The 59,146-nt window shown below is 33.7% G+C and overlaps 5 protein-coding genes and 1 long non-coding RNA gene across 9 annotated transcripts; 3 read left to right on the forward strand and 3 right to left on the reverse strand.

Annotated features, from left to right (window-relative positions):
- The first annotated feature begins 201 nt into the window (after positions 1-201).
- Positions 202-1,356, forward strand: LOC116131400 (zinc finger MYM-type protein 1-like). The gene is made up of 2 exons (XM_031417045.1): positions 202-388; positions 476-1,356. Exons 1-2 carry the CDS (start codon positions 202-204, stop codon positions 1,354-1,356), a joined length of 1,068 nt encoding a protein of 355 aa, XP_031272905.1.
- Positions 1,357-4,105: 2,749 nt separating this feature from the next.
- LOC116131440 lies at positions 4,106-9,089 on the forward strand. 4 transcript variants are annotated; one of them, XM_031417093.1, is made up of 4 exons: positions 4,106-4,430; positions 4,992-5,577; positions 7,921-8,777; positions 8,895-9,088. In XM_031417093.1, exons 2-3 carry the CDS (start codon positions 5,023-5,025, stop codon positions 8,764-8,766), a joined length of 1,401 nt encoding a protein of 466 aa, XP_031272953.1. In that variant the 5' UTR covers positions 4,106-4,430; positions 4,992-5,022; the 3' UTR covers positions 8,767-8,777; positions 8,895-9,088. The 4 variants fall into 4 exon arrangements, with proteins under 4 accessions (XP_031272953.1, XP_031272952.1, XP_031272951.1 ...); XM_031417092.1 differs by having other exon boundaries at positions 4,971-5,577; positions 7,921-9,089; XM_031417091.1 differs by having other exon boundaries at positions 7,921-9,088.
- Positions 9,090-10,760: 1,671 nt separating this feature from the next.
- On the reverse strand, positions 10,761-12,779 carry LOC116131348 (protein SHORT-ROOT). Its single transcript, XM_031417008.1, has one exon. The coding sequence runs from the start codon at positions 12,482-12,484 to the stop codon at positions 10,985-10,987; it is 1,500 nt and encodes a 499-aa protein (XP_031272868.1). The 5' UTR covers positions 12,485-12,779; the 3' UTR covers positions 10,761-10,984.
- A 3,736-nt stretch (positions 12,780-16,515) lies between these two features.
- Positions 16,516-24,086, reverse strand: LOC116131416 (peptidyl-prolyl cis-trans isomerase CYP65). Its single transcript, XM_031417060.1, is given in 13 exon segments — positions 16,516-16,935; positions 17,023-17,133; positions 17,583-17,871; positions 17,974-18,230; positions 19,160-19,533; positions 19,631-19,706; positions 19,821-19,910; positions 20,029-20,099; positions 20,102-20,119; positions 23,398-23,450; positions 23,452-23,499; positions 23,596-23,658; positions 23,749-24,086. Coding segments are annotated over 13 exon segments (1,788 nt in total). The 5' UTR covers positions 23,877-24,086; the 3' UTR covers positions 16,516-16,725.
- A 5,100-nt stretch (positions 24,087-29,186) lies between these two features.
- On the reverse strand, positions 29,187-29,725 carry LOC116131418. The gene is made up of 3 exons (XR_004128248.1): positions 29,677-29,725; positions 29,523-29,580; positions 29,187-29,394 (listed from the first exon to the last, which is right to left on the reverse strand). It is a non-coding gene; the product is annotated as an uncharacterized LOC116131418 (long non-coding RNA).
- A 19,476-nt stretch (positions 29,726-49,201) lies between these two features.
- Positions 49,202-51,384, forward strand: LOC116131401 (putative pectinesterase 63). Its single transcript, XM_031417047.1, has 4 exons — positions 49,202-49,720; positions 50,452-50,658; positions 50,890-51,128; positions 51,225-51,384. Exons 1-4 carry the CDS (start codon positions 49,202-49,204, stop codon positions 51,382-51,384), a joined length of 1,125 nt encoding a protein of 374 aa, XP_031272907.1.
- Positions 51,385-59,146: the final 7,762 nt, after the last annotated feature.

The raw sequence follows: 59,146 nt of genomic DNA on the forward strand, positions 1-59,146 counted from the left end.
GGCAGTGATTCTTTTGTTTTTGAAGGGTTTCGCAATTGGAAGAGACTTGAAAATTTTAAAATATCATATTAGAAGTCCTAACAACTATCATAACCAAGCTTTGAAAAATTGTCAAGCTTTGATGAACCAAAAACAGCATGTGAGTACAATTATTAATAAGAAATCTGATCAACAGAAAGAAGATTATAATATTCGATTGAAATGATCAATTCTACAAGTTGGCTTCTTCTTCGGCAAGGATTGCCTTTTCGTGGCCATGATGAGTCTGATAATTCAATGAATCAGGGAAACTTTCTTGAACTTTTACACTATATAACTGAGCAAAATGAAGAATATAGATTAGTAGCATTGGAGAATGCTCCTGGACATGATAAATTGATTGCTCCTAGTATCCAAAAAGACATAATCAATGCATTTGCAGTTGAAACCATCAGCTAATTAGTGATCTTGGAGATGCTTTTTTTTTCTATATTAGTTGATGAAGCTCGTGATGGATCCAACAAAGAGCAAATGGCAAATATCTTATGTTATGTAAATAAAAGAGGATGTGTTGTTGAGTGTCTATTGAGCATTATGCATGTCACAGATACGATTTCTTTGTCACTAAAGATGGGAATCGAAACATTGTTCTCTAAATACAATTTGAGCATATCAAGATTACGTGGACAAGATTATGATGGTGCAAGTAATATGCGAGGTCAGTTTAATGGGTTAAAAGCACTTAAATTGAAAGATAACGAATATGCCTTCTATGTTCACTATTTTGCTCACCAACTTCAACTAGCACTTGTGGTTGCGGCAAAAGAGGATACAAATATTGAGAGACTTTTTTTGAAAGTTTCTTGTGTGATAAATATTGTTGGATGGTCACCTAGACGTCGGGATCTTCTTAATGAGAAACAAGTTTTGAAGGTGAAAAAAGGAATTGAAAGTGGTGAGCTTTCAATAGGGCAAGGCCTTAATCAAGATATTAGTCTTAAGCGGCCAAGGGAAACACGGTGGGGTTCAAATTATGGGACTTTATTGAGCTTGATTAATTTGTTTTCATCTGTTATTGAAGTGCTTGAGGATCTTACTGAAAATTCTGACAATAGAATTGAAGCAAGTGATTTGGTGGATTATACGACTTCTTTTGATTTTGCTTTTAATCTACACATGATGAAAAACATTTTGGGAATCACATTTGAACTTGCACAAGCATTGCAAAGGAAGGATCAAAATATTATAAATGTTATGTCTTTGGTTCACTTGTTGAAAAGAAGATTATTGTTGATAAGAAATAATGGATGGGATAATCTACTTGATGAAGTTTCTTATTTTTGCATTGCTTATAATATAAATGTGCCAAATATGTAAGAGAAATTTGTTGCACGAGGGAGATCGGGCGTAATGTTTAAGAGATGACAAATTTATTTCATTATCGTGTCAAGTTGTTCTATGCCATAATAGATTTGCAACTATCAGAGCTTAATAGTCGTTTTAATGAAGGTAATATAGAATTACTTATTTGCATGGCCTCCCTAAATCCAAGTGATTGCTTTCAAGCATTTGATAAGGGAAAATTAGTTTGTTTTGCTCAATTTTATCCACTTGAATTTTCTTTTATTGATCTTATGGCACTTGAACTTCAACTTGTTAATTACATTGATGATATGCACTCGGATAGTGATTTTTTAGAACTAAATGATATAACCAGTCTTGTTTAGAAAATGGTTGAAAAGAAGAAGCATCTTATTTACTCATTGGTATATTTGCTCATCACATTGGCTTTAACCTTACCAATTACAACTGCAAGTGTAGAAAGGACATTTTCTGCTATGAAAATTGTGAAGACTCATTTACGCAATCGGATGGGAGATCAATTCTTGAATGATAGTCTAATTCTATATGTTGATAAAGATATATTTGACAGTGTTGATAAGGAGATGGTCATGCAACGATTCTTCAATATGAAGCCCCGCCAAGGAAAATAGTAAACATAATTTTTTTTTTCTTTTTGTGACAATTTTGACTAGAAAAGCAGAATATGAATATTATGATACAATTAGTTTTCATTTTGCCCACCCTAACAACAATTTCTGGATCCGCCCCTGATATAGATAGATAGATAGATAAATATAGTTTCTGTAATTTGTACTTGGGGTTACGAGGTATTACAAAAATGCGTCATATTTGTAAATATAATTAGAATAATGTTGGAAAAAAAAAACCTCAATTGATATCAAATTCATGCAATCATGTCGACTACTGTTTAGATTAAAAAATGTTTAGTTTTAATTAAGAGTAAACCACTTTTTCCCACCCAAGGTTTGCCTTAATGACACTTTCCCACCCAAAGTTTATATTTTGTTTACTATCAAAAATAGATTTTTTGATTTGATGGCCAACAAAGAGCAAACTCAATCCAAGCTGTTGAGACTTTTAAAGAGGGGATGTCAGTGAGTCTTTTGGTGATGACATGTTAGATTTTAGTGGTCAGATTGATTGGAATCTAACTTGTGAGGGGTGGCTACGCGTTTCACAAATCGCTCAATTGCCAATGATTGGCGGGATAAGCGGGAGCAAGGTTTGAGGGGTTTTGGTGAATGATGATCGAGAAAGAGAATGGTGATGGTTTGGGGTCGCGAAGATGTTAAAATCAGCCAACGATTGGTTAGAATATAAACTTTAGGTGAGAAAGTGGTATTTTAAAATTTTTTAGGTGAAAAAATAGTATTTTAAAACTTTTTAGGTGGAAAAGTGTCATCAAGGCAAACTTTGGGTGGCAAAAGTCGTTTACTCTGTTAATTAAATTATTTATGTTGAGGAAGGAAGGATATGACTGGTTCATAGATGGGTTGTTATGCCAGAGTCAGAGACCAAATCCCTTTTATAAATCAAACAAAAAAATGTGTGATGCTCATTCCAGGATTGTAATTCAAATTATATTAATTGGCTCTTAACCCACTTTTAACAAAGCATAATAATAAGACAATAATAAATAACATCTAGATACAATGTTTAACAAATGTTACTAAATTAGCATCAATAATCCCCTAATAATTCGCATTAATTAACTTAATTCGGTTGGGCAATTTTATAATAGTTGAATCTCCAATTAATCAGCATTTTGGTATAGGGTTTGCCTCCCACAGCCTCAGCAACAGGTGTAATGTAATGAATGTTTAGTTGATGATTTTCAAAGTTGGTCAACTAATCGAACAATTAAATGACATACCTACTTTTACAAAACTAAAATTAAATAAAAAAACTGTTGAATTGGGCATTTTTGGTCCTCACCACACCGACCTTTCCTCCCTTGTTTGGGTGGTAGCATTTCTAATCATGCAGAAAGCGATGCCTGCTCATTCCAAATATTGTCCTTGATAATTTTGAGAAAAATGGACTTATCTTTGATTATTGGACAAATTTATAAAAATATATACGCCTATATATTTTAAGCCAAACAAGGATCCAAATTTTGTTACTATTAATGCAAGAATTATAATAGAGCGAAAATTCAAGCAATATATATATATAAACAAATAAAAGCAATAAAAAGATACACATGAATGAAATGATCAGAACCGATAGAATTTATGAGTTAAAAGTTTCATGAAGAATTTCTTGTAAAAGTGGATTTTTTTTATTTTTTTTTATTTTTGAATGAAGCCATTGATGATTTGATTTTATCAAAATGAAGATTTGAAATTTGGTGCCCAACAGTAGATTAGAATTACCTGTAAAATTAGAGGCTTCAAAATCAATTTATTTAAAGTTGAAAACCATTTAAACTTGATCGAGATTTATGATAAATCATTTATCAATCTAAAATCTTTCTCATTCATTTTGTATGCGGCTATGCAATCAAATCTTGATAATAAAATTAAAAAAGTTAAATTAAATCCTATACAAATTTCATCCATTTCGAAGTTAATCCACAAAAACTCAAAAATTTGAAGGAAAAATAAAAAAAGAAATATGAAAGTCCGTGAAAGGAAACCATGAATTGAATGGGTGTTATCTCTGTAACAAGCAACTCACTGTTCTGTAAACCTTTATTATACTCATCTAAACAGAAACAAGTCAAGTCACTCATTAAATAAGACATATCTAATCCCATTCCCATGTACAAAGTACCCAACCCAACCCAGCCCAACCCACACCAGATTAAGAGAGAACAGCTTTGGTCCCAAGTCACAATCATCGTCGTCATCAAATCCCCTTCAACTTGAAATTACAACTCAACAAACTTCTCTTCTCCTCTCTTTTTTTGAGATTGCACTATTCCTTTCTTTCCTTTTTTTGTTACGTGACCCAGTTGTTGAATTAATCAGATGATACAGTGGACTTTGTCTACCACTATCTTGTGTTTGACTCCGAGTGAGTGTTAACTCAGAATCCCATGTCTGGAGGTTGTGGTGCTCAACTCATGGTTAAGGTGTTCTCAGGTAAGTTGATTGACTTTTCGCTCTTGGTTTTGTTTTCTTAATTACGGGAGGATTAAGCTGTTTCACTGGATCTGGACTGAACTCTTTTTACTCATTGGTGGTTTAGTTTCTGATAATTGTGTAACATCACTCTGATCATATGCTATTTTTTGGAAGGTCTTGCTGGGTTTCAGTAATCGGGTTTATTGTTCTCATGTATATTTCAGTTTGTTTTTTTCGAGAAAATATGAAGCCGAATTGAATTTTTTTTTTTTTTCATTTTTCACGTTTTGTTTTTGCTATTATTTTCGTTAATTTTAAAGTCAATATGGGCATACTTATTTTTCCACTATACTATGCTTGCTAATTCTGAAAGGATAGAGTTTGGAAATTTTAAGGACTTAATTACAGTCAAATCAGTGATTTATGATTGTCTTTTTTGTAATATTGTTTCCAAGTTTTTTACGGGTCTTTGAAGTTTTCGGAACGAGAACTTCTCTTGGCAAAATGTAGATTAGCATCGTTGTGACTTATGTTGGTCGGGTTTACTGGATCTCCTAGGTTGTATTTTCTTAATTGCAGCTTTATCTTGGAGATAAAAAGGAAGAGAAAAATGAGGATGAGGAACAAATACAGAAAACCAACCACTTTCCCTTGCAATGCAGGGAGCAGATGTTCAATGTCTACTGTGGTGTGGAGCTTGGTGGGTTTTCTTCTTATGCTTCATATTTATTCCCTTGTTAGCCACAGAGATGGGGCAAGTGGGGAAGTCCAATTGCGCAAAAGTCAACATTTATTATTCCGTGAACTAGAAGAGGTAGAAGAGGAGAATATCCAAATTCCCCCACCTAGAGGAAAACGCTCACCACGTGCTGCAAAACGAAGACCTAAGCGGACAACCACATTGATTGATGAATTTCTTGACGAGAATTCCCAGCTTAGGCATGTGTTCTTTCCTGATATGAAAACTGCCATAGATCCAGTGAAGGACAATGGGAATGATAGCTTCTATTACTATCCTGGGAGGATTTGGTTGGATACTGAGGGAGCTCCTATACAAGCTCATGGAGGTGGTATGCTTTATGACCAGAGATCAAGGACATATTATTGGTATGGAGAGTATAAAGATGGACCCACCTATCATGCTCACAAAAAAGGACCAGCGCGGGTTAGTTATCTATTTTGAACATATCTTCTTATTGTCAAATAATGCTTGATATTGTTTACTAGTCATTAAAACTCTGTGATACAGTTCCTATAGTCTATATCTCTCACTGCGTTTCTTTCACCATGCCTTTTGCATAAAGTAACTGATGTTACTTTTGGATTTCAATTGTTGGATTCTGTTTGCTAATCCAGTAAGTTCTGCACGACTTATTGCTTCACATAAAGAGTGTTGTATGAGATGGTTTCTTGATGAAAATCCCAGACTTTTCTTTCTATGCTTTCCAAAATTAAGTTATAGTTTGATGGTTTCATTTTCGGTTCTTCAAATTAAAGTCTAGAAATAGTACAGGTGTCTTCTTAACTTGAGGCTTTTCTTGTTTAGATACTCTTACATACGAAAGGACCTGGATATTGGAGATATTTGAGGTTATTTTTCTCTCACTAACAGTTATAAACATACTGGAATCTCTTGGGAGAATTTTGGTCTTGTTTGGAGTTAGAAGTTACTTTCAAATGAGTGCATCACTTGACAGATTAGGCATATTTTTTGCTAGGAAAGGTCCTCCCATTTTGGAAATTCTTATCAGATACATTTCTTCTCCTCACTTGCTTTATTTTTCTGGATCTTTGCACTGGATGAATTCCATTTCCTCTTTGATAATTAGACAGTAGCACAAAGTTAATTTAGTACCAATCCTGTTGATGAAGTGTTACCTTTTACTTTACATTCTTGTAATTGTATTTCTGGCAGAATAGTAATTTTTTATAAAAATAGGCATAGCTGGATGTGAAGTTTAATAATGGCAACATGCATGAGCTTGTTCGTAATATTGTTGTGGGAATAATTACATGGCGGGAATTTCTAATAAGCCTTTTGTGTATGGTGCAAATGTTCTATGTCTTTACCTGCTATTATGGCTGGATGTGAGGCCAGCTGCATCAGTACATCATGGATATTGATTTAAGGAGTTACTGGACCACAGGTTAAAGTGGAATTACAGGAGTTCAGGTTAGCATACCATGAATGCTTTACTAAAATTGTAGAATATACATTAGAATTAACACAACATGGCTCACATAGATGAGATTCAGAAGGTGGTAATATCTGTAAAATTGCAAAGGACAAGTTGGTAAATCAGCAATCCATAGATTTAAGGGGTCTTAACTTTTCCAACAACACATGCGTACAGATCATATGTTCACATTGAGATCATTGAAAGAATGCCATGTTCACATTGAGATTATTGAAAGAATGCCAGATTTTCTCTGCCCTGCTTACCCTCATTGAGTTTTGCCAAACTGGGTGAACAAAATTAGTACTTCTGAAGACAGCCTTACAGTTCTTTCTGAGATTTGAGATGAGACATAGTACAAATTATGTACAGCATGCCTTCTCTTACATGCTAAGTCTTCTTGCTGAGATAGAAAGTTAGATCATCTCTGCTCATGTTTCTGTATGAGGAAAAAAGTTATTAAGGAGTTTGATTCTGATTAAATTGCTTGGTTGATGTTTATTATGTGCAGTAATTTAGTGTGTAAACTTGATTAGCAGATTTTCAAATAGATATACTTATGAAGTCTTGCATGATTATGGTTTCCAAGTTTATTGGGGAGTAGGGTGTAAAAACTGTTTTTCAGTTAAGAAATTTATTAAGATTATGACTAGGCATGCAGATAATGATTTTACTGTACTATGAATTTTTCAACTGGGATGTTATCTTTTAAGCTTTAATCAGCTATCAACCAACTAATGGGTTCGGAGGCTGTCTCCAACAATAACCTGGTCTACAGTTTTTCTTTCACTTAGATGTCCTTTAATTCTCTTTTTAGGGATTAGTATCATCAACAAACTGTAGTACAATTTTCCAAAAGAAGCACATGTTGTCATTGATAGTGATAATGTGGTAAAGATATTTTTTCGTTTGTTGCACAATCTCTTAAACCTATAAATCAAAGCAATTTCTGCATTTCCCTGGGTCTTACCTTTTATGGTATCTTTTGTCATTTCTGGTCCATCGAACTAAGTGCATATTATCTGCTTTTTGTGCTCTTACATATGTCGTAATATTCTTTGATATCAGCTTGTAATTTCATTTAACTTTTCCTGCATTGGTGCCTTAGTTACAAGGCCACTAACATAACATGCCAAGTCGTAATAGCTCCTTACTTGAGTATCTACTTTCAGATGTGTAGTTCCTTGTTTCTCTATTAACTGCAATTCTCTCTCTCTGTTTTTTTTTTTTTGGTTCTGCAAACCTTGATGAGCAACTGGAATTTATAAAACTGCAAGTTATGCTTGTTACTTGCAAGAACTTGAATTGCTGAGTTTTTTTCCTGAATTCAGGTTGATGTCATAGGAGTTAGTTGCTATTCCTCCAAGGACTTATGGACGTGGAAAAATGAGGGCATTGTTTTGGCCGCGGAAGAGACTAATGAAACCCATGATCTCCACAAATCAAATGTGCTTGAGCGACCAAAAGTGATTTACAATGAGAATACAGGAAAGTATGTAATGTGGATGCATATGGATGATTGCAACTACACTAAAGCTGCTGTTGGTGTTGCCATTAGTGATTACCCAACTGGTCCTTTTGATTATCTCTATAGCAAGCGGCCTCATGGATTTGATAGCAGGGACATGACAATCTTTAAAGATGATGATGGTGTAGCATATCTTATCTATTCTACTGATGACAATAGTGATCTTCACATTGGACCTCTAACAGCAGATTATCTCGATGTAACAGATGTTGTGAGAAGGATTCTCGTGGGACAACACCGGGAAGCCCCTGCTCTGTTTAAGTTTGAGGGGACTTACTACATGGTCACATCAGGCTGCAGCGGATGGGCCCCAAATGAAGCGATTATACACGCTGCTGAGTCAATTATGGGGCCATGGGAGATAATGGGAAACCCATGCATTGGAGGGAACAAAATATTTCGGCTTACTACATTTTTTGCACAGAGCACATATGTGATTCCTGTGCCGGGACTTCCAGGTTCATTTATTTTCATGGCAGATCGGTGGAATCCAGCTGACTTGAGGGACTCAAGATACGTCTGGTTACCTTTGATAGTAGGGGGACCTGCTGATCGGCCACTCGAGTACAATTTTGGCTTCCCTTTATGGTCAAGAGTGTCAATATATTGGCATAAAAAGTGGAGACTTCCTCCAAGATGGAGTTTTTGATATGATTTTAGGTACATTTTTCTATATGATTTTAGTGTATTATATATGATAAAGCTCCTTGTTCATTTTCTCACTGATTTTCATAGACCATACTTGTGTCTTGTTATTTAAAAGCTTGTGCTTTTTAGGTCACACACACGGCAATAACCCGGATTACAATGTTGGGTCTGAAGCACTGCAGGGAATTTATGTGTCTTTGCGCCGGCAATGTTAATATTAGTTGAATGTTTATGGAGAAAAACAACCATCTGTTAGAAAATACTTAAAAATAAATATATTGTATGACACAATCATCTTCACAAACCCATATTCAACAATGATATTTTGACAGGATGGATTTTATGTTTTTAAGAGTTTCATCACGTTGGGTAGTCCTAACTATTTTTTGAATTATTGATTGTTTAGTGGATTTGGTGAAACTGCCATTCCACTATATTTTAGGGGGATTTTTGAGTAATTTGATGATGAATATTGAAGCTATTAGGGAAGATGATAGTAAAGGGTATTAGCCTCGTATAGGTTGTGGTAATTCCCAACTAAAAGAAATTGAACCAATTATGTTTTGCCATGTTGGTGGGGTGTACAAATTTCATGACATTAGAGTTGCTAATGACTCCATTAGACAATGACGCTGTTGCAGACTACATGGAGTAGTTAGCTTATACTCTTAATTATTGTACTGAAACGCCTGAACCCAGTCGTCTGAAGTTTGGGCTAAGGGCTCTGAAGCCCAGATAGAGATTCATTCAAAAGCTTTGAAATGTAAAACATATTAAAATGAAAGAAGTAAAGTCAAAACATGGGAATCAAACTTTTATTCAACGAGTTGGCATTTTAATTTGGTACCATAAAAAGATTGATTTCATTCAACAGGAAAAGACAGACAGACAGCCAGCTACCTAGTCTTCGTCAATGAACAATGATAACAATAACAAAGCAAGAAAGCCTGAAGTGATGGGCCAGGCCAACTCCTTTTTATAAATAAATATTTGAAATTAAAAAAAAAAGAAAGGATAAAAAGGTTGATGTGAATGTTAACGTGGAGGGGGGCAAGTCTTATCAAAAGATTAAGATGTGAACCCTAAAAAGCAGTTCCCACTATTTGAATTTTTTTAATTATTTCCTAACTCTTCTGTGGGCCAAAAAGTACCTTCTCCTCCTGTTAACATTACTACATCAAACGTTGTCGCATTTGCATTTGAGTCATTTATAATTAAGATTATCATATCAAATACTTTTTCCAAAAAGGATTTTATCTTTTAAAATTAAATAAGTATTCCTTGCTTTATCTTTTATAAATTTAATTAATGATTCAAATTAAATGTAGATATATTGATTTAGTAAAGAGAATGTTACCTCCAAATTTCCAAAAATGATAGGGCGGGAGTGGGGCGGGGTTGTGATGAAGGATTGAGATAGGCTCCAGAAAGCTTGAAAGAGAAGAGAGGAGAAAGAGATGAACAAAGCGTGGTGGTGGCCACTACATCCTATATACCACTATTGACTAAAGATTCGCCATTTGCAATGGATTGGCCGTCCTAAGATTCTACACCCCTTTTTCTTTTTCCTTTTTATTAATTCTAAATTAAACAATAAACATTTTATCAGCTGATATCACCTTCTTACACCAACCCCATTTTATAAATAGATTATTGAAAACTAACTTAATTAATAATAAAATATGACAGACCAAGCCACCAACCATCTTAAATTAAACTATATTACATATTATTTTCTTTGTCTTAATTGTGTATTTGGTCATCATCAAGGTGTTGATAATACGCGTAAAGACTGGGTATTTTGATCATAAGATGAAATCCATTGACAAAATACATGCTCCGCTTGTTCCATGATTGACCCGATTATATTTTGTCTTCATTGAAGTATATATTATGCGTTATACAGATTTTGATGATCATATATGAGAAGGCTATGAATTTTCTTGAAAATAAAAATTAATAACAAAATTAAGATTAACGAAGATGATCATCAAGTTACTCATCATCAAATCAAATCATCGTTCTTCTAATCAATTAACACACTTAACAATCCCCAACCCCCCCATGCATGCACGTGCTAAAGAAAAAAAAAACCATGTCACACGTGTGAATTTAATCACTCTCCAACTACACAACTCCAAGCTTTGTAAGTAAAATAAACACGACTGATTCATCTTCATCTTCATCAATCTTTCTTCTTCTTCTTCGTCAATCTTCAATTAAGGCCTCCATGTACTCGCCCAAACCACCTTTTGCTCTTTCCATGACAAGAATATTCCAGCATCAGGGCACTGTGCCATTGACCACCCTTCCTTGTACCTCCTCAACAAGGCGCGTACATCATCACACACTTCATCACTGAACATGCTAGGGCTAAACCCTGCTGCATGGAGACGTTGCGACCAGCGCGTCGCCAACTCCCTCCTTTCGATCGAATCTGATGGTTGACACGCCACCAGGTCCACCATCGCACGTCCGGCTGCTCGCTCAAGCATCAACCGTTCATTGCTCGTTCTTGAGAAACTTTCATCTAACGACTCAAAGTAAACCCTAAACCATCTAATACATTCTTGAAAACCGTTAACAAATTCAACCCCACCACTACCCACATCAAGATCAGCTTCTTCTTCAACAACAGTGATTATCCTCGGTTGTAATCTTCTTAAACTTGATATCAGAATATCTCTACGATTATCAACTGCTGTGATCGTATGGAAAGCACCGATACAATTTATAGCTAGAGCTTCATCGTTTCTGATATCTAGTTCAGCTAAATTTAGGTCACATAAATCACCAACATGGTGAATAACATTGAATTTAAAAGGCACACCCATAAGCCTAGCAAATTTTTCCATTCTGTTACCTATTTCTTTCATTACTTTTTGCACAGTGGCTAAACCTCCACCACTAGAATTTCCACCTGTGGATTTTGTAGCCACAACAGTGGTTAGCCTCAGGTGCGGTGTCTCGTCCGTACGAGTGGCTAGGGCTTCAAGTAAAGTAGGCCATTGTGTGCAATATGTGTTACTAATATCGATAATTTGTAATTTGTTTTCACCTTCAAAAGCTTCCATAATTGCACCATTACAAGCTACGTGACCAAAAGTAGTCCAAGGACTTACCTCTTGAAACTTCAATACCATCTTTCTTGTTGACTCGAAAGAGCAAGTTTTTTCCGAAGCCGAAGCTAAAGTACGGTAACACCGTTCGCCAGAATCCGTCATGCGACTAAACAAGGCTTGAAGAAAGTAGGAAGCGAGTTTTTGGTCGGTGTCGCCATAGGGTGAACTGAGCTCGTTGAGCGTCCACATCAATTGCTGAAGGCGAGCACTGTTTTTATCGGCAATAGCGCGTGCGGTTTCGAGGAGAATATCGGTAGCCCAGTGGGAAGAGAATTCGAAATTGAGGTCACGAGCAGGAGAGAAAGAGAAGTCAGTGGGTTCAAAAGGTTGATGGGTAGGGGTGCTAGTGTTAGTAGTGGTGGTGGTAGGAGTTGTGGTGGTGTTAGAAGGGTGGGGTTGATGATAAGGATAGTAGTGTTTGGAAGAAGACGAGGAGAAGTCTTCTTCATCCATGAAAAAGTTGAAGCATTCTTCGTCTTCTTGCTGGTAGTGATTGTTGTGGTTGTTTTGTCTGGAGGATCTGGAGCTACTTGAGGTTCTGCTAGAGTTGAAAGATTGATCAGACTGGAGACTAACAAGTCTAAACAAAGTATCCATTTAACGTGAAGAGAGCAACATCAATATTAGAGAGAGTTTGGATCAAGTGAGAAGGGTTTTTGAGGGATTTGAACAGAAGGAAGATGGTGAGTTTTAAACAGTTGATTTGGGACAGAGGAATGATTAAAAGAGGATCTCAAAATTGGATTTTAGTTTAGGTTTTTTCATTAACACAAAATAAGAAGGTGGGAGATGGGAATCTATAAGTAAAATAGCAAAAACAGTGCTTTTCTTTTTGTGTAATCGATGAAGAATGGAAGTGGGGTTGGGGGTTTTCTTTTTCTATCTAGCTTATGCTTTTGGGATTCTTTATTTTTCTTTATAAAATTAAATTATCAAGCAATTTGACTAATAGAGGAAAGTTAGAATGGAGGTGGAGTTTTAGAAATAGAATTGAGTCTGACAAAAGATGAAAGAGAAAAGAGAAAAAAGGGGGAAAAAGATAACAAGGTCGAGATCACCAAATGGGTTAGTGGGTTAGCTTTTCATTGTTATAAAAGAGAGAAAGTGAAGGTTATAATAATAGGTTCTAGTGGGAGCAGGCGTGCCAATTGTGTTATTGTATATGAAGAAAGAGAAAGACATGAGTAAAGCTGCCGGCGTGCATCATCATAATCCCATGAGACCATCACCTCAACACAACTCATTCACATTCCTTGCCTCCTAATCCCTTTCCAAACTCTGTCAATATTTCCCTTACTTTTTTCCCTTCTCTATACAAATATTACACTAACCCATACATTGCATGTTATCAAATTATTATTTCATTTTATAATCTGATACCAAAGTTCTAGGGCATGCTTTCCGCTTTTCTTTTTCCCCACACATTCTCATATTATATATTCTCCAACTACAACTTCAAAACTAGGCCATTTCTCTAGATACCACAATGAAATTTATGGCTTGGTCTTCTCCCTCCCACTTGAGTCTGTACTTCTTTTAACTTATCTTCCTACTTAAGTTGCTTCAATATCATTACCACCACAACCCAACATGACTCTCCATTGTCTCTATTTTCTTGTCCTCAACCTCCACCTTTAATTCCCTTTACTAAGAGAATTCTATATTTACCATTCACATCCTTCCAGTCAACCAATTCCTTTGCTCCATGTGATCTATTTGTTTTTCAAGTTATTATGTTTGCTTCATCTTTGTCTTTGGTTTTCTCCATCAATGATTAGGAAGAGTTCCACATTTGAACTGTTTGTCGCTTGTAATTAACAACTTGTTTAAGGTAGTTTTTATTAGACAGGATTATATTGCTCGCGCGTTTTTCAATTCCCTGTGTACTGTGGATGAAAGGGGAATTGGGTCACTCAATTCCCGAAAAATTCTTTGAAAATTTATTCTCTTCAACGGTTCCAATTCCCTCGGACCACAGCCACGGGCAAATATATTATTCATTTATTTGGTTTATTATATCATTCAAAATAATATACTATTTATATGATGTTAATTGCATACATAATCAATATTAGTAAAAAATCCAAAATACAAAGGCTTAAATTAAGGGATGTTCGATAGTATTCTGGGTCCCTTAATTGGTTTAATTCAGGTTTTATTAAATTAAAATGTGCAGATGAAATGTCGCTGCCTCAACCATAATACAACTTCTGATTAGGATTGGGGTGGTCGTGATGCATGACATGCAACTTAAGTATTATTATATTCTTCTATGGACAAAATGAGAAATCAAAATTAAGAAGAGAAATAAATTAAACTTCAGAAGTTTGAAACGTAATTGTGGGGTTACCGAAACCAGATATATAGTCCTTGTTAAGAACTTATTTATATATACAATTTCTTTATAGCATTTTTTTTTTCTTTATTTCCTTTCACCTTTGCTTGACTGCAAATCTGCTACAGCAACCCCACCTCCATATATCAGCTGACCTGCAAAAATAAGGCTTTCAGTGGAGAATCAATTGATTGATCGTTAAAATCTTTGAGGTGGCTTAATGCTATCAACCCATTAATCACAAGGCCCCTACCTCTCCTTTTCCATGACCGACTTTTTTATTTGCAGCCTATCTTTTTTCATCCATTGATGATGTTAGGAGAGGTGGTCCTGCATGTGAGGTTTAATGATCAGAGCAGTTAACCTAATTGTAATGGGAAATTAAGATTTATTTTCTCAACTATGTCACGCAGAACCAAAAATTGAGACCCGTGATTGGTTTTTTAGACGCTTCAAAATATTGGAAAACTTTTCTATGAAACTGGAAGCTAGTATTTGAAAAGAAAAAGATATAAAAATATAGTGACATGATAAAGGTTGGAGCATATTCAAATTAAAGCAAAAAGAGGTGAAGAAATTTTACTATAATAATTTCAGCTGTGAAATATATTATGATGTTTAGGTTACCATTTCAAGTAAAATCTAGGAAGAGAATGAGTTTCTTCAGTGGTGATAACTTGTATGAAAAAACTAAAGGGGTGACTATGATCACAATAATTTACTTTAAAGAAAGAAGCTAAGTGAACTATATTATGTACTGACATGCTTTAATGGTAGTTGTGCAGTCAAATCTCTTTTTTCTGTGTTTTATGTAAAAAGTAAAGTATGTAATCATCTCAACAAGCTGAAAACACCTCCCCATATGAGCTTTCCTGTAAACTCAATAATTTACATCAAGTATTATGCATATACAGCGGGTTAGTAGAGGTAGGATAAGAATTCATGTTTGTGACACTGAAATAAACTCAGTTTTATCGATTTTACTAAATTTTATTTTTAAGTTATGACAGAAATAATATAAAATCTACGTCAGTCTGGAAAATGCATGTTACATTACCAATCAGTAACTTTAAACAATATTGGGTTTAAATACAATTGTAAAGTGTTGGTCCTATACATATACATATACTCTGGATGATGCTCATCTTATTCTTTTTGAAATGGAGTAGGTTCCTCCCGACTTGGCACCAACTGGCGTCATCAATTGCGTTGCTTGTACGTCACACAAGAACATCCAAAATCACCCACAATGAGTAGCCAAACAAAAACTCGATTCCTTTGGTGGGCCAGAAGTGTGTGAATTTTATGCATGCTTCTGGCAAATATATGAAAATGATCGTTGTAAGGTCTCTTGTTGCAGGACAGTGAAGAAGATTTTATGTGGATATGATTCCCAAGAAAAGAATAACATCATATGATATCGTATCATCAAATTTCTTTTGGATTCTGTACATCTCCATGAGTGTGTGGAGGATTTAATCAGGATATGGGTTTGATAGACATGCTTTAGATGGGCTAAATAAAATCTCAAATCGGTGCTTTATACAAGTAATCATCCATCCATCTTCATCTTTTAATTCTCATTCACGTTCAGGTTGGATAATCAGAACTCCTTGGTGCGTTAATCACGTAGATCAGGGTAGTTGTAGTTACTGCCTTACTTATATGGTTGTAGAGTTCTGTTACTATAAATATGTAAGAATATACACTATATATTACCAGGAAGACTCTGTAAAAAACTGTACATTTACACCTTGCAGAAGTATGGTTTAAATGGAAAAATAGGTTTCTGCTTCACCGTCTATTTCACGTTTCCATGGAGAGGGACAGACTGATTTAACACATCTTTTCTGCATGAAAAATGCTATTGTTAATACCATTCGCGTAATAAACAATTCTACATAAATACCAAATGAGGCTGAACGTGTTTAATAACATTTTTATAAACGTGAAGAAACCAGAAACCAGAAACCAGATGGGGCCTTTGAAAGTGCAACGTTCTAAAGAATCAAAGCAGCAGCCATCACCCATCAGTTCAGTTAATACCAGAGTTTGTCCATACAAGAAGGAGAGAGAGAAAGAGTGTGTGGAAGTGGAACCAACTGGAGTCGAGGCCCTGCAGGGTACAGAAATACTGTTTCTAAAGAAATTGATCAGAAAACCTTCAGTTATTCTGTAAATTGATGGGGAAAAGAGAAACCAGGAAAGGGCCAAAGGCCTGGGAACTCCAAACCTACTCCTAAAAGAAAAGGAACAGAAGTCAATTGTTATTTAATGCCGCAAGAGAAAAGCATTTCTTTGACCAAAATCTGCATTTATCAGAAAAAAACTAAAGCAAACTCTGCTACAATGCATTATTGTACATACAACAACGAAAAATAAAAAATGCTGCTGCCTTTTCTGTTTCTTTCCTCCCCCAGCTTAAAAATTATGTTACAATACCGGCAAATACCAGTTCAATAGTATTCACTGTCTGAAAATATGGTACCAGATTACAGAAATCTCACCACCCAGAAAAATCTTTGAATTCACCTGTTGAAACTCCCACTTTCCTTTTCTTAGCTGCGGTAATGGCATTCAATCCTCTGTCATCTGCAATAGGTTCAATTTGTTGATTCCTTGATTTCAAGTACTTCCCCACACCTCCACCACCAATTGCTCCGGCTTCTGTTGCTCCTGTACCCGGGTTACTATACCATGATCCAACCTTATCCTGAAATGCACCAAGAGAAAGATCAGCTAGTATCCTGGAAAAACAATTTCTAAAGGCAACTGATATTTAAAGAGTCCTGAAACGAACTTTATCTTCATCCTCAGCATTTTCCTCTTCTTTGGCCTTCTCTTCCTCTTCTTCATCTGGTTCTGAGTAAGGATTGACAAACACCGTTACATTGGTTATCTTAATCTCCTCCTACACAAATGAGAGGAAAAAAACATATAATGAGGGCAGGATTAAATAATTTAATTCAAGTCAACTGATTTTATGATTAAGGCAGAGTCCAGCAACTAATTTGATCAGAACATACTAAAGTATCTTCATAAAAATCATGAACATTGTATTTCTAGATATGCAACTTTGAGTTAAGTTGAAGCCAGTTTGAAGCTCAACCTTCCAGATAGCATATGTTACCAAATAATATACTGATTCCTAACACAACATTCACCAAAATTCAAAAGGCATACAGGACTAATATAAACAGAAGGTCTTGCTTCCCAAAAAGATCATATGCTAAATACACACTACATCTATCATCAGTCAGGGAATACCATTTAAATGTAAAACAGAAAGCAGTAAAAAATTAGATACAGGTTTAAAATATATGTAGTTTTGGAGAGATTAATGCTAAACAAAGAACTCACCAAAGGTCGGTCATTATCATCAATGGGAACCTTCTCCATCGCTGCCAATGCAGTCAAACCACCAACAACTCCTCCAAAAACTGTATGTTTGAAGTTCAAATGATTTGCAGATTTATACAAAATGAAAAACTGGGAACCATTTGTGTGCGGACCACTGTTTGCCATACTAACAACACCCCTTCCAGAGTGAAGTAACTTGGAGTTCACTTCATCTTTGAAGGGCTTTCCCCATATAGATTCACCTCCTTTTCCAGTACCAGTAGGATCACCACCTTGAATCATAAAATTCCTACAGAGGTACATAACAACATTTTATTAATATGAAGTGTTGCCAAGAAACCAACTAGAAAATCACATCCGATGAATTTGAATTGAGTATCTGTCACTCTACCTGATATTTCTATGAAAAGCTACTCCGTCATAATAGCCACGTTCACAGAGTGTAATGAAATTCTCACATGTTCTTGGAGCTATATCACAGTGGAGCTCAATATTCAAATCACCATGCGTTGTATGCAGTTGAACATAGCCTTTCTTTTTGGGATTTTTCTCGACTTTGACATATTCAAATTCATTTTTGGTGACAGGATCATATGAGGTAGATGTGAAGGACCGTGATGCAGCACCTGTGGTAAACCGACTTTTCACCTGCAGCAGAAATTCATGTTGAAAATCACTAATACCTTTTTCTCCCTTTTGATACCTAGATTCCTCAACCTCCCCAACATATTCACCGAGTTCTAAACTAAGGACTATTTCCAAATCCTACAACCTTCATAGCCAAAAAGTTATGAGATAAAATATCCAAGGGGGTTTGAACTGTTAACCTTCTTGCCGAAACTGAGGGCTTCCAGTAATAAGCCCAATCCTTGGCCTTTGTATCAAGACACACCATTGCTCATTGTAGTTTCCGACATTTTTACAATATACAGTACTATTTAGTTATGATATCAATAACTATGACCAAGAAAATCAGAACTTATTTTTTGACAGAGAGATCCTCAACCTTTCTTACAAGTCACAAAATCCAGAACTTGGGGCTACTGCAGGACCACAAACTTTGGTAGTCAGTACAACATTCAAGCAGGTCACTACAAGAGATTATATATTCATATAAATTTGACATTATAAGTCCATAATTCAACAACTCGACTCATCTATGTCCAAGCAAAAAAAGAAAGTGCCCACACAAGCAAAGATAGCAGCAGTCTACTCAGTTGGACTACACTTTATTGACTTGGAAGGTAAGCTAACATGTAGCAATTGAGGATTGATGCTTAAAAGACAAGTCTTCTCTCTAGATTACACTATTTATAATTGAGGACACAGCAAATTACAAAGATATGGCTAATAGGAGCAATTTCATTAAAAGTAATTTCCAAAAAAAACTTTACTCCTTGAAAATAAGCTTTTGGGACATAGGGACTGGATGGTGGATACTGAATTTCATATTTATCATTTATTTGGGCCTTTATTTTACAGTGTTCTGTCTAATAACCACCTTTGTTTATTTTCAATAAGAAACAGAATGATGGGAGAACTCAATTTCTGGGGAAAAAAAAAAAAAACCTACTAACCAGCTTTGCATTCACAGGAGCCCTGTCACCAGCCATGTGCATGGCTATCCGAGCAGCTGTTTTATCACTGGATGCAGCTTTGGCTGCAGCAGCACTTCTTCCATGAACTGAAGCCGATGCAGCATCAACAATACTGAAACCTTGAGTAGCTTTAGCATTTCCATTTGAATCTGATTTGGTATCCTCTATAATGCGTGACCTTGCAGCTAAAATGGCAGCAAGGGCAGCAGCTCTTTCTTTTTGGGCCTTGCTACCACCTCCCCCAAGCAGTGCAGTTTGTTTTCCTTTCTCAGTTCCAAGCTCTTGTAACATCTGCTTGATATCTCCAGCAATGTTTATGTTATAGGTTGGATCTGAATTCATTTTATTTAGTTCTGGAGTATGGAAAACAAGATGTTGCAATCATTAAGGAGAAAAAGAAAAGAAAAATTTAAAACTGACATTACAAGAGTGGCAAATGGTATGGCTCACCTTCATCATCAAGTTTCAGACCTTTTTTAACATGATCAAAATCAAGAGTAACCTTGTTGTCAAGAGCATTAGGATTCTGCAAAGCACACCACCAAAAAAAGTCCTCATACATAATAAAATTCATGCCACTTAAAAGCACCACCATGCAATCAACAAAGCTAAACATCGTATGTTCAGAACAACTAATTACCTGAATTGTTATAAGGTCTTCCTTAGTGAAAGGTTCATCAGTTAGAAGCTCTTTCCAATTCTTCGTCTTGATGTTTAATTCTTTGATTGCCTATAAAAGGGGGGGGGGGGGGAAAACAAGGAGTATACAAAGAGGAATTATTCTACATACTATATAACATGAACTTGAAGTAATATCACTAAAAGTGATGACAATCCAACAAACATACGTCATAACAGAACACGTTCCCTGTAGTCCTGACAGCAACAATGTGTGTAAATTCAGTGAAAACTTTATTAGCACGGGGCAATGATACTCTCCTGCAAGAAAGAAGTGAAAAAAGTTTTATATTGTTAAGATACAATAGTAGTAACCAAAGGAATATAGAACTCAAAAACAAGATAAAGACACATGGTCTATAGGCTTGAATTTAGATATCATACAAGTAACATAACCATGTATGTCATGGCTGTTTAGGACTGCACACAATTTTACCAACAAATTGAACATTACGAATAACAATAATTGGAAAGCAGAAGTAGCAATCTGATAGACCTCCCGTTAAGCATGTTTACAATACAGAGGGCATAAGCGACAATAGGGTCGAAAGGGGTAAAGAGTGTGAGGTGCTTGCTGTTAGTTGTTAGAGAAATTGGTTACAGCCACGTGTGAAGGGAATCAAAGTTGTTAGTAGAATAGGTAGTCATGAGGTATATAAATAAAGGGTCAGTTTTGGTGAAGGGGGAGATCAAAAATAGTGTCATTGTAGGAGGTCCAGCTCCTCGAATTGTTGGGATCTATCTGTTGAGTTTATCAATTGTTTTGGTTGTTCTTTGCTTTTCTCCATTAATATACTTGGTTGAGGCTTGTTGCGGTGAACATATTCTGTTATCTTGTACTGTTTGGCTATTGTTTGTTATCAGTGCAGGGAGTCTCATCAATGGTATCAGAGCCAAGGTTGGGACGGGTAAAAGCGGGAAATGGAGACTAGATGGGAAATGTGGAAAAAGATATGAGATCGATGAAGGAAGATTTGAGAACGATCAAAGATGCTTGAAGGAGATGCTAGCGGATGAGGCGAAAGGAGGAGAGGAGGAAACCAAAGGAGTTAAGAGGGAGGGTCAACGAAAGAGCGTGAAAAGAATCGAAACCAAGGGGAAGAGAACAGTGAACCCAATGCAACCAGAATGGCAAACCCATAGTTACTGAACGAAATCGACCAGAGTCAGATGGCCGGAGAATCGAAATACGATATTCATAGGGAAGAATCTGTACGTTTGGTTATTCAGGATAAAAAGGTATTTTAAGGTGTATCAGTGGCTGAAAACGAGAGGTTGGCCACGTGGCCGTTTGCATGGAGGGCGACGCAATCAATTGGTTCCAGTGGATGGAGGTGCGAGCTCCTGTGACAACATGGGCCGCCTTTAAACTTGCCTTGCTGTTGGTTCAGTGGCTCACAGGAAGAAGGGTCGTACAAGATCCTGATGGGAATCCAACAAGCCGTACAATGGAAGAATATTGCCGGAAGTTTGAAGCTGTATCTGCTCCATTGTGTGAAGAAAAAGAAGACATATGTGGGCCAATTTCTTAAACGGGCTTAGACCAAATCTAAAAGCTGAAGTCAAATTGGGCCAGCCCAATTATTAATGCAATAATTAAGTTAGCCGAGAAAATAGAGGAGAAGAATGGGCTGCAGAAGAATGAAGTTTGGGCTTAAGACAGCTGAAAAACCAATTGGGCTGTATGGGTTTAATGGAGGAATTATTTCAGTTGGGCTAGGTAAACGGGAGTAACACATACAATTGAGTGTGGGCTTGAGCAATTGGAGAATGGACCTGGAAGTGGACTCGGGTCAGCTAGGTATGGGTCAAGGCGGGTAATGGATCAAGAGAAATTGGATCTAGGTTCATATACAACACAATCGCTCATTCGACAGATCTAGAACATATCCCTTTCTCAATCAACAGCAACACTCCGTCAACCCCTCGTCGGAGTGCCGCCCATGGAGGAGAGGCAGTCGGCCGGCACCGACTTCCGGTCACCAGAGTACAAGCTGGACAGCTCTTCAAAAGATCGATTCAACCTCTCCCAACTGCGAACAACCCCTTCCCGGCGAATGACAGAAGATGAGGAAGAATTGAGTAAGGAAGCAGAGGGCAGTAAAGGAGTGGAGGAGCGGTGTGGTATCGGGTGAAAATTTTCCATCTCCCACCTGAGGACAGTTGGTTCTTCAAGGGAGGGGTATTGATAGACCTCCCGTTAAGCATGTTTACAAATACAGAGGGCATAAGCGACAATAGGTCAGAAAGGGGTAAAGAGTGGAGGTGCTTGCTGTTAGTTGTTAGAGAAATTGGTTACAGCCACGTGTGAAGGGGAATCAAGTTGTTAGTTGAATAGGTAGTCATGAAGGTATTATAAATAAAGGGTCAGTTTTGGTGAAGGGGGGAGATCAAAAATAGTGTCATTGTAGGAGGTCCCCAGCTCCTCGAATTGCTGGGATCTATGTTGAGTTTATCATTGTTTTGGTTGTTCTTTGCTTTTCTCCATTATATACTTGGTTGAGGCTTGTTGTGGTGAACATATTTGTTATCTTGTACTGTTTGGCTATTGTTTGTTATCAGTGCAGGGAGTCTCATCACAATCCCAAAATTTCCATTGCAAAATCTATGGCTTATAGATATAGTGACATCAGAAATCTGCTATAGTGCCATCATATTCCGTCGACAAGAAGTTGTTGAAGATCTCTTTCTCTATTCATTCAATTAAAACTAAATTCCGATAATACCAATACATCTATTATTCATAAATTCACATCCACAACATAAGCTACACTTGGAAAGTTCACTTTATCTTCCTTCACTATACCATTTTGCTTACAGTGGAATTTTTCCAAGAACTACAGCTATTCCCTAGTGCCGATTCCTCTTATATATTTTTTACCTCCTGAAAAAAAAATGTCACTTGAGAACTAAGACTTGATTGGCAGTTACTAAACTGAAAGCCTCTTAGGCTCATCCAAGAACAACAACAGTCTAGAGGCTCTAACTTCACCAGCAAATTGCCCTGCCTAAAAAACAAGTCAACACATTCTCTAGTCCTTCAAGATTATCATTCTATCATCTTCACTACCATGACTCCATAACCGCATACAGTACAAAGTTATAAACTAGCTCATTTAGAATATTTTATCTATTTGTCATCCTAAAAAACTGCTCACCACAGAATGATGAAAATGGAAACAGCTCAAGTTAGTTTAGAATAGTTCCTACACAATTTTCAACCCAAACTCTTAAACACAATCACACATAAGCAATTCCACAATCATTAAAAATTTACAGGTAACACATTTATTGGAGAAAGCATATTCCTGTAAAAGGCCCACCCAATGTCAAAACTAAGACTGTCTATTAAAATCCTTGAATTGTACTCATACATTTAACTTGAATCAGACCATAATCTTCATGTCTAATATCACCCATTTCCTCGAACTCAGGCAATCAAGTAGCATGCATCGCAAAGCTTTAGGAAAAAAAAAAAAATGAACAATCCTATACAGCAAAATTGAACTAAACAGTTAAAATGGAGTAAAGAATCCAACCTTCAGCATTCTGTGAAAAGTAACTGGGATTAAATCGCTCAGCTTCAGTGGGCTCCAGTAACAGGATGTTTCCCATACTTTCTAATATAGGGAGTTATAGTCCTGCAAGTGCACAAAAATCCCAAACTTAAAACCTAAACAATCTCTTAAACCTAGAATATCAAATTAATCTAAAATTATGAAAATAAGAATTCTCACATTATATCGAATAAGGTGCCATCAGCTGTACACACAGGATCCTCGAATGGCGTAAACGTAAGCCTGCATCAAAAAATATCAATCAACCCAAACACATGTTCTTATGTGTGAATACATAGATAAAGAGACAGCGAGTGTGTAAGTAACGCATACGCGCAGCAATAGAAGGGAAGGCGTTTGAAGGGCGTACGGATTTCTTTAGACTTGGCACCGCCCCATTCGGTGGCCCACTCCGTTTTGGTTATGAACATTCGGTCCTTGCTGTGCTGTTTCTTCCCCATCTCTGTTTGATCTTACAATCAGAAATCGCTGATGCTATTAATGTTTTCTGCTTCAGTATAGTATTTGTGTTATGGGTTTGGAGTTTCGTTGAATGTGATTTTACGAGGGTTGAGTCCGTTGAACGTTTGAGCCGGTGAATTCCCGGACGATGTCTGTAGCTAGAGACGAATTATCGAATTTCTCTGATAATTTTATCAGGCCCAATAAAGGCCCACGCTACTGCCGACGTTTAGAAATAGCATTACTAAAAAAGATCACCGTTTGAGATGAGTACTTTTAAATGCACTTCCTATCTTTAACAAAATTTTGAAAACCAGATTGTTACATTTTGATTTAATACAATTGAATAATTAGAATTTATACAATTAATAATGAATACTTTTAATTTATTTTTTAAGTACATAATATATTGATTACTAGTTATAGTAGCTTAATCCTTTACATATACACCAATTCATCTAAAACTATCCTTAACATTTTTAATAATACTACATCCACAACCTTTTTATACAAACTTTCTTTCATAATCTCATATGATAAAAGATGATTTAGTGATTTAAAATTTAAAATAAACTTTCACTCAATCATCTTTTATCACATATGTTTGTGAGAGAAAGTTTATATAAAAAGATTGTGGATGTAATATTACTCTTGCACTTACAAACTTTTTATACAAACTAATATGACAAAAGATGATTGGTTGACTTATAAACTTTCACTCAATCATCTTTTGCCACATTGGTAAGAGAAAGTTTGTATAAAAAGTTGAATAAAGATAGGTTGACAAACACTTATCACAACTTTCTCTCGCAAACACACTGACGTGACAACTCGCATTTGGGTAGGTGGGATCCATTGTTGGGCAAACATGACTCATTACAAGCTGACCAATTACGAGTTGATATGTCACGTTTGTAAAAGAAAGTTAGTGAGTGTAATATTACTGAAAAAAGTTTGTAAGTGTAGTATTATTGTACTTAATTTTTTTTTTATTTTTTTTGTATAAAGTTCAACCTATCAAATAAAATAAGGGTGAATGACAACTTTTCACCCAAGGTTTGGCATAAGTAAGTTTTTCCACCCAAAAGGTTTGGCATAGAACTCAATAGAATACGATCGGCTCGAGCTCGTCTTGATTACAACCAAGTCAAAATCGAGCTCGAGCTTGAATCACTTGGCTCAATGTCGAATCACCTGTAATGCATGAGATTGGTTTACTTTTAAGGACTATGAACTAAAGTAATTATGCTCATGGTAAAACAAAAAAAAACAAAACAACAAAGCAACAAAACAAAACAAAACAAANTTATTATGTTAATTGCTATTCTTAAATACCTATGAAAGCACTAATAAACAAGCAAACAAATGACAAAATACAAGAGTTATGTCCACTTTGCTATTATAGATAGAATTTCACTATAAAGAAGAAGAATGTTATAAAAATCTCACGAGTCTTGCATTGCGAGATTCTAATTGAAATTGGATTCAAAAACTCAAACACAGGTATGTTTGAACTTGAACAAGAGTAGTATGCCCCCCAAAACAAAAGATTTGTATTCAAGTGCAAAGAAATCCAAAAGAAGAGACAAATAGTTTAATGTAGAGGCTGTAGGGAATTAAATTTGGTTGCAAAGTCTACATTGGCTTTGAAGGAATACATAACAGAGTTGATTGGACACATATATTGGCACCTCAGCTTCTGTCCCATACGTTCCTTTCTCAATTAATTCATTTTCTCCTCATTCATTGTTCATACATCCGCTATAATTCTTTCTCAATCTTTGCTAACTTTTCTATGAATTTCTTTAAGATTTTCAATTTTTAAAGTCCATTCTCTTTCTCTCTCTTTTATCATTGGCAGTGTCTGAACCAATTTGCGCATACCTCAATTAATCATTTAGAGCTCTGGAACTGTTGATGGGGTAAAAACCTCAGTGACCCCCTTATTAGTGCTTGGAGGGATTCGAACTCAAGTGTTTCTTTCTTCACACTTTTAATAACCTATCTTTTAGTGGATAAATGTTTCACCAAATTAAGATTTGATATATGCAAGTGTAGAGATCTTATTCTGATTCGAGCTCGTTCGAGTATCAATCATTTTAAGAAGTGGGTATTATCATTCGCAAATTAATAATTATTTATAACTAGATGAAAGTGAAAAAAAAAAGATGAACTTGATAAATTTTCTTCACTACAGGAATAAATTGTTCATGGTAATAAAGGTTCACTGAGGTTTTTATGTGGACCTCTGAGGTTTAGTGAAAGAAGCAAAGTGGAACACTTACACCTTGTAATTGACAGACTATTGTAAAAAGTTAATTCTGGTAACCCCAAGGAATTGGTCTGACGGTCAAGGAGATTTACTCACTCCCTTGAGTTATTAGATTTAAATATTGGGGCCATTTATCACAATAACATTGTGGCTTATCTTGTCTTTTAGACTTTTAGAGTATTTAAGGAATCTCATGGATTAGTTGAGGTTTGTGCAAGCTGGTTCAGACAATCCAGTTAATATATATATATTTTATGGTACAGAATTTAAGTACAATAACTAACATGTACCTTATTCTATCTTTTATCCTACAACAATAAAGAGCTGATATCTAACTGTGTATTAAATGATTTACAAATATTAAACTTTGGTGTTTGATAAGACATTTGAGAAATAAAAAACTTGTATTTTTTAATGCGATGTCTACTTTACTTTTATGATAGGTATTTTCCATCAATTAATAAGGTGTGAGTTTTCCATTTCAAAACCTATAGGTCTCCGGGTGTCTATGTAAAAACTTGGAGGTTCACAGTTCACATGTGAATTCGGATATATTCTTGCTGTTCCCCAACTAAAAAGAAAAAAATATAAATAAATATGATTTTGAAAATGACATTGTCGTTTAGAAAATTTTGAAAAAGTACATTTACTTGAATTATAAAATGAAAACCGGACATGTCTCCAAGATTTTCAACTAGAGACGATATGTTTACAGCTCTAATTAAATCAGGCAATGTTCACACTTCCATTTAGAAAGTGATAGTTTGCAATATTTTATCAGTAGGCAGACAATGATGCTCATCCATTATGCTTTAAACCCATCTTACAATCAAGACTTTCGGCTTCAGCCTCAGCTTATTGGTTAATGTAGTTCCCTCCACATGATACTGGTATTATAGAGTACCATCGGACTCGTTTAAGGGAAATGATTTTTAGCTAACTATCTATAGGTGATCGAGTGGTTCAATAGAGACTTTTAGATATATTACTTAAGAGGTCTTCAGTTCAAGTCTCTCATTGATTGCTAATAGGGGTAGTTACTGAAGCTTTTATCTGGTCGATAGTTCCATGGTCTTGAAAGATTAGTTAAAGTATGCGTACACTGACTTAGACACCCGCAATCATAACAGAAAAAACAAAAAAAAAAGATTTTTAGCTCCCATCATATTGATTACTATCCCACTTTTACTTGTTTATTTATTTTGACAATTTTAACTTTAATAATAATGATTGAAAATGACATAATAATTTCTAAATACACTCATATTCTATTTTATATTTTTGTTTTAATTTTTAAGTTTTAATCTTGCATAAACCCAAATTCGATTTTTTTTTAAATCATTGAAACTTTTTTTCTCCAAATATTTCTTTATTTAATGAAAATATATTACTGAAGCTATAGATAAAGTAGTCACACAAAGGGTCGAATATAAATTTGAAGAGTAAAATGTAAGTTTCAAAATTGAAATTAAAAACCATGGGTATAAATAAAAAAAAACCTAATTCAGTTTAAATTGGGAAAAAGATATGTTAAAAAAAAAAAACTCTAATTAAGTTTGAAATTAAGAAAAAAAAAAAAAAAACAAGGCTATTTTCAGTATTAAATGGTATTTAAAGAGATTTTTTTTTTTTTTTAAATATATGGATATGTTTGTTTTATTAATTTTAGTAGTATTTTTTAAAAAGTTAAGTTAGGTCGTTATTACGACGTAAGATTTAAAATTAACAAAAACACACATCGGTTTGTTAATTTAACTAAACAGCTCCAACAAAAAAGTTTATAAATTGACAAAAACATCTCCATCCACCCACTCACCCACATTTATCAGATTCTGGCCACCACCGCTAGAAGGTGGCCGGAATTTACTGTAATGACGTACTATTGGTTGGATCTGTCCGGTAGTGTGTTGATCTAGCATTTTTCGGCTAGATCCACCAGAAAAGGTCAGATCTACGGCCAGATCTGGCCATATTTAGTCGTTAACGATGACCAAATGTGGCCGTCAACGACCACATCTTTGGCCGTAGATCTGCCCTTTTTCGAAAAGGCTAGATCAATGCGCTACCAGCCAGATCTAGTCAGGGTGCGCTATTACGGTAGATTTCGACCACCTTCTAGCAGTAGTGGCCACAATCTGACAAATGTGGGTGGATGAGAGTGTTTTTGTCAATTTATATATATATATTTTTTAAGGAGTATTTAGTTAAATTAACAAACCTAGGGGGTTAAAATTTTTTAATATTTTGAGTTTAATAGAATAAGATTGAATTTTGAGAATAATGAAATAAATATGTATTTTGGGTATGATAAGAATAGGATAGGAAAAAATAATAAAACAAACATAGCTTAAATATTTATATACAATTTATGCAATGGAAGGAGTTTGATCAAGAGTATGTAAGTATTAATTTTTTTATTTTGTTATATTACAAGAATTTAGGCTTTTCCCAACAAAATAATTTGTTACTATAAATATCAAAATCGTGACCATTTCACTAATGTGAGGAATTGTATTGTTCATCAGGTTGGTCACATTAAGCTCGTCCAGTCGTACTCTTAAGTGTATGGTGACGAAAAAACGTTTGATCACCATAGTCTAATTATTTATTATGATAATAATAATTTGTCACTTTAAACTAATTTATTGTGATAAATGATTTGTAACAATAGAAAACAATTTTTATCACTATATGTAATATTTTGTTACAATTAATTTATATTTAAAGACTAAATGATAAGCTTTATGGTGAGAAAATAATATATTATGCTAAAATTGATTTTCTCAAAATTGTGAATAATGACTAAATTATTTGTACATAATTTTAATAGTGACAGAAATTTATTTGTCATTGACTTTATTGTGACAATATTTATTTTGTCACATGTTTGCCTATATGACAATATTATTTGTCAAAAATTGTATAGTGACAAAAATAATTTTGCAAAAAATTTAATAGCATAACAAATAATTTTTGAGACAAATATTTTTACATAAACAAATTTTTTATTGTCAAAATAATATAGGCGTGTTATATCAATAATGATAATCTCTAAAGGCAGCTGATATTTAAAAGAGTTAATTTTATCTTCATCCTCAGCATTTTCCTCTTCTTTGGCCTTCCCTTCCTCTTCTTCATTGTCATCAACAATAACCTTCTCCACCGCTGATAATTTCTAAAGGCAGCTGATATTTAATAAGCAGTGCAGTTTGTTTTCCTTTCTCAGTTCCAAGCTCCTGTAACATCTGCTTGATATCTCCAGCAATGTTTATGTTATAGGTTGGATCTGAATTCATTTTCTTAATCATTAAGGAAAAAAAGAAAAGAAAAATTTAAAATTGACATTACAATAGTGGCAAATGGTATGGCTCACCTTCATCATCAAGTTTCAGACCTTTTTTAACAAGATCAAAATCAAGAGCATTAGGATTCTGCAAAACACACCACAAAAAAAGTCCTCGTAAATCATAAAATTCATGCCACTTAAAGCCACTACCATGCAATCAACAAGTTAAACATCTAATAACCTGAATTGTTATAAGGTCTTCCTTGATGAAAGGTTCATCATTTAGGAGCTCAGAACTTAAAGTAATATCACTAAAAGCGATGACAATCCAAAAAACATACATCATAACAGAACACGTTCCCTGTAGTCCTGACAGCAACAATGTGAGTAAATTCAGTGACAACTTTATTTAGCACGGGGCAATGGTAATCTCCTGCAAAGAAAGTAAAAAAAAGTTTTATATTGTTAAGATACAAAAGTAGTAAACTAGAGGAATATAGAACTCAAAAACAAGTGAAAGACACATGGTCTATAGGATTGAATTTATGATATCATATAAGTATCATACCCATGTATAATGTATTTCATGGCCGTTTAGGACTGCACACAATTTTACCAACAAATTGAACATTAAGAATAAAAATAATTGGAAAGCAGAAGTATCAATGCCAAAATTTCCATTGCAAAATCTATGAGCTTATAGATAAATGCCAATACATCTATTATTCATGAATTCACATACCAAACATAAGCCACTCTTCGAAAGTTCACTTTATCTTCCTTCACTACACCATTTTGCCTTACAGTGGAATTTTTCCAAGAACTAAATCTATTCCCTAGTGCTGATTCCTCTTATATATTCTTTTTAGCTCCTGAAAATAAAAAATGTCACTTGAGAACTAAGACTTGATTGGCAGTCCTAGCAAACCGAAAGCCTATTAGAACTCATCCAAGAACAACAACAGTCTAGAGGCTCTAACTTCACCAGCAAATTGCCCTGCCTCAAAAACAAGTCAACACATTCGAGAGTTGGTATGCCAACTTTCAAAAATGCAGTGAATAGTGATGGTGCAACTGGGAAGATTGGCGGCTGGAAAAAAACCACAAAACTCACGGCAACGCAACACAACAACGATCAATTCCAACAATCAAGCTCCGCTTAACACTAATTTTATCAAATTAACAAAACCAATTACAAGTTCGGGATTCTCCAAGTCGCCCACAGCGGAAAGAACATAGAAACACTGTGCTCATCAGGCGTAAATCCTTCAAAATGCATCCTTTGAAACAAAAGGACCGCCTCTTCATAATGTCCACTGTTATTAAACCCTGCAATCATACCATTCCAAGTAAACTCATCGGGTTCCACTCTTGAAAGACACATGTCGTTAAAGTGTTTTTTCGCTACATCCACGCACCCTTGTCGCGCGTAAGCCGCAAGCAGAGCACTAAAAGTTTTCAAGCCCGGTTGGGCTAATCTATCAAACATTTTGTGAGCGTCCCAATGTTCTTCTAACGTTTAACGTACATAAGAACCAAAGAAGTCTGAACAAACGGATCTAAATTAAACCCGTATACAAACACCATTGCATGAACTTGTTATCCCCTTTCCAATGACAACAGTCCAGTGCAAGCCTTAAGAATATCAGGCAACAAGCATTAGATGCGAGACAGTGAGAGAGCATTTGAGAGAAAAAACTGAGCGATTGAGTAAAAAGATTTTGTTTCGAGTAGGCATAGATAATAGTAGAGTAAGAAAACGTTGTCGGCTCAAGAGAAGAAGAAAGGATTTGGTTTGCATCATCGAAGTCTTGGTGATTTCCAAATTGAGACAGAAGCTTCGTGGTGAGATCCGTGTCGTTAGAGACGCCGGTTGTGAGCATGCGCTTGCTGTGTCGGTGAAGTTGAGGGTATGAAAGATTGGGCGTTGAATGTTTACGAAGTGAGGAAGAGCTTGTTTCGTCAAGTTTATGTCTTTGTGATACGTTAACCCCAATTTTTCAAGTGCATATTAACATGAGTACGGACACCAAAATTTTATACCGAATTTTTGTACAAACGATATGGCAACCAGTTGGACTTTTTACGAATGAACGGTCGTTCAATGTTTATGGACAGTCACCCATATTTAATAGACTCCTATTCATATTATATAAATGTACGTTCATTTAACGTTTGTCCAAAATTTTTTAAAAGGAAAATAATGAATGTTTATCCATCTTATATGGACGGGTGTCTATTCACTATAAACGAGCGTCCACGCCCCTCTAAAAAATTTTATAGTCCGATGGACAGGCGTCCCTTTTAGATGGATGCCTATCCATTGTTTAATTTAAAAATTTTACATCCAATTTTGTCTCAATCCAAAAATAATATCGCTATCTTCATTCTTTTTTGTCAATATTCAAATTGGACAAGCTTCACTAAATTTTTGTCCATACCCAAATTTTAGTTTAATAAAAAATTTTCTTTAAAAATTTCAATTAGAATGTTTAAAAACTTAGGCCTCCCAAAACATATTTCATTTCTCTCTTGCTTTGCATTTTGTTTATAAATGAAAAAAAAATAATAATAATCAATTTTTTTTCTTTTATTTCATCTCAAAATTTTATACTTTAAAAGTGAATATTTCATCCGAAATTATATGGACGTCTGTCAGTCTAATATGGACGACCGTTCATAAAAAAGGACTCCCGTCCATAATATATGGACGAGAGTCCATAACTATGGACAATCGTCCTCATAAGAGGACGGGCATTTATAAACAATTTAGGCCAAATTTTTTTAGTTTAAACTATGAATGGGTGTCCATTCTAGGTGGACGGTCGTCCATATAATATGGACGAGAGTTTATTTCAAATGAACGGTCGTCCAATAACAATGGATGGTAGTCCATATTTGATGGACGACCATTCATTCGCAGAATATTTATTAACGTGATATATGACTCGTCTGATTTAGTGTATACATCGTTCGGTGTAAAAATTTAGTGCAAAGCGTCGGTATCCATGGCATTTTTCTATTAACATTACATCAGAAGGCTCTGATTTGTTCACGCAATAGTAAGTCAAGTTTGCTTCAAAAGGCAAGAAAATACAAATACCGTACAATTGAGTTAATTAAATAAATAAAAGTAAATATTTATTTTTAACTATAAATAATTAAATAAATAAATAAACAACTTCTTTCTTTCCGACCGTTTCAGCAAAGAGAAGTACAGAGAAAAGAGAGCGAAAAATATGCAGAGACTAACTCGTGCAACCCTAATATTACAATCGATTTTGGTATTATTTTTCATTCTGAATAATTTATCTAAATGAAGCCAATCAACGTGTTTGCTACTTCTCGTGCTTTGCACATTGTAAACATGTTGAATTCTTCCTCTGCTTCCACTTGTTGGAGTGGTTCTTCAAACAATCAAACATCAAGTTAAGATTCACAACATCAATGACAAATTATTTTCAAGTTGTAAACTAGTTAATTGTATTTTTCTAATAGGTACTGAAAAATTCATGAGACATGACATATATTTTTAATAATATTTCTTGTTCAAGTAACATTACGATTAGTTTAGTACAATTTAAGAATTTTATTGTGTAATTTATATTCAGATTGAATTTGATTTGTATTCTTTTATTATTAAAGCCCGAAAATGGTACATAATATTTACATTTATAAAATTATTAACGATTTTATATTTTTTTTACAATTTTTTGGCCTTTTCGAGTTTTTAAAAATAAAAAATAAAAATAAATAATTCTTTTATGACAAATTAGTTTGTCACAAAAGAATTTATTTATTGCTACAAAAATAAATTGTCATAATATATGCTGAAGTGGAGGTATTAATAACAAAATGTTTGAGTCAAAATTTAAGCGCCGAGATAAATTGTTTTATCGTGACAAACATATTTGTCATCAAAAACTTTAGTCACTATATTTAGTAATACATGCTATAATTACAAACTAGTTTGTCACAAAAGAATTATTGATTTTATATCACATTTAATTTGACTCATATTTAATATCTCGATTTTAACATATATATATATATATATTAGTAATAAATAATTCTTTTGTGACAAATTAGTTTGTAATTATAGCATGTATTACTAAATATAATAACTAAAGTTTTTGATGACAAATATGTTTGTCACGATAAACAATTTATCTCAACATTTTAATTTTGACTCAAATATTTTGTCATTAATATTACTATTTCTGCATATATTATGAAATTTTTTTTTTGTAATAATAAATAAATTCTTTTATGACAAAATAATTTGTAGTTATAGCATGTATAATTAAATCTAATAACTAAAATATTTTATGATAAAATATGTTTGTCACAATAAATAATTTACCTGGACGCCAAAATTTGGCGTCAAAAATTTGTGAGGAAATATTATGATAAAAACGTTTTTCTTCACTATATTTCTTATGAGTTTCTTTATTGTGATAAAATATTATGACAATATATTTTTTAGTCACTGTATATTCCCTTTGTCACACTTAATGTAATATTTATTTATTTTGTCATAATACCTATATTACTTGTGACAAAATAACATTTTGACAAAATTAATTTTGTCACAATATAATATGTTTCTTGTATATTCCTTTTCAATTTTTCTTTACTTATTTCTTCGTCCTCCCTTTCCCATAAGTTGATGCATTCAAATTTCTTGATTATTATTCTTACTTTCTTGGAACAAAAAACATGTCAATGGTTTCCATCTTTGAACATTGTGTTCAAAACAATAAGTATAACAAATAGTATGTAGTAAAATGTCCATCCACCTTAGCTTTGAGGCGGTGAGTGGAGGAGGGACCCCCTTCCCTTTTTCAGTTTTACTTCATAGTCATTTGAGAGAAGCAAATAGTGAACCCCCTTTCAACTTTATTTTCTTCATATTTAGTCCGTCTAGTCTATTACACTTGCACCACTAAAATTACAACATATTATCAACACGAAGAGCTTAACAAGTGCAACGTTGCACCTCTATTGAAAGTAAGTACCTTGATCTTATATGTGTTCTTTAATCTTTGTTTCCGCCTTTACAGCTGGATTTACTCATTATCATTAAATTCCACCTTTACGGCTGAATTGATTTCAATGAGACGTATTCACCAATGATGGATGCAATCACATTTCAATACTTGATTAGTTTATCAGTCTCAAAAGGCTCATGGACGTTGTCACTGCGTATTTGTATGGTAGACTGGATACTGATATCTATATGACAAATTTGAGCATGATAACGTCTAAATCTGGAAAAGTGGTAATCATATTAATTGTATCCCTTTCAGTTATATTTCTACTAGTTCAAGAATCAGTCCAATTCGAGGTCTACAAGTTATGGCCAAAATATTGAAGCACGTCTAAAGACGTTTTTCTTTAGTTCCCAACATACTATTCATGACTTCAAGCCAAGTTTTCACCATCTTTCAGTTAGAATTAGGAAAAACCCAAAAAATAAAAGTTGTAGCTCTGCTTCTTAGCTTTCCATAGCTTCTAAATTTAGGTCATTCCAAGTTTCAAAGCTCAAGTTACGCGATTTACGCTCAAAACCATTATTTATGCTCAAAATCATCGTTTAGGCCTGCAAAAAAAAAATTAATAGAATTAAGTAGTAATAATGGCCCAAATTGTATGAGAAGTATCCTAAATCCTATTGGAATTCAATGCAAAATCATAGGGAAAAATAGGATTATTAACTACCTATGGCTACCCACCGCTAAGAATGATGGAGACAAGGAATCAGTTCCTTTGGCTGATTCTAAATCTAAAAACAAAACTTCACATTTGTAGAAGGCTTTGTTACTTGTTTTTGAAAAACTTGCAGTAGAACATGATCACAGATGGAGGTGATGAGGAAAAGAATAATTCTTCAACATTTATTTTGAGATTACTTGTGCTTTCCAATTAAGTTGGCTGCCTTTTGGGAAAAGGAGGCAGTGTAATCAAGCTAATGTCTTTTGATAGTGGACCACATATTCAAGTTCTTCCGAGAGCACACCATGTTGGGCCTTCGACAACCATGACGACGCCAACATCTTCTTTCCAACTTCTTTTGGTTTTTTAGTTACATTTTTAGATTGATTGAAATTCAAGTTTTAGATTGATGTGTTGGAACTTTTTCATTGACGAAAGTATGTTTGGTGATGAAGTTTTTCTTGAAAAATGTTGAAGCTATCTGGTGGGTAACTATAGTAACCAAGCTTTGACTGAGCTGGAGCCGGCTTGAGCTCGAGCACCCTCTCAATTGTTCGAGCTCGAGCTTGAGCCTGGATTTTCAGGCTCAAGCTCGAACTCGTTCCTATAGAAATCAAGTCGAGCTCGATTAGCCAAAAACTCGGCCCGGCTTGGCTCGATTACATCCCTAGCTTTGATGATCAACCATTAAAATTATAGGAAAGGAACAGTGTTTATGCTTTGCTAAAATTAAAAAAGGATGATGATTAGGTGGTTACTCAATCTTATCCTTACATTCTTGATGCTGAGGAGGAATTTGGCAAGCAAATATTGGAATTGCTAAATAAGCAACTAATACATGAAAGTGAAAGCCCTCACTCTTCACCAATATTCATGGTTATGAATAGAATTGAACGTGAAAGAGGAAAAACGCAGATGGTTATCGATTATGTGCAACTAAATAATAAAACCATTGGAGATGCTTGTAAGATACCTTGTTGGGATTTTCGAAAGTGTACGAAATCGTGCAAGTAATAAAATGTAAGAATACATATGTCGAACCCAAGGGAATTACTATTATCAATTACCAAAATTTACTATCTATTTACTATTTGATTAATCGCAATTTTTATCAAGGAAAATCTAAACTAAATTAACAATTGAAATTAAAAGAAATCAACTAAAATAAATATTTGGGTTTGATGCAAGATGACTAGACCTAAGACATAGATTTCACACTAACTCTTATTCATATGTATTGATCACTTATGCTAATTTTATTAAATTCTTTCTAAAGGTCAAACTCCCTAAATTTCCAATAAATTTCTCTCAAAAAATTATCAAATTAACTGCTAATTACAAACTTGAATTATCTCTAATCAAATTTAAGCAATTGGAAATCATTACACTCTATGGAGTTTACCAAAACCTCACAAGTCGTGGTAACCTATCTCTAGCGTTCGCTCAATCTATGATTTTACTACCATAGACCAACTAAGTATTATCTCTTGATCTCAACTTAGTCCATTAATTCATTCAATTCTTGCGCCCTTAATAATCAAAAGCATTAGGCATAATAATAAAATTTAGAAAGAAATCTTAATAAAAATCAACATAAATAAATCAACACATAATCAAGAGATTGGGCTATATCTTAGCCCTAGAAAATGAAATTAGTTCATAATAAACATGAAAGAAACAATCATCTTTATTAAAATAATCAACATGAGTTTATAAGAAAGAAATAAGAAGAACTTTCCTATATTGTGAATCAAAGCTCTAGAAATTCTGACACTTTTCTTCTTTACAAGTTTTCCTTCTCTTATTCTCCCCAAAGAATTCCCCAAAATAATGCTAAAATACTTCTATTTATATCCCACAAGGGTTAGAGTTTTATTTTCCTTAATTCTATTTAGTTTAGGACTCTTAAACCCTATTTTCCTAATAAAAAACAGAAGAAAGATTTCCAGTTGTCGTGACTGTGCCCCGGCACTATGCTGTGGCACGGTTGATTCTGGACTAAGTGTGCTGTGGCATGGTGACAATTTTCTCTTCTTTAGTTCAAATCTCGCAATCATTCCCCAGTACTCTAGAGATGGTGATTTTGTAGCATGATAACGATAGAATCTGGAGAAGTGGTAAACATATGAAATGTAATTCTTTAAATTAGCTTTGCAAAAGTCAAGCATTGTCTTAATCCAAGGTCTACAACTCAAGATATTATCAAAACACCAAGGTATGCTCAAACTGGAGCGTAATCTAGAGTTTCCTCTTTACTTCAAAGCTCTATAACTTCTTCAATTCAACTCCGATTCTTGATCCGTTTATTTCTACTCGTCCCTCATTTTGTTGCTGATATGATTCTTCATTTGAGCATAACATTTAGCAGTAATAACCTAAAAAACACTCAAACACACCCGTGAACACATAAAAGACAATTATGAAAATATTAAGCAACTTTACTGAATTAAACCTAATTTCTCACCAATAATCCCATAAACTACTGAGTAAATGTGTATTTTCAAACTTTTATCATACCTAACAAATTGACTTTATTAAACAAAGCAAGGTTTGGAAAAGTCTTCTCAGAATTCGATTTAAAATCAGGATTTTGGCATATTAGAATGGAGTTGTTGAGCATGCCTTTGACGACATTCACTTGTCCAAAAGAATTTTTTGAATCGATGGTTTTGCCTTTTGGGCTTAAACATGCACCATCAATATTCTAAAGGAATATGGCTAAGGTTTTCTCTGATTTATCTCACCTGTTTGTGTAGTTTATATGGATAATGTACTGATATTCAGTAAAATTAGGGAAAAGCATAAAAATCATCTTAAACTAGTAAGCAAAAGGTTCCTTGATAGTGTCATTATTNCATATATAAACTAACGATTGTCAAAACTCGTAATTCAATACCACATATTCAAAAATTAATAAATAATATTTTAATTGGAAATAAATAGTGAGAGTTTCGTTTTCTCTGTCATATTCATCTTAAAATAACTATATAATCCAAGTATTTTTATTGTTACAAAAATTCTAAGGTGGCAAAAACTTGTAATTCAATACGCTTTACACAGGATGTTAAGCCTACCTTAAATATTTGAAATTTTTTCAAAAAACTTGAAAATTTTCAAAGGCCTGGAGTGGTCATTAATGAATTTGATATTGGATCATAAACAACTAACAAATGAAAGGTTATAGATCATGTTTATGTTATTCAGATTGATCATTTCCTTTGTATTTGTACTTCCATTTTTCCGTATTTGACCCAAACTAATTAGTAGAAGGAATAGAGAAATAAATAACTTTAACGATAAAAACTCATTTATAAGAAATTAAAATATAAAATTCACCTGTAATAATGAAGAGGACAAGCAAAAGAACCACAGAGAATGTGAAGCTTTTCATCTTTTCTCTGGTTTGAGAGAAGTAGCAAAGCAATATTGCAATTATGAGATATGAATTAGGAGAGGTTGAGTTCCTAGAATTTATTATAAAACAACCCATCAAGATTTATGATATGGTGCTAAAATTAGTATAAAATCTCCGTAGTTAATTATACTTCAATTTTGATAAAGGATGGCAATTATTAAAATTTAATAGTGGATCCACTTATATATATATATATATAAAGATAGGAAGTGTAGCAGTGTAAACTTAAAAATCATGCTTTTAACCCTAGTTAGTAAATACGGGTACGGCAAAAAAACGGTACGGGAATTTTACGGGTATGATACGGCAAATGGTGAAAAATACGTTTGTAAAAATTCAGTCATAAAATTCGGATACGGAAAAAATACGATTCGGATATATACGGGTTTAATACGACATATTGTCAATAATACGTTTTGAAAAATACGGTAATAGTAATCTTGGTTTTAGCACTTTTCAAAACATCCCCATTTAAATAATCCTTATGGTCGACCCTACAATTTATTTTCCTTTAATTTAAAGTATATTTGAACAATACCTAGACTAGTATTTTTATCCTTAATTTTATAGCTACGCATACAAGTTTGGATTCCAATTAGTATAGTTGTTTTATTTTCTGAATTTAATTGGACAGTACATTCAAAGGTCAATAATAATAGTGTTATGAAATCTAAAAACATGACAAAGTGCACATGGGTTTACAATTTGCAGTTGGCGTTGGTTGTAAACGGTGGTTTGTTGCTTTTTTCTTCTTCTTTAAGTATCTGCCAATTCCAAATCCAAGCCCGCAATATTTTTTTATGAATTCATGCTTTTCTTTTGCGTTTTGCCTTTACCTTTTGCTTTCATAGATGATCTTTATCTTTTTCATTTTGACCCATACAACACAAAACAACAGAACTAAATGAAATATTAGTTAAAACAGATACCAAATATAACTCTCACAAGCATTTCATCAACATGTTTCAAACAAATCTATCAATCCACCAACATACAAATCCATCAATCCACCAGCCCCTATTACTACTACTCACACACCAACACAAACACAAACAAATCACCAACATACAAGATTCAAGAGAGTTAAAAAGAGAAGAGAAGAAGTGTGTAGCTTGAGCTTGAAGAGTTGAAGTCTTGGACTTAAAGCTGGAGAAGGAGTTAAAATTTAAAAAGAGAAGAAGAAGAGATCAAGACTCAGAGTCAAGAGATGAGAAAAAGAGTTGAATTGTTGAATTGTTTGAAGAGATGAAGACTGTGGAAGAGAGAACCGAGAAAGAGGAGAAGGAGATTTTTTTTAATTTTAGTCAAACCCCACAAAACGACGTCGTTTTGCCTTATCATGTAATATTTTTTTGTCTGCAAAAATTCGGCAATATTCGGTATAATTCCGAATTATACGGATAGGGTATATAATTCGCGAATTATAAACGGCAGCCCTAATAAAATACGTGAATTCGCGTTTTATACGGGAATTATACGGCTAGCCGTATAATTCGCGTATAAAACGCGAATTTACTAACTAGGCTTTTAACCATGTGATAACTTCTAGCCTTGAAATTTAATGGTTAAAGGTTAAAAGTAATACTACACTTACAAAGAAATTTTACAAAGATTTTCATACAAAGTGATGTGGTAAAAAATGAATGAAAGAGTGAATTTAATAAGTTTGACTTTTTGTTTCATTCTTCCATCCATTTTTTGCCACCTCACTTTGTATAGAAATCTTTGTAAGATTTCTTTGTAAGTTTAGTATTATTGTATAGATTAAACTAGTAGGCGAGGGTTTAACATATAATAGACCAATAGGCATTACAAGAATTTAGGTTTCTCGCAACAAAATAATTTGTCATTATAAGTATCATAATCATAACCAATTCGCTAATGTGATGAATTTTATTGGTCACATTAAGTTCGTACTTATAAGTGTATAGTGACGAAAGAACGTTTGGTCACCATAGCCTAATTATTTATTGTGACAATAATAATTTATCACTTTAAACTAGTTTATTATGATAAATTATTCGTAACAATAAAAGACAATTTTTATTTATTTTATCATTACATTTAAAGACCAAATGATAATTTACATAGAAAGATCAAATGATAATAATATATTATGCCAAAATTGATTTTATCAAAATTGTGAATAATGACTAAATTATTTGCTCATAATTTTAATAGTGGCATAGATTTATTTGTTATTAACTTTATTGTGACAATATTTATTTTGTCACATGTTGTTCATATGACAATATTATTTGTCAAAAATTGTATAGTGACAAAAATTATTTTGTAAAAAATTTAATAGCATCACAAATAATTTTTGATACAGATATTTTTACATAACAAATTTTTTATTGCCAAAATGATATACGCGTGACAAATATCTCTTGTCATCTCAATAATGATAATTTCTAAAGGCAGTTGATATTTAAAGAGTCCCGAAACCAACTTTATCTTCATCCTCAGCATTTTCCTCTTCTTTGGCCTTCCCTTCCTTTTCTTCATTGTCATTAACAAGAAACTTCTCCATCACTGATAATTTCTAAAGGCATCTGATAGTTAATAAGCAGTAAAGTTTGTTTTCCTTTCTCAGTTCCAAGCTCCTGTAACATCTGCCTGACATCTCCAGCAATGTTTATGTTATAGGTTAGATCTGAATGCATTTTCTTTAGTTCTAGAGAATAGAAAACAAGATGTTGCAATCATTAAGGAAAAAAAGAAATGAAAAATTTAAAACTGACATTACAAGAGTGGCAAATGGCATGGCTCACCTTCATCATCAAGTTTCAGACCTTTTTTAACAAGATCAAAATCAAAAGTAAGCTTGTTGTCAAGAGCATTAAGATTCTGCAAAGCACATCACCAAAAAAAGTCCTCGTAAATCATAAAATTCATGCCCTTTAAAGCCACCACCATGCAATCAACAAAGTTAAACATCATATGTTCAGAACAACTAATTACCTGAATTGTTATAAGGTCTTCCTTAGTGAAAGGTTCATCAGTTAGGAGCTCTTATGAATTCCTCATCTTGATGTTTATTTCTTCGATTGCCTATAATACAAGAGTACAAAAATGAAGAATTTATCTACATACTATATATATGAACTCGAAGTAATATCAGTAAAAGTGATGACAACCAAAAAACATACATCATAACAGATAAACAGAACACGTTCCCTGTAGTCCTGACAGCAACAACGTGAGTAAATTCAGTGACAACTTTATTTAGCATGGGGCAATGGTACTCTCCTGAAAAGAAAGTAAAAAGTGTTTTATATTGTTAAGATACAATAGTAGTAAACTAGAGGAATATAGAACTCAAAAACAAGATAAAGACACATGTCTATAGGATTGAATTTATGATATCATACAAGTATCATACCCATGTATTTCATGGCTGTTTAGGATTGCACATAATTTTACCAACAAATTGAACATTAAGAATAACAATAATTGGAAAGCAGAGTATCAATGCCAAAATTTCCATTGCAAAATCTATGAGCTTATAGATATAGTGACATCAGAAATCTGCTATCCCGCTTCCATCATATTCCCATCAACAAGCAAGTTGTTGAAGATCTCTTCTCTCTATTCATTCAATTAAAACTAAATTCAGATAAATACCAATACATCTATTATTCAGGAATTCACATACCAAACATAAGCCACACTTAGAAAGTTCAGTTTATCTTCCTTCACTATACAATTTGTCTTACAGTGGAATTTTTCCAAGAACTAAAGCTATTCCTTTGTGCTGATTCCTCTTATATATTCTTTTACCTCCTGAAAAAAAAAAATGTCACTTGAGAACTAAGACTTGATTGGCAGTCCTAGCAAACCGAAAGCCTATTAGGGCTCATCCAAGAACAACAACAGTCTAGAGGCTCTAACTTCACCAGCAAATTGCCCTGCCTCAAAAACAAGTCAACACATTCGGCAGTTGGTATGCCAACTTTCGAAAATGCAGTAATGGTGCAATTGGGAAGATTGGCGGCAACGCAACATAACAACAATCAAGCTCCGATTAACACTAATTCTATCAAATTAACAACACCAATTGCAAGTTCGGGATTCTCCAAGTCGCCCACAGCGGAAAGAACATAGAAACACTATGCTCATCAGGCGTAAATCCTTCAAAAATGCATCCTTTGAAACAAAAGAACCGCCTCTTCATAATGTCCACTGTTATTAAACCCTGCAATCATACCATTCCAGCTAAACTCATCGGGTTCCACTCTTGAAACTCATCGGGTTCCATTCTTGAAAGACCCATGTCGTTAAAGTGTTTTTTCGCTACATCCACGCACCCTTGTCGCGCGTAAGCGGCAAGCAGAGCACTAAAAGTTTTCACGCCCGGTTGCGCTAATCTATCAAACACCTTGTGAGCGTCCCAACGTTCTTTTGACATTTAACGTACATAAGAACCAAAGAAGTCTGAACAAGCGGATCTAAATTAAACCCGTATACAAACACCATAGCATAACTTGTTATCCCCTTTCCAATGACAACAATCCGGTGCAAGCCTTAAGAATATCAGGCAACAAGCATTAGGTGTCAGACCGTGAGAGAGAATTTGAGCGAAAACATTAAGCGATTGAGTAAAAAGATTTTGTTTCGAGTAGGCATAGATAATAGTAGAGTAAGAAAACGTTGTCGGCTCAAGAGAAGAAGAAAGGATTTGGTTTGCATCATCGAAGTCTTGGTGATTTGCAAATTGAGACAGAAGCTTTGTCGTGAGATCCGTGTCATTAGAGACGCCGGTTGTGAGAATGTGAGCATGCGCTTGCTGTGTCTGTGATAGAGAAAATTTCAGTGAGTTGAGGGTTTGAAAGCTTGGGCGTTGAATGTTTTCCAAGTAAGGAAGAGCTTGTTTCGTCAAGTTTATGATACGTTAACCCTAATTTTTCAAGTGCATATTAACATTATATCAGAGGGCTCTGATTTGTTCACGCAATAGTAAGTTTAGTTTGCTTCAAAAGGCAAAGAAAATACAAATACCGTACAATTGAGCCAATTAAATAAATACAAGTAAATATTTATTTTTAACTATAAATAATTAAATAAATAAATACGACCATTTCAGCGAAGAGATGTAAAGAGAAAAGAGAGTGAAAAATATGCAGAAAGTAAATTGTGCAAACCTAATATTACAATCAATTTCGGTATCGTTTTTCGTCTTGAATAATTTATCTAAATGAAGTGTTCAAACCCAATCAACGTGTTTGCTACTTCTCGTGCTTTCCACATTGTAAACATGTTGAATTCTTCCTTTGCTTTCCACTTGTTGGAATGGTTCTTCAAATATCAAGTTAAGATTCACAATATCAAGTTAATTGTATTTTTTCAAATATCAAGTTAAGATTCACAATATCAAGTTAATTGTATTTTTCTAATAAATACTGAAAGATTCATAAGGCATGACAAATATTCATAATAATATTTATGCTTTTAATAACATTAGTATTAGTTTAGTATAAATAGGTTAATACAGTTGTAAGTAAAGTAATTAATTTTTAGTTGCGCTCGACACACATAAACAATTTGAGAATTTTATTGTGTAATTTGTATTCAGATTGAATTTAATTTGTAATCTTTTATTATAAAGCCAAAAATGGTACATTATATTTACATTATAAAATTATTAATGATTTTGTATTTTTTACAATTTTTGACCTTTTCAAGTTTTTAAAAATAAAAAAAAAAAAAAAAAGTAATAATTTAACAATAGATTAGGAATTGAAATTTGGGGACAATATTTGCAACAGATTGAAATGTGTTGCTACGATTTTCAAACAGATTTCATCGCTAATTTGTTAGTAATTTGTTTTAGAACAATTTCTTTGATCTAGTTAGATATAGCAAAACCCGACCGCCCCTGATCACCCTTCGATCCTGACCAAATTTCCTAGCCCTAGACCTCATACCCAATCCTATGCGTTAACAAGTTTTTTTTTTTTTTTTTTTTTTTTTAAGTGATATATAAACTAAAATTATAATGAGTTTTTTTTTTTTTTTTTTAAATGAAATATGTTATTGCTAAAAACTAAGAGGAATGATATTTTTAGCAAATTTTTGTCACAAAATATCACATTTAATTTGACTCAAATATTTTGTCACTAATACCTCGATTTTAACATTTATAAATGATTTTTTTTGTAATGATAAATAATTCTTTATGACAAATTAGTTTGTAATTATAGCAGTTGTTACTAAATATAGTGACTAAAGTTTTTATGACAAATATGTTTATCACGATAACAATTTATCTTGGCGCTTAAATTTGACTCAAACATTTTGTCATTAATACCTCTATTTCAACATATATTATGACAATTTTTTATTTTATTTTTGTAATAATAAATAAATTCTTTTGTGACAAAATAATTTGTAATTATAGCATGTATAACTAAATCTAGTGACTAAAATGTTTTATGACAAAATATATTTGTCACAATAAATAATTTACCTAAGCGCCAAAATTTGGTGCAAAAAATTTGTGACGAAATATTATGATAAAAGTGTTTTTCTTCATTATATTTCTTATATTTTTCTTTATTGTGATAAAATATTATGACAATATGTTTTTTAGTCACTGTAGATTCTCTTTGTCATACTTAATGTGATGTTTCTTTATTTAATCATAATACCTATATTACTCGTTACAAAATAACATTTGACAAAATTAATTTTGTCACAATATAATGTATTTCTTGTAGTGAGGCCCCCTCACATCAAACTTGTATTATTTTTTATTTATTTTCTTTATCTAGATTGTATGCCTAAAATTTGAAGAAAGGCCTTTACTATTGCCTTCTGAATGAGCCATTTGTTAGGAGATAGTGCAACAGAGAACATACATTCGAGATTAATAACATATGATTAAAATAATACTACCACAAAGAGACACAATATTTACGTGGTTCGGCATAACCTTCCTACGTCCACAGATGAGAGAAATCCACTATGGTTTCATGAACATGATATACAAGATTATAAAACACCATAAACTCAATACATAAAACATAGCGGAAACAATCCCAGTTTCTAAGTCACTCTCTCAATGATGTTTAATAACCCCTACGTCAAATACCTTGTGTTCTCACATTCTCTCATAACCTTGAATTGGTTCTCACCCCTATATTTATAGGTAGTATATGAGATATTCTTTTCCTAATAAGATTCATATTTCAACTCCTAATAGAACTCCTAAATTATATTCCTATTTACAATTGTATTCTTTATTAAATAGTTTTCCTAAAGACATACAATTTCACATGGGAACGATAGGAAAACGAGCCACAATATCCCAACAATCTCCACCTTGGCGAGTTTTCCATTGCAGTGATGAAAGTGAGAGTTTTCCATCACAACAGCGAACATGACGAAGATAATAATGCTTTGCCATCATTGCATCCAGGGCACATAGTAACCTTGTCCAATTTTGCTAACATCTAGGTTGCCCAATAGCCATGCCAAATTTCTCACCAAGATTTGAGAACCACTCCACCTACAACTTAAACCTGTTGTAGTATGTCTCTTGTGAGCATCCACCATCTCGAAAGAACTAATCTCCCAGGTCATAACTTGGAGCTCTGATACCACTTGTTAGGAGATCGTGTTGCAGAAAACATACATTTGAGATTAATAACATAGTATTAAAATCATACCATACAAAGAGACAAAATATTTATGTGGTTCGGCATAACCCACCTACATCCACAGAAGAGAAAAATCCATTATAGTTTCATGAATACAATATACAAGAGTACAAAACACCATAAACCCGATACATAAAACAAAGCAGAAACAATCCTAGTTTCTAACCACGCTCAACCCAGTACCTAGGGCAGAAACAATGCTAATTTCTAAGTCACTCTCCTCCCATAGTGTTTAATAACCTTTACGTCAAATACCTTGTGTTTGCACATCCTTTCATAACCTTTAACTGGTTCTCACTCCTATATTTATAGGTAGTATATGAGATATTCTTTTCCTAATAGGATTCGTATTTCAATTACTAATAGGACTCCTAAATTCTATTCCTATTTACAATTGTGTTCTTTATTAAATAGTTTTCCTAAAGATATACAATTTCACATGGGAACAAATAGGAAAGTGAGCCACAATATCCCAATACCATTCACCATGGAATGAAGCTTGGGAAACTTCAAAAAGAGCTGACAAGCTCAACATCCGGCTGCAGAAAGACACATCAGTTTGATAAAGCTCAAACTCTACCAGGATACGGGTGTTCGGACCAACAAGTAATAGAGCTACTTCATATTCAGACAATCACCTATAGCACTGATTGGAATATTGACGCCTATCAGGAGTGCTTACTAAAGCCCATATCCGTTAACTGCTCGTGGGAATGGTCATATGTGGCAGTAGCCATCAAGACCAACCCTTTACAAAGAGGCTCTTTTATTCCGAAAGGCTAACAACTGATTTTGACAAGCTATTTTTCTTTCAATATGCTAGTCATAGTGTGCTCATCTAACCTATTGAAGTTTAGTCTTGTCCACTAGGTAGCGGGAACTTTTCTTTTGGAATCACTTGGTTAAACAATAGGCCCTTCACATCAAACTTGAATTTTTTTTTTTTTTTTTTTTTTTCATTTTCCTTTATCTATTTGCGATGTGGAGATTCAAACTTGAGACTTTTGGCTAAAAACTTAAAGGTCTCAATGCCATGTTAAATTGTCATTCCCATGTAAGAGCTTAAGTTCATAGGTGATGGCTCAACATATATAAGATTTGAATTTTTTTTTTTTTTCATTTTCTTTATCCAGTTTGTATGTAGGGATTCGAACTTGAGATATTTGGCTCTGAAACCATCAAACATATATATGGATTAGTTTATATAATGAATTTCTATATATAACATTATATGTCATACAAACTAACTAATGTATTATAATATGATTAGAGGTCTTAAAATTAATAATTAATTAATTATTTCATCTTTTCTTGCAAGGATTATTAACAATTATTTATATAATAATATATAGTGTCACGTATTACCAGTGCGATAATATAATTATATATATAATACCTTAATTACCATAACTAATGTAATTATACATATGGTAGAGTTATTGCTAAGAAATTTTTAAATATAAAACTCTTTGCTATTCTCACTACCATTTTAATTAATAAAAAAACAATAGTCTCCTATAAATAAATAATAGGGTAAACCATCGTCTTTTTGAATTGTACTAACATCGTCACATCTAAAAAAATATAACCTAATATAATCATAAGGGGTTGTTTGGATCGGGGGTATATAAGATAACGAGGGTAATCTTTGTTTATTTTGCAAGATTCAGGTGTTTGGTTTGCAAGTAATAAAATATAACGATAATCTTTTATTGTAAATAGTGTTTACTATTGGTAATGTGAGGGGTAATCTTATTATCTTGTTAGAGGGTGTTATTAAAACATTATCGGGGTAATATGATTTTTTTACCCATTTTGCCCTTAATTAAACACCATTTCAGACACAATTGCCTCAAATGTCTATTAAATAACAATTACCCAACCCCCTACATTTGAGAAATTAGCTAAAGCACACTAGTCACAAAAAAAGTTTAAAAGTTAACAAAATACCCTTAGCCACCCAAGGCCACCGTCGGCCGTGACTCACCACTACCAGTTGCTGGACTAGTTGTGCACTAGTAAGACCTTTTTCGACCATGGATTTATGATATATGGCCAAAAACAACTAGATCTGGCGTTTCTATGGTTGTTTCACGACCAAAGATATGGCCGTGAAACAGCCACAGTTTTGGCCATGAAATGGTCATAGATCTGGCCATGGATTTGTGATCCATGATCATTTCTAGCTTTGCCAGCGCACGGCTGGCCATATACAACCAGTCGTACGCCATTCTGTCGACTATCGGCAACAGCCGGCGGTGGTGGTTGGTTGCCAACAGTGGCTTGGGATAGGTGGGGGTGTTTTTGCTATAAATTAAAATTTTATATGGCTGGAGTGTTTTAGAAAATTTTCAAATGTAGGGGGTTAAAAGAAATGATTCAAAAAATAATAATAAAAAATACTATTATATTAATATTTAATAAGAAGGGAAATTTAGTAATCTATAAAATATATCTAACCATTTATTCTCTCAACCAAACATAGTATTCACCAATTTATTCGAACTAATCAAACACATTTTCTAAAAATTTTCAATAATCTTCAAAGTGATCTTACTTTCCGTTAATATAATATACCTTTATAATAAAATATTATGCGATCCAAATGCCCCATAATAGTCATATAAATAATATATTTTTAGCTCTCTCAACCTCCCTGCAACAAAGATGGTCAAATCTCTTGAATTCACGAACTATATCTGATCATTCTATATTTAGCATTCTATATATATATTTTTTTTTAATTTTAGAAAGAGTTTTAACTTATTTGACTTAGACATTCATTAACAACGTTTTTTGTTTTACTATTTAAAAGCCTTAAAACAAGTTTTGAAAGGAAAATTGTTGACTCCACTGATTTTAGAAAGGGTATCCTTGTAACAAACAAATTACTAAAAATAAGTATGATTTCACATATATAAATTACCCAATAACACTTTATTCTAAACACAATAATAAAGTTAACCAATTCAAGAATGGCTTACAGAATAAAACAATTTGCCATTCTTGCAATTGTGTTAACAACAACTTTACTTTCTTCCCAATTAATTCCAACCGTATTTTGCACAGACATTCCATCGGAAAAAGCAAAACTTGATGATTGGATTGGCAAAAGCATCAAAGACTATAATCATAGGAAGACTAAATTGAATCATACGAAATCTCCCTTATATGACATTTTGGCTGCTGCAGAGGCTCATGTTAAGGTAATAACTGTTAAGAAAGATGGTAGCGGAGATTTCAAGACGGTGACTGATGCAATAAAGAGCGTACCTGCGGGGAATTCACAGAGGGTGGTGATTAAGATCGGTGGAGGGGAGTATCGAGAGAAGATCATCATTGACAGATCAAAGAAGTTTATAACACTTTATGGGGACCCAAATGAGTTGACAAAGATTGTTTATGATGGGACGGCAACAAAGTATGGTACATTTAATAGCGCTACGGTGATTGTAGAAAGTCATTACTTTGTGGCTGTTAACATTGCATTTGTGGTACGCCTTTTATATTCATTCTTTCTTTTTACTTTACATATACTTTGAATATCAACGTATTAAACAATGGTTCAGATATTATAAAATTGTTGATGTCTGTATTATACATACACATAATACTATAAACATAGAACATAAGTTAACCTTAAGATATTAGTTAAGTATAATGAAAATTTAATTAACTAGAAGATGTAATATTGGCGTGAAAATCACATAGTTTAACAATTATATGTAAAAACATTAGCATAAATATTTTTTTGCATATTACTTACTAAATTGTTTACAATTTATTGAACAAAACCAATATATGGAATGGTATGATCCAATTTATTGATGATTTGACATAACTCAACTCTTGGATCATATTATCAATTCAGTAATATTGCACTTACAAACCATTCTCTTTAATTTTCTCTCACAAACGCGACTTTTCAGTTTGTAATTGGTTAGTTTGCAATGAGTCCTATCTACCCAATAATGGGTCTCATCTACTCAAATTCTAATTGACCAATTTCTAGTTGTCATGTTATCTTTTGTAAAATAAAGTTATGATAAATATTTTTCAACCAATCTTTACTCTTATCAATTTTATCAGTGAGGTCACTATAGTTGATGCATGACAGATAATAAATGGTAATAAAAGCTCAATATTTGTGAGGTCACTATCTGCCATCTTAATCATTTTATAGTAATGATCTTAGTTTAAGTTTCTTCTTCTTCTTCTTTCGTAGAATTCATCCCCGATGCCAGATAGTAGAAGAACGGATGCACAGGCAGTTGCCTTGAGAATATCAGGAGATAAGGCAGCATTTCATAATTGCAAGTTTGCAGGTTTTCAAGACACATTGTGTGATGATAAAGGAAGACATTTCTTTAGAGATTGTTATATTGAAGGCACAGTTGACTTCATTTTTGGAAATGGCCAATCCCTATATTTGGTACTTTTTATATTTCTCTTAATTATTATAATTTGAATTTTGTTAACCTCCATTCTTTAAAACAGTAAGAAAGATCTTTTAAATTAGGATTTAAAAAAAAAAAAATCTAATTAAATATGTTTAATATATTTGATTGCATATTAATATATCAAGAATTACATGGATACATGAGATTAGCTTCTTAACTAATGAATTAGCATATGAAAGCTAAACATTGTAATATTGATGCAGAACACCACCATAAAATCGGTTGCAAAAGGCTTGGGAGTGATCACTGCAAATGGAAGGGAAAAAGCAACTGAGAAAAGTGGTTTTACATTTGTTCATTGTACCATAGTTGGCACTGGTGACATTTATCTTGGACGTGCATGGAAGGAGAGTCCTAGAGTGATCTTTGCTTATACATATATGGGCACTCTCATCAATAGTGAAGGATGGTCAAATAGCATGATTGGCGAAAAAGATAACAAGTATGAAACTTGATAATCTTTTCCCCTATATAGTTAATTAACAATATTTTAATAATTATATATACTTATTGATTTGTGAATTGGAACATTTTGTAGAGCTGTGTATTACGGCGAGTACAAGTGCAAGGGACCAGGGGCTAGTGCTTCTGGTAGAGCCAAATTTGCCAGGATACTATCAGATGAAGAAGCTGAACCTTTTCTGAGCATGACTTACTTAAATGGAAACAAGTGGATTCTACCACCTCCTACTGTATGAATTGATTCAAGTATACAACAAAGAGCAAGGATGTAATAGGGAAAATTCTACCATAATCAATGATAAAAATATAAAATATTTGTAAGTATTGTTCGTGAACTTATGAAATATGTGTGCACATTATTATTAATTTACTTGTGGAAACATTTCTGTTTATGTGTAAACATTCCTTTAATCTCTTCTCATAGTACATGTGTCCATTCGCAAGATATTTTATCTCGATTTGTTTTCATGAGACTTGTGTGATAAGATACTTTACAAGTGTCACTCTCTCTTTAGAGTGGTCCATGAAGGTTTGTTAAAAAGTTTCTCTTACGTGCAAGGAGGTAACCAGAAACTCATCCTAAAGGGCCAAGACGTTAATTAAACTTAATAATACAATTATAAATAAATTTATAATAAATAATATATTGGGTATAAGTTATACAAAAATATGAGTATTTGTTTATAATGCTCTTTATAATTATGTGTTTGACGATATGGAATAAATTTATAATACTTTAACAAGTGTAAAACAAAACCAAAAAAATTTACTAATGAACAAGTTATTAAGCCAACACAAATAACAACACCTCCAAACTAAACTATAATAAAATTTATACTAAAAAAACATTCAAAAATTTATCTAGCTTTTATAGTAAAATATTATATTTTTTGTTGTAATTTCACTTTTATGTTTCAATCCCTTAAAATAATGCATCAAAATTCATATTTTTTATATTTATCTTTTTTTCCTAACTTCAATATTTTGATATGACCCATCTATGGGTAGTCTAGATGATTAGAACGAATTGGGGATAGTGTGGGTAGGCACACGGTCTGAGATTCGATTCTCCATCTAAACATCCGCAATTTAAGTGGGGGGCCGTGACGGTGGATTGTATATATATAAATATTGAAACACAAAACAATTGACAATAATTTAATTTGACAAACTAATTTTGAAAAGATATTTATTTTATAAAATATATGAAAAGACATACAAACTTTCTTCATTTTATTCTTTGTACAATTAAATAACATATATAAAATCTATTATATAATTTATTAAATGTATTTGTGAGATTTTTTTGTAAAAACTAAGGCTCCATTTGGTTCACTTTTTTATACTTTTTAGAAAAGTTTTTTGAAAAATGTTGAATTGGGCGGGTATTACGATGTAGGATTTAGAAATTAATAAAAATACCCCCTATGTTTGTTTATTTACTAAACACCCCTATAATAAAATATTAAAAGTTAACAAAAGCATCCCTAACCCACCCATTAAATATGGACAGTCGGCCACCACCGCCAGAGGGTGGTCGGAGTCGCCGTATCGGCGCATGACTAGCTGTATCTTGCTGGTCGTGTGTCGATATGACCTTTTCCGACCAGATCCATGAAGGATATAGCCAGTAAAGGCCAGATCTATGGCTATATCTAGCCATTGATGGCCAGATCTGGCCGCATTTGCTCGTCAAAGATGACCAAAGATACGGCCGTCGTTGATGATCAACGACGACCATATGTTGGCCGTCGTTGACGACTGGCTACGGCCAAAGATCTGGCCGTCAACAGCCAGATCTTTGGCCTTAGATCTGGCTTTTTTCGGCCTGATCCATAGTGGATCTGGCTGGAAAAGGCTAGATCGTTGCACTACCTGTCAGATTCAGCTGGTAGTGTGCCATTATACCAGATTCTGGCCATCTTCCGACAGTGGTGGTCGGAATCTGGTAAATGTGGGTTGCTGGGGTGTTTTTGCAATTTCTAAAAAAAATATTTAGGGGTATTTAATTAAATTAACAAATTTAGGGGGTTTAAAAAAATTAAAAATATTGTGAATTTTTGCAATTTTACTGTTTAACTTTATTGGGAATACTAATAATAGTATTTCCAAGAGTGAGCCAAACGAAGCCTAAGAATTTAATTTGATATATTTGATGAATTTAAAAATTAATTTCATTCATTCATATATATATATATATATCTTTGCTGCCATTGGGGATTGTGGAGTGTGGCTCCTTGTTGAAAGCTTGAAGGAAGTTCAAGTTTTGTGCTGGAAGGTGTGTTTCGGCTATCCAAGCTCAAGAGGTGCTTGAGTTGTCCAAGTGAATTCTTAGACTCAAGCAAATTGTAGCTGAACATTGGAGTAATCAAATGGTGGAGTTAAGAGTCTTGTAGAATAGGGAGTGTTTTACAGTGTTGTACTTTATTTCAACTCTGGATTAGTCTGTAATGTGTTTTGTTATAATAGATTTACTTAATCTGGATTTAGTCTCATAGATGTAGGTTAAAATGGTTTTTAGCGAACCATATAAAAATCCCAATGTACTTTATTTTTCGGCTCATGTTTGATTAATTTGCCTAATGGTTTTTTAATTAACTCCTAAAAGCATTAACACCTGTTAAACACATTCCGCTATGTGTTTGAAGAGTTCATACACTCTTTCAATATTAATGGACAAGAAGATGAGTATGGATAGTTTTTAATCATGAATTGCAATTGAAAATCACCACAAAAATCTTAACCGTTTTACCTCATCATAATCTGGTTTCTCTTTTGATAATTTCTCAACCATCTGAAACCTCAAAGATGCTTCACCCTTTTTTTTTTTTTTTTTTTAAATTAACCTAATCTTACGCTATCTTTCATGGTTTGTCATCTCTTTGGCGCTTGTATTAATAGTTTGGTTTACTTTCGGCAGGATTTGTCAGTAAAAAAGAATGAAAAGTTTTCCTTGTTCATCTTTACCACTATTGGTAGATTAATTTTAATAATATCTCGATTAATTTTAATTGTAATAAGAAGATACAAAATGTTGAACAAATAAACAAGAAAATAGGTTTTAAATTAATATCAACTTTTTAAAGCTTTATCACTTTAAAAGAAAGGGAAAAAAAATTAATTATGGTGAATTAATTAAGCAATAGAGGCAAAACAAATATAGTTGTGGCGGAATATTTATTCTATGTAAGGAAAAAATTATTATTAAGGTGGAAAGTGTTAGCCAAAATCAAGCAAAGCTTGATCAATGGCACTTGTTTGATTCAAGCCATCGAGCCATTGATCAAGCTTTGTCTGATTTTCGCTAACAGAAAGTGTTGAGTAATATATAGTTTTAATAGAAAGACTTAAAAAACTAACTAAGCAGGATAATTGTTGTGCAAAAAATTGTGAAAAAGAAAATTATTTGGTCAATAATGTTTTTTTATTATTTGAAGATTTTGCTATTTAACATAATTCACTACAATGATTTTTTTGTTTTCTTTATATAGAAATAAAATATATGTAATTATGACAAATTTAATAAAAATCTTAGAGAGTGTTATGCCAAAAAATACACAGCACCACCAATGAGAGCTTAACAAACACTCAAAGACAAAATGATATTAGCTGTCAAAACTCAAACCGCCTCAAAGAGATATTTTATATCAATCATATCTCATTTTAAGATAAGGATTAAGGAGTGGTTCCCATGTGTCAAGACAACTTGTAAAATCACTCATTACATTGACTTCAAAGGTATAAGTGGGCACCTCTCTTCATGAAAAAGAGAGGTTGGATATATGAGAGCTTATTTTTCTCTGTAAACAAAACATTCTCCATCTTTGTACGCCTCAAAGGTGATATCAGAAAAATGGTCAGAGAATAATAAAATAATAATGGATGTAGGAATAACTTTAAGCATCCGAACCATTATAAAAATCTCTCTTGTCAATTTTTTATTTATGTTTCTTCAAACATATATCATCTCAGAACCATACTCAACTCTCATAATCATATCACGTGTAATTTCTAAGATCTTCTTAACACTTTGCACATGCGAGGTCGTTGGTGTCAAAATCATGCATCAACCGTTTGGCACTATAAGGAGGGTCTAATTCACATCAGCTTTCCATGTTTTTGCAGGAAGTCTCAACCTCTTCAGCAAATTCCAGCTTCTTTTTCCAGAATCACGTTATCAAATGTGAAAATCTGAGTAGGATAAAGTCTGAATCTGGTGAAGCAGTAAACACAAGAATTGTAGCCCTTCGAGTTAGATATCTGATGGTTCAAGAATTATCCAAATCTCATATCTATAGCTCAAGTTATCATTAAAATACTGAAGCTTATTTCGGATCAGAGCTCTCAGATCACGTAGTCAAATCTCCCAGATCGTGCGCTCAGATCTCTCAGATCGCGTGGCCAGATTGCCTATATCGCACACATAAGAGCTCTCAGATCGCATGGCCAGATCGCTCAGATCGTGCGCTCAAATCTCTTAGATTGCGTGGCCAAATCGCTCAGATCGCAAGCATCAGAGCTCTCAAATCGCGTGATCAAATTACCCAGATCGCACGCATCAGAGCTCTTAGATCACTTGGTCAGTTGCTCAAATTGCACACATTAGAGTTCTCAGATCGCGTGGCCAGATCGCACATTCAGATCTCTAAGATCGCGCGAGTCAGAGCTCTCAGATCTGCGCATCAAATCTCTCAGATCGCGAGCTTAGATCACTTTGATCTTTAGCTTCAGATCGTGCTCTCAAATCTCTCAGACCAGAAAGAGCACCCACGCTCTCTAGCTCCCAAGCTCTTGAGATCACGTGTTCAAGATCATTGAGATCACGCATTTAATTTAGATCATTCAGATCACGCTTTTCAGTGGCCAAATCATGCTTCCAAGCACTTAGATCATGCTTCCGAGCGCTCAAATCGCTAGCCTTGCATTCTAGATCAAGCTCTGTGCTTTTTTATCGAACTTCTTGTATTCTCAAATCAAGCTTCGAGCTTTCTGATCGAACTTCTTGTATTCTCAGATCAAGCTTCGCGCTTTCTGATCGAACTTCTTGTGTTCTTAGATCAAGGTTTGCGCTTTTAAATCGAACTCCTTATGTTCTTAGATCAAGCTTCGCGTTTTCTGATCGAATTTCTTGTGTTTTTAGATCAAACTTCGCGCTTTTTGATCAAACTCTTTGTGTTCTCAGATTAAGCTCGACACTTTCTGATTGAACTCCTTAGGTTCTCAGATCAAGCTTTGTGCTTTCTGATCGAACTCCTTGTGTTCTCAGATCAACCTTTGTGCTTTTTTATCGAACTTCTTGTGTTCTCAGATCAAGCTTCGCACTTCCTAGTCGAATTCCTTATAATCTCATATCAAGCTCCTTATGCTCTCTGATTGAGCTCATAAGCTCGTTCGTTCGCTTGAGATCGCACGCCTTAGATTGTTCAGATCGCACTGTCCAGATCATGCTCCTCATCTTGAGATCACACGCTTCAGATCGTTTAGATCGCGTGCCTCAAGCTCTCAAATTGAGCCCCTATTAGATCGCGATCAACTCTTAGCTCTCAAGTCGCAATCAATTCTGAGCTCTGAGATTGCGAACAACCTCAGATCATGTTCTCAGCTCTCAGATCGAGATTAGCTATTAGCATCAGAAAAAACGCATAGAAAACTTAAAAAAAAAAAAAAAAAAAAAACCCTAAAACACGTCAGAACCGTGGATTTTGACCCCGAAAATGACCTCAACTAGGTCAAAAGCTATGGTTGTTTTAAGTTAACATGTTCGTTTAGGACCTTTGAACCGTGCGTTTGGGCTTCTGACCTCAGCACTCTCCAAGAATTCATCTACTAGACATATCATGTCAGTTATCAGATCGCACTCAACTTTGGACCGCTCCAAGCTCTCAGATCACAGTCCTAGCTTTTAGCACTCGATCATGCCAGGCATAATTCGAGTTCTTCAGTTCGAGACTGTAGCCTATAGTGCGACAACCATTCAAATCAAAGACATGAGTTTTTTAAATGCAATTACACACTCCAAAAACTTGGGGCGGGGGTGTTGCTGTTATGCATCATTAATTAGAGCTTAACAAGTACTCAAAGACAAAGTTGTATTACTTGTCAAAACCTAAACCACCTCAAAGAGATGTTTTACATCAATCCTATCCCATTTTAAGATAAGGATTAAGGAGTGGTTCCTATGTGTCAAGACAACTTGCAAAAACACTCATTACATTGACCTCAAATGTATAAATGGGCACCTCTCTTCATGAAAAAGAGAGACTGGATATATGAGAGCTTATTTTTCTCTATACACAAAACATTTCTCCATCTTAGTACGCCTCAAAGGCAATATCGTAAAAATAGTCAGAGAATAATAAAATAACAGTGGATGTAGGAATCGCTTTAAGCATCTGAACCACTATAAAAATTCATTTTGTTAATATTTTATTTATGTTTCTTCAAACATATAGCATCTCAGCACCATACTCAACTCTCATAATCATATTACGTGTAATTTCTAAGATTTTTCTTAACATTTTGCATGTGCGAGATCGTTGGTGTCAAAATCACGTATCAATAGAAAGAATTAAAGGTATTAATTATTTGATTAAAGTTTTTAATAGCCTATCTTGAACGTATATATTAAATATGTTAATATGGATTTAATGGTTAATATTTATAGTTGCGTTGGATATTGCCAAGGAAAGCGTGGACCTGCACTAAGTTTCGCCTTTATTACCGTTGTCGGTTGTTCTTACCCTTCTGGTTAATATAGTAAGGATCGATATCGGGATTTAAATATTTGTATATGTAATAATAAAACATTTTCTAATAATACTAATAGTATATTATTTGCATATGCCATATCAAAGCATGTCTAATTATACTTCATGCGAGTCAACCTAAATTATAAGTTCACACAAGTCTTGGAACAGTTTGAGAAAAATAGGGGAAAATATATGTTTTTTATCCTTATTTTCAGGATTTAGCGAATTATTAATTTACCACATTGGTTCTAAATCGGGATTGGCCAAAAATACTTTCAGTTATCATATACTGGTGATATGGTTTTACTGTTTTGTATAAGTGGCTTTAATTAGAATAAATGCTTTATGTATCATCCATCACTCATATCTAAATCTCCCTCATATATAAACATAGGATTAAAAGCTTAATCTTTTGTACAAGAGCAAAGATGAAAAGCTTCTCAATCTCTGTTATTCTTTTCCTTGTTCTCTTTACCACTACAGGTCAATTAATTTTCAATCTCAATTAATTTTGTTTTAAGTATTGTCGTTATCCTTTGATTAAGGAACTAATCTTATTATGCACTTTGTAATTCCTGTAGGTAATGAGCTACGTATGGTGGATGCTAAAACGTGTGCGGATATATTGAATCCTATACATGCTTGTGATTCACAATCTTGTCTTGCAGCTTGCCAGGATAAACATGGAGTCAAAGCTCAAGGGACTTGCACTAAGTTTAAACTTTATTGTCGCTGTACCTTCCCTTGTTGATTCTTATAATGTATCTATTAAGTCGCTCGTAATGTGATACGCCTAACAATTAAGGATTTGAATAAGAGTGATGCTATTGACGTGATTATTTACATGAGAAACATTCTATTGTGAAAAACAAAACAATTAAACACAGCATCAGTTCTTGTGCCCAAGGGGAAGGCTCAAGGGACTTGTCCTCTAGGTTTCTCGATTATTGCCGTTACACCTTTTCTTGCAATTAATTCCTTACAATTTAGTAAGGATATTAGATATTTAAATACATTTTTATGTTGTAAAATATTATTTAAGAATAGTAATAATAATATATTAATATATTTTAAATTCACGCATTAATCGCTCAATTAATTGTCATTTTACAGAGTTACAATCGTATCAATTCTATGTGTTTTTAGGGCACCTTAAACTCAATAATCAATTAAAATTGGTCTTATTCTTAACCCTCCTATTTTATCTCCTCATATTTACTTGTTTGAGTATTATTATAATTAATTATTT

This window comes from Pistacia vera, unplaced genomic scaffold, assembly GCF_008641045.1.
Source record: "Pistacia vera cultivar Batoury unplaced genomic scaffold, PisVer_v2 Contig233, whole genome shotgun sequence".
Lineage (NCBI taxonomy): Eukaryota > Viridiplantae > Streptophyta > Magnoliopsida > Sapindales > Anacardiaceae > Pistacia > Pistacia vera.

Coding starts and splice junctions, on each gene's coding strand:
- LOC116131400 (XM_031417045.1), top strand. CDS start 202: ATGATCAATTCTACAAGTTGGCTTCTTCTTCGGCAAGGATTGCCTTTT. Junction 389..475: donor TGATAAATTGATTGCTCCTA/GTATCCAAAAAG, acceptor TTTCTATATTAG/TTGATGAAGCTCGTGATGGA.
- LOC116131440 (XM_031417092.1), top strand. CDS start 5,023: ATGAGGATGAGGAACAAATACAGAAAACCAACCACTTTCCCTTGCAAT. Junction 5,578..7,920: donor ACAAAAAAGGACCAGCGCGG/GTTAGTTATCTA, acceptor TCCTGAATTCAG/GTTGATGTCATAGGAGTTAG.
- LOC116131348 (XM_031417008.1), bottom strand. CDS start 12,484: ATGGATACTTTGTTTAGACTTGTTAGTCTCCAGTCTGATCAATCTTTC.
- LOC116131401 (XM_031417047.1), top strand. CDS start 49,202: ATGGCTTACAGAATAAAACAATTTGCCATTCTTGCAATTGTGTTAACA. Junction 50,659..50,889: donor ATGGCCAATCCCTATATTTG/GTACTTTTTATA, acceptor ATATTGATGCAG/AACACCACCATAAAATCGGT. Junction 51,129..51,224: donor ATTGGCGAAAAAGATAACAA/GTATGAAACTTG, acceptor AACATTTTGTAG/AGCTGTGTATTACGGCGAGT.